Source organism: Saimiri boliviensis, chromosome 16, assembly GCF_048565385.1.
Source record: "Saimiri boliviensis isolate mSaiBol1 chromosome 16, mSaiBol1.pri, whole genome shotgun sequence".
Taxonomy (NCBI): Eukaryota; Metazoa; Chordata; class Mammalia; order Primates; family Cebidae; genus Saimiri; species Saimiri boliviensis.
The window spans coordinates 9,575,919-9,648,007 of NC_133464.1; the positions used below are offsets into that span (position 1 = coordinate 9,575,919).

Genomic DNA, 72,089 nt, shown 5'->3' on the forward strand with positions numbered 1-72,089 from the left:
TGCTGATCACAACAAAGGTAATCTCAGAACACCACTGGCTTCATCTTATGTCATTAGGGGTAGAGTTTATCTTCCTTAGATTCCACCCTCCAGATCTGGCAAAGTCACCCTCTGTCTCTGACAACTCACACCCCTTATTGCATACTGAGCACCCTGTGTTGATGAAACAGATGTAAATCAATTACATAAATCCCAAGACATGTGGTTTAATAAATAATGTAAACAGCAAACATAACTCAAGATGAATTGTGCTCTTTGAAATGACTCAAGGATGACTGGCATCACTAGCTGAGATAATATTGCTGTTCTCAAGATTTCAATTGTTTTGATGTTCTAAAGATGTACTTGGCATCATTTTCTTCTTGAAGCTTTCACTATTCCATACCAAGCGTAATAATGCAAAATGAAGATGCGATACTTTTTATGCAGAAACTGGGATCTAAGTATTTTAGTACAGCTCTTAATGAAGAAGTCAAGAATTGTTTTGGTGTTCTAAAATAATTTAAATAGCTTATATCAATACCCACTATAGGAATTTGTGAAATGTGAAAAAAAAATGTTTTATGGTTAGTTTGCTTTTGATGACTATAAATGACCAGATATAAACCAATAATAATTGCAACACAGAGGTGGTATAAAATTATAATATACTATATAAGAGCAAGTATAACATGTTATACAATATATAATGTCTATAAAGTAAAAGTTTAATTTAATTATCTCCTTCTGAAGTGCCAAAAGAATCTGAGTGAGATTAAAATTGAATATTAAAAAATTATAAAACATATTATTAGATAGCATACATATGGTTATTTAAAAATAAAAACTTCTGAAATTTAGCAACGTGTTATTTTAAAGAAATATTCAGGTATGAGTGTAAAAATGTAGCAACAAGTACATTTTTGGCATTGTTTATAGTAGGGTAAAAGTACCATGCAGCCAAGAAAGTGTATTTTGCTAAAACACTTTGTTTTTTCTGTTATTGCCCAGGCTGGAGTGCAGTAGCACAATCACAGCTCATTGCACCCTTGACCCTGTGGGCTCAAGTGGTCCTGCTGCCTCAGCCTCCTGAGCAGTGGAGACTATAGGCATGTGCTACCATACCCGGCTAAAACACCACTTGTTAACATGAGAAAACAAATTGCAAGAGGGAGACATAAAGAGAGAAAGAGAGAGAAAAGTGAACCACCACTACCGCCACAGAGTAATAAAAGAAACTAGAACACAGAAACTAATAGTTAATAGCAGTTATATATTGGAGATGAGAAATAAATACAGGTTTGTTTTAAATACATAGTTTTATACTCAGTTTCAGGGTTTTCTTCCTTAAGCATATATATAATTATTATTTTTATTGAAAGCATGTTGAATACTACTATATATAAGTTTTAAAAAGCTTTTGGAATAGATTATGCAGCCCTTACTAATTCTGACAAAGTAAGTTTAGTTTCTGATTTCTCAGATTAATTCAAATACAATAGTTTGATTTAAGTCAATTAATAGAATGAAACTTTAAATGTGAATCCATTACCTACACAAAATGGACAAGAAACATATAGATATATTTGTATAAAAACCTCATGTGATTTTCTTCAAGTGAATTTAAAAAAATTATAAATCTTTAGGCCCGTCTTACTCTGCTAAAAGTTAACATAATTATTATCACTGGATAGTTTTTCTGGAGAGGAACGTCAGGCCTAGATATACTAATTGTACACTACTAGTGACATTTAATCATATATTTCTTTTTATTTCTACATATTTATATTGTAAAATATTTCTTCCAGAGGACCCTACATTTCTTAACATGTCTAGTTCAAATCTTCTTGGGGTCCATTTAAAAGTTAGTGTTACAACATAACTTCAATAAATACCTCCCAACAAATAAGAAAAATATTCACTGAGTACAGATTTGTATTCAAAACTATCTAGAAGGAAATTTTCTACATAAATCTCAAATTTACAATCTAACATTACACCTAGAGGAACTAGAAAAACAAGAACAAATTAACCACAAAGCTCACAGAATAAAAAAGATAACTATAATTAGAGCAGAACTGCATGAAATTGAGACCCTAACATTCATAAAAAAATAATCAGTGGAACCCAAAGTTGGTTCTTTGAAGGGATAAACACAACTGATAGATTGCTAGCTAGATTTGTAACCAAGAAAATAGAGTGAAGATCCAAATAAGCCCAATCATAAATGACAAAGATAGCATTACAACTCATACCACAGAAATACAAAAGATCCTCAGAGACATTTGTGAACACAAACTGGAAAATTTAGAGAAAATGGATAAATTCCTGGAAACACACAATCTCACAGGACTGAATTAAGAAGAAATGAAACCCTCAGCAGACCAATATCATGTTCTGAAATTGAATCAGTAATTAAAAACCTACCAATCAAAGGAAGCTGCCGACCAGATGGATTTACAGCCAAATTCAATCAGATATACAAAGAAGAGCTGGTACCAATCCTACTGAAATTATTCCAAAACTCAAAAAGGAGGGACACCTCCCTAACTCATTCTACGAAGCCAGCATTACCCTAATGCCAAAACCTGGCTAAGACACAATGAAAAACAAAAAAGAAAGAAAAACCCAAAAAGAAACTATAGACCAATATCCCTGATGAATATAGATGCAAATATCTTCAGCACAATATTAGCAAACAGAATTCAACAGCATATCAAAAAGTTAATTCCCCATGATTAGGTAGGCTTCATTCCTGGGATGCAAGGTTGGTTCAACATGTACAAATCGTAAACACGATTCATAACATAAAGAGAACTAAAAACTAAAACCCTATGACTGTATCTCAATAGACACGGAAAAAGCTTTTAATAAAATCTCACATCCCTTTATGATTAACCACCCCCTGCCAGAAACTAGACATCTAAGGAATATATCTCAAAATAATAAGAATGATCTATGACAAACCCACAGCCAATACAATAATGAATGGGCAAAAACTGGAAGCACTCTCCTTGAGAACTAGGAGAAGAGAAGGATGCTCACCCTCACCACTACTATTTAACATCGTGCTGGAAATCCTAGTTAGAGCAAATCAGGCAAGAGCAAGAAATAAAGGACATCAAAACAGAAAAAGAAGAAGCCAAACTACCTCTCTTCATGGATAATATTGTCTGGTCCCTAGAAGACCCTAAAGACTCTTCCAAAAGGCTCTTGGCACTGATAATAAATAAATAATAAAAAATTTCAGGATTCAAAATTAATGTACAAAAATCAATAGCATTTCTATATACCAAAAATGTTCAAGCTGAGAGCCAAATCAAAATGCAATCCCATTTAAATAGCCAAAATACAATAAAATACGTAATAATGCATCTAACCAAAGTGAAAGAGCTCTATAAGGAGAACTATAAAACAGCTAAAAGTAATCATGCATCACAGAAAGAAATGGAAGAACATTCCAATTTCATGCTTCAGAAGAATCAGTATTGTTAAGATGACCATACTACCCAAAGCAATCTACAGATTCAAGGCTATTCCTATAAAACTAATTTTATTTTTCACAGAATAAGAAAAAAAGATCCCAAAATTCACTTAGAACCAAAAAGGAGCCCAAGTGTCTAAAGCAATTCTAAACTTAAAGAACAAAGCTGGACACATCATGTTATCTGAAAAGAAATCTAATGAAAAACTATACTGCAAAGTACACTACAAGGCTACAGTAACCAAAACAGCATAATGTTGATGCAAAAACAGACACATAGACCATTGGAACAGAATATGGAACCCAGAAATAAAGTCACATATCTATGGTTATCTGATCTTTGACAGTCAACAAAAATAAGAAATGAATAAATGACTCTATTCAATAAATGATATTGGGATAGCTGACTAGCCACATGAAGGAAAATGATACTGATCCCCTAAATTTCACTGTATGCAAAAGTAAACATAAGATCAATTAAATATTTAAAAGTAAGACCTTAAACTATAAGATTCCTAGAAGAAAACCTAGGAAACACCATTCTGTACATAGCCTTAGGAAAAATGTATGACTAAGTTCTCAAAAGCAATTCCAACAAAAACAAAATTGACAAGTCAGCCCTAACTAAACTAAAAAGCTTCTGCATAGCAAAGGAAACTATCAACAGAGTAAACAGACGACAGAATGGGAAAAATTATTCACAAACTATGCATCTGACAAAGGTCTAATATTTCGAATCTATAAAAAACTATTCAGAAACTATAATAAACTATTCAGAATCTATAAGAAACTTGAACAATTGAACAAGAAAAACACAAATATATCCTTTAAGAAATGGGCAATTATCCTGAGCAAACTAATACCAGAGGTTCTCACTTGTAAGTGGGAGCTGAACAATGAGAACACATGGACACAGGGAGGGGAACAACATGCACTGGGGCCTGTTAGGGGAAAGCAGGGGAGGAGGAGAGCATCAGGAAAAATAGCTGATACATGCCAGCCTTAATACCTAGGTTATGGGTTGATAGCTGCGGCAAACTATCATGTCATACATTTACCTATGTAGAAAACCTGCACATTCTGCACAAGTTCCCCAGAAATTAAAATTAAAAAAAGAAATGGGCAAAAGACATGAACAGACATTTCTCAAAAGAAGACACACAAGCGTCCTCTATCCATATAAAAAATTCTCAACATTATTAATAACTAGAGAAATGCTAATCAAAACCACACAGTGAGATACCATCTCACACCAGTCAGAAGAGTTTTTATTAAAAAGTTAAAAAAAAAAAAGATGCTGGTGAAGTTGCAGAGCAAAGGGAACACTGATACACTGTTGGTGGGAATGTACATTAGTTCAACCACTGTGGAAAGCAGTTTGGAGATTTCTCAGAGAACTTAACACAGAGCTACGGTTCTACAATTTACCTAGCAATCCCATTACTGAGCATACAGACAGAGAAAAACAAATCTTTCTACCAGAAAGACACATGCACCCTCATGTTCATTGCAGGACTGTTCACAATAGTGTAAAGACATGTAATCAAAAGGTGGCCATCAATGGTAGATTGCATAAAGAAAATGTGGTATATATATACCATGGAATACTAGGTAGCCATAGAAGGGAATAAAATCCTGTCCTTTCCAGTAACATAAATACAACTGGAGGTTATTATCCTAAATGAATTAACATAGGCACAGAAAACCAAATACTACATATTCTCACTTATAAGTGGGAAGTAAACATTGGATACTCATGGACATAAAGATGGCAACAATAGAAAGTGGAGACTACTAGAGGAGAGAGGGAGGGAGGTGGGAAGGGTAAAAAAAACTACCTATTGGGTACTACTATGCCCAGGACCCAGATGAAGGAATCGTTCACACCCCAAACTTCAGCAACACACAATACACCCAGATAAAACCCTGCATATGAACTCCATACATCTAAAATGAAAATCAAAAAAAAGATACATGAAACAAATTATACACAAAAATAAATTTTAATTCTATTTGTAGAAAATAAAATAATTATACATGTAACAATTTGAAAATATAATCAAATTATGCCATTTCATGGCTTTTTGAGACAGGAGGAAAAAAATAAGAACAGTTTAAAGTAGGTAGGAATGACTTACCTATTTTAGGCATTCATAGAGTTAGAAAGTTCAGAAAGAATTCAGGTTGAAAGATTTATTGGGAATTAACTGCAGAATACAATGGAGGTATATTTTGGGGAGAAACTAGAAAATCTAGGCGAGTAAAATGATAGTAGGTTCTAAAGAATCTTGCAATTTAGGTGAAAGAACCTTTCAGTTGATAAGTAAACAATGATGAAAATTGAGATTTGTTTACTTCAATTGAAGTGACGCTCTGACAAAGCTACTAATACCTAATTCATTAATTTTCAAAAATCTGTATCAGCAAAAATAGTCATTTATTATATCAATTTTATGTAAAAACCAATGGAACACTAACAAAAGGGGAAATATTTTGTCAAAGTGGGGATAGAGTTCTCCATACTTTTCTTAGTTGCTTTCAAATGTGAAGAAATAGTAACCCAAGACAACCTATCCTTCAAGATGGATCCCCAGTAGCTAACTGGGCCTAAATTTAATAGAATCAAATGTGCTTTTTGCTAGAAGTTACACACATCTGAGTTTCCCAACAGCTTCCACCTTTTAACATTGGGACTTTCAGAGGTCAACTGAATCAAAAGAAAATATCATTGGTAATCAATAAATGGGAATATAAGTGTTGTAAAATTTATTACAGAAATATAGACCGAATTAAGTGCCAGGTAACTGTACCAAAATAATGATTTATAGATAAGATGTATCTATCCTCAAAACAGGAAACTTCAATAACATGGAAATTTTTAAAAATAAATTTCTTCCACAAGTATCTTCCTTGTTTATACCCTATCCCTATTTTTATACAAAATTTAGCTCCATTAAAACAAGGTAATTATGAAAATTTATATTAAAATTTCAGATTAAAAAATGTACTTTTGTAACAATTAATGGCATCAATATGATCATTTTTAATTTTTTTAACTACCACTTATGAATGTGTGGAAAAATATATTAACTACATATTCCAAATATAATCTATTTATAATAAACACATAAATTTGAAGGCTGAATTAATGTGGTAAACTATTACCTATGTTCCTTCATATTGTCTTCTAATAGAAATCTTTTACAGGAACATTTGTGATTTTTGTAAAAACCATCAGACTAAAGTTTCTGCTTGTTTGTTTTTTGAGACAGAGTCTTGCTCTGTGCCCAGGCTGGAATGTAGTGGTGCAATCTCAGCTCGCTGTTGCCTCAACCTCCCTGGTTCAAGTGAACCTCCTGCCTCAACCTCCTGAGTAGCTGGAACTAGAGGTGTGAGCTACCACTCCCAGCTAATTTTTGTATGTTTAGTAGAGATAGGGTTTTACCCCCTTGGCCAGGCTGGTCTCAAACCGTTGACATCAAGTGACCTACCCACATCAGCCTCCAAAATTGCTGGGATTATAGGCCTGCAGACTAAAGTTAATTTAAAATATTTTTCATTTGAATACTAACCACATACTTTTAAAAATTCTGAAGGAAGTTTTAATCACTTTCTTCTTTTCTCTTATATGAAACGTCTTGTCCTATTGAGAAAAATGAAGCCAGTAACCGCACAGGATCGATATACTATAACTTTAAATGCCTTAAATTCAGTTTCAAATTCTGTCCAAATTAGGAGTTATCTCCTGTGAGCACGAAAATAGCATGCTTTGTAAGTGTAAATATGAATCCTACCTTATATGTAATAGCTTTACATGCACAGGAAAGGTGGATGGGCTGAATATTTCTACCTTTGAATTTATAGTCCTTATGTTGTCCCTGTAAGTGAAAAGTGAAATACAACTGATTCTGAAGTCTCTCTTTCTGATATTTTTGAATTACAATTGGTCATTTAAAAGTGGCATGATTTCCCTTTTCTCAAAAGCAAATACTTCATCACTATATATTTTTGATTCTCTCCTATAATTAACTACATTGTTTTTAGCCTTATGTAATTTGTACTAATGAATACCTAGTAAAGGCCAATTTGCTTTTCCTTTGAATAAAGGAATGGGTATTTAAAGTATTCCATTAAAGCAATGACCTTAAAAGGAGAACTTATGTTGATAACATAATAATACATTACCTCTGAAGGGCAGAGAAAATATACCTGTGCATTGACTGGTGAACTTAAAAGAAGAAACATTTTACTTTACATTTCTAGCTAAAGAGCAGTATCTTTTCCAACTAAGTATTGTAAAAAGTCTATTTTAATTGGTTTTGGTTTCTAGCAGTGTCACATGTATACAGTAAACTTTTGTTTCATTAAAAAAATTGCCAACACATTCTAGTTCATTTGCAGAATGGGACCGATCTATTCTTTCACTGCACACTGATGGATAGCTTCATGGCTGTTCCACTAGAGAGAGAAATAGTATCATGCAGGAAAATTTACCTTAGAGTTATCCCAGAATTACACTTAGGGAAAAGTATTCACTGAGTATGTGGACTAGATAGAAGTTTGGAATAGTCTAAGACATTCATTTCACCAACACGTTTTCCCTGCCAACATATGCATTTGTTTAAAAGCTGTGTCTTAGCCTAGACACAAAGGGAAGTAGCTTACTCTACCACCAAGGCAGGCAGGTCTTGATGTAAGGAATCCCTCTGGGAACAGTTGGGTATGTGGCTTGTCTGCTTTCTGTAACTAAAAATGGAGTATTCCAATAGTATAAAATATTTTGGAAGTTTAAATGTCAAAACAGCATGCATTTCAGACCATAGAATTTTTGAAAACATAATTCTGTCATAAACATCCAATTCGCTATAGCCACCAGTAGAAATGTCATAATAAACCAGAAACAGTCTTTATTTTTAATACTTGTATTGAGAAGGCTGGACTGTAACCTGGAAGAGAGTGTCATTGAGCAATGAGAGTTTATTGAACAGTATAATTAATAAATGGAGGCTGATAAACAGGCTGGACTATTAAAATATGGTTCTTGATATAGATGGCTATGTATGTGTGTGTATATGCATAGAAAGAACACAAAATCAACATGCATTCCTCACTTAGCATGCTTTTTTGACAATGATGGTCCAGCAGTCTTATACTCATTTTCCTTCAGATTATCACTAGCATCTCTGGGAAGCGGGATAATTTCAAAATGACAACTTTTAATATACATACAGCATTTCTATAAATATTGGTAGTTTATGTTTATATTTCTGTAAAACACTGGTAGTTGAGAGGGCCAAATCTAATTTATTTATATCAATAAAATATGCATCTTAATACATACAGTCTCAGTTGAGTAATGTATTGAATTTTCTACTGCTTTTAGAAGGAATGAGTAATGACAGTGAAAAGGCTTAAGTTCATTAAAGAAAAACAAATTTAATGCACTGAGTCCTTTATTTAGAAGGAGCCTGTGACATAAGTTGACAGTCGCTTTGTTTAGACAAGTGTCATAGTTTTATTTCTGACCACATTTTCCCAAGTCAAATAGGGCAATCATTCTATCAGCATCCAGCCTGGACATCCAACATCAACAGAAAAACAACGGCTTCAAACTAAAGACCCAGACTATTCAAAATCTAATAATTACCTTTTAAAAAAATAGGAATAGCAGTATTTTATATAATTTGACCCATGTGGGGCTAGATCAATAGCTTGCTGAGGTAAAATCTAATTCCCAGCCTCATTTCATTTTTTTTAATAAAACTTTTTAAAATAAATAAGAGATCTGTTGTTAATTAGCTACTGAAAAACTATGCCCTTTTAGGTCAACTATAACTTGACTATAAAGTAAATTACACTGTTGAATATTCTTGATTTTGGATGCCACACACTTTGAAACAATAGTAATTATATTCAGATATGTATTTTCTGTTGCTCATAAAAGTGATACTTTCTTAAATTTTCATTATTTACATCTAGTAATTATCAAAAGTAATTATTAATTATAGAGAAATACTACATAAGCATAGAGTAGTCTTTAAAATTCTAAGATAAATTAAGCTTTTATTGAATTTTTAATTTTTCCTGCCAATAGAGTCCATCTACTAGAAAACATAAATTTGAGAGAAAATATACAAAAATATAAATTTTTAACAATCAAAATAGATACTGATTTATGAATTAATTTCAACTACAAATGCACATTTTTAAAAAGTGACTTATTGCTGAGATTTTGCTTTCTAGAGTACATCAGAGTTTATATTAAGGATGCTTTGTAGCTTCAGCCATATTCAGAATATTAAAAACCTCCATCTCATCTATCCAGATAATATTGTTTTACAAAAGTTTTAAATAAATGATAATATTCTTTAGTGTGTGGATCAAGACATGAAATTGGTCCACAAAGCCAGGGTAATTATTCTCATGATTTCTGCTGAAAAAATAGTTTTACTGAATTATCTAAAATATAGAAACCATGGTTTTATTTACTTAAATTATTTAAATATTCACTTTCATTAATTAATTTGCTTCTACATATATATATTTTTTCTGCACAGATCAAACGAGCTATATGGAAGACCTTATAATTTGTAACCATCCCTACCACGAGAAAAACCCATTACATGAAACATAGAAAGCAAACAGTACAAGAAACTTTTGAAGATTGTACAAGTAAGTGTTAATAAAAAAAAAAAAAAGAGAGATGATTCAATTTCAGTACCCTCTGGCTATTTTCAAAAATAGTTCTGTTTACTCTGTATTGTGAAAAATATAACATGAAGTAATGAATATTGACTAAACCTACAGTTAATATAAAATCTGTTCCCCAAACCCATAACAGATGGTTTGATGTAAATTAAAGTCATTACTCTGCCATTTAGAATTTATAGAATATGCGTACATTTGAAGGTACATTAGTTCCAAATTATTTATTTCTAAGTCATTATACAGTTAAAAAAAAACCGATTGATTCTGTAGCATAAATATTGTCTACCAGATAGTATAGGAGCAGCCTTTACTATAGAAAAATATTCACATGAAATACTCTACCTCAATGTGTATGAGTTCGGTATTGAGTATACAGAAGGGTATCATCAAAGCAACTCAAGAGATTTAGGAGTCAAAGTTGAGGTTTATGTACCTGACTCTTCTAGTAATTAATGAAGACACAAAATGTAAATAACTTGGTATCATTGACCCTCAGCTGCTTCCCTGAAAACCTGGAGTCAGAAAGCAGTTGTTTCTAAGTTTCTGTAATGTCATATGCTTTTGTGATCCATGTTATTAACTGTCATGATGACCTTATTTGGGCTCAGGTACAGACAGTGAGCTGTCCTGGGGCACAGCTGAAAGTGTTAAAATATGAACAATGAAGAAGCTGAAGCCTTCTCTTGGGTCCCTCTGTAATTTGGCTGAGACTTGTAGCACTCAGAGAAGCCCAACACTGAACCTTCTTATACTTTCAAACTTATGTTTCACTATGTTCTCCTTTATTCCCCTGATGACTTCCCTGTCTGTCTCTATTACCATGTTTTGATATTTACTAATTTATCAAACTTTTTAATGAAATTCTTTAGACTTCATTAACCAGTGCTAATTGATGATGGATTTATATTTTGTAATTTCTATAGTATTTCTTGTTCATTCATTTTTAGTTTTGATTAATCTCAGTTTTCAGATTTAGTTTTGTTTTCTGTCATTTGCTAAGTTGAAAACTACATTCATTTATTTAAGACACTTATATTTACAGTAGATACATTTAAAGCTCTGTACCCCTTTAACGTATTGCTTTATGTACATTTACGTATGTCATGTTTTTTTTCGTGATTCAATTCAAATTATCAATGTTTTAGTTTGATTTTTCCATATTCCCCTCAATTGTATAGAAATATGTTTTCTAAATTACAGTATGCTGCTTATTTGTATCTTTTAATTTCATTGAACTGTGGTCAATAATTATGGTCTTAATATAAAATGTGAGGAATTTGCTGTGATTGCTCATGTAGTTTACTGCATGGTTATTTTGATAGTAGCTCACTGTATATAGTCATTGTTTTTAAAATGTACATATACATGTCTGTTATTTAGAAAAAGATCACTAGTTGTGTTATTCAATTGTTTCTTATGGTTACTTATTTTCTGTCTATGGAACATTCCGTTTCTGGCATAATATATTAAAAATTCCTAAACATTGCTAGACATTTGCCAATTCTCCTGATAGAACTTCAATTTTGTGTTCCTTCTTTTACCCTTTAAACAGAACTATTTTTAAAAAATTTTTCTAGACTCATGATCCAGTCTTTTTGGCATCAAAAATTGGGCTTTGTCCCCTAAGATCCCAAGACAAGGACTCTTAGTAAGGGTGAGAGTGAAATTCCTGTTGCTAAATGGTACAACGTTCAACTCCCAGGCTTCATCTTTGACAAAGGTAAGCATACCTTTCCCCTGAAAAAAATATATATTTTGGACTTCCTTAGCTAAAATCACACCTCACTAATTTTTCTTCTAATTAACTGGCCATTCCTCCAAGTCTACTTTAAGAACAATTCCTTTGTTCTCTGAATTCCTGCTCTTTCAGTGGCTCAAGCTCTAATTCTTGGCCTCTTTTTTATTTAAATTAAGTCCCATGATCCTTCAGTTTGACTCAGAGCTCTATGAATTATAAATCTGTGGGTCTAGAATGTTTTGGGTATAAATAAATATTTAGGAAATAATATTTGTCTACCCATTGAAAACTACATCTAATATTTCCACCTGTTGCATTAGTGGCATAGCCAGAAAATTCAGAAAATTTTCTTGTAATGATGAAAACAAGGATTCTTTGTGACAAAGATTTACTAGGTAAAGCCTTTACCCTTTTGATAAAAATAGATCAAATTCACTGTAAGCACATAAGGATATATAATATGAAAGAATGTCATGAAGAAATTACTCAGTATAACCATCTTTAACATTATATACTCATCTTGTAGGTATCTTTTCCTGCATAGAGGGTGAGCAAAAGTCATGGCCCTTTCCCTTTCTGCATGAGAATCTGGCTTTTGAGTAACATCCTTCTGAGCTGATAACATGAGAGATGTTAATTATGATACTAGGAAACTACCTAATAGAAGGACTCAGAGAAATTACAAATAAACTGTAAGTATCTGATGGTAAGTCTATAGCTTCCTTAATGTGGTGATCCATAATGGGGCTTAATTTTTGAGGAAACATTAGAACTAATTCCTGTGGGATTGTCATAAAAAAGGCTGACTCCTGTGGAGCCTGAGGATAATATACTGGGGCATACCTTGCATTCACCTAATGCAGAGTTGGTTTCCTTGAACCTCAGCTTGCTCCTACATGGCTGTTCTAAGTGATATATGCAGAGTTTCTATGGCTCCCGGTAAGAATACTCCTGACACTGCACTGCTGGAAGTTATCCTGCAGCTTTCTTTGCAGACTGGTGCCACGGGAAGGCTATGAGGATCTTGTGTGTCTGAATCTTTTGTAAACCTAAAGAAAATTACTATTGCAGATGTTATACTTCTAGAAAGGAGCAGACAGAATTTCATTTAATATATCTTTGAATTGAACACATAAGAATACAGTACAGTGAAACTCAAGCAATGGTAAACTTTAAATATGTCTTCAACATCAATGTGTTCTTATCTAAAATGATTCCACTATATTTGTAAAAACAAGAAAATAGATTTAGAATAACTATGTATGTATGTATACTTAAATTTACTGACTCTCTGCTCTGAAACATGAGAAAATTATTCCTCTTATGCTATTTTCAGTCTCCCATCCTCCAAATTTTAAATTTTGTAATATATCATTAATGCTAATACTGTCTATTTTAGAGCTATAATTCCAGTGTTGTTTTAATTATATATTATATATAAAAATAATACATTGCCAATATTTTTACCACTTTTTGTGTATTTATTTTGATTCATCTGATTACCAGATTCTAATTCAAAACCATTTATTCTAACTTCTGTAAGGTGCTAATTCCTTGAGTTCTTATAAAATGCTTGCAATTTTATAAGAAATTTGTAAAATTTCACCCCCTTTGTAGGAGGGGTGGCCCAAAAGCCTGCAAACTCCTGATTCATAGTCTCTTATTCTCTTATCCCTACACTGTGGTGATTCCATGTTTTTCAAAGCCTCCAGCTCTTATCTTTTCCTTGTCTTTCCATTTATTATGCATATTAAACAAACTTAGCCTTCTTATCTAATTTAACTAATGCATGATCATGTATTTCAGCACATTTAACAAAAAATATCTTTATTCTCAAACATATCTGTTGTGTCTCAAGGGACAGAAGCCAGAAACAGAAGCATTTCTAATGGAAAGTTCATAAGATGAGGCTCTATATTTTTTCCAAAGGAGACAAAGTAAATTGTCAGGTCAAGCAGGGCCCCAAACGTGGAAACACACCCTGTCACAGCCTCAGTGTGTGAAGCAGGGTCATACCTCAGTTGGGCATGTGAGCCAAAAGGCATTTTGCAACTGTAAAGAAAGAAAAAATAAACCATGATGAAATGATTTTCCATGTGGCGAAAAACATATGCTCAAGAAAACTGTCAATGGGTTCACTGAGCTACTGAGTGACAAGTAAGAACCTTGACTATGACAATGACCTGAGGATGGCCTCATGAATCTGCCTGCTGCACCTGCTACAGACATTGAAACTAGAGGACACAGTGCCAGGAATTAGAGGTGCTTACTCACTTCACATCTTCACTTTATTCCTTTATGTATATCATAATATATATTACTACATAATATAAGATTAATATATAATGAATGCATGATTATACACAACTGTATTTCACATTAATATAATACACAAATATAATAATTCACTGCCTCCCAAATATATAAGAATTATAATTTAGAACAAATGAGTCCTGGTATGTGGATTTGGGTAAATCATAATGGAAAAGCTTGAGAGAGAATATTCCTCACTAAAGACAAATTCTTTGGTTGGTGGGTCCTCTGAAAGCCAGTGGCTAACCTAAGGCACAGGGTGCTTACAGCTGGAGGTCAGGGCAGTGCACACAACCTGGCTGAGTACCAAGGAGAGAGCATGAGTTTACGCAGTATCAACCAAACCTGAGCTTAACCTTGGCTTCATCACACACCGCTTTACACATTTGAGTAATTTATTGAAGTCACTTTCTACTTCTGAGAAGCAGGGTAATAAATCCATTTCAGAATACTTAAACGATATAGGTAAATCAGCTGGCATCTGATGATTATGTCAACATTCTCAGACCTGAGTAATCTGACTCTTGGCCTTTTTACCACAGAAAACCTCTGACTGATTCATCATTAAATCTTTGAATGCCTTTTCATACATGTTTCAGTCTCAGGGCATCTCAGAAGCTCCCCTCATTTTTTGGCAAAAGTCTCACTTCAAATTTCACGGACACTATTGAAGCTAACTAATGAGGGCTTCCTCTCATTTAAATCTGTAACCTGAAAATGCATTTTCAGCTATCCTCCTTTGATTCCTTTTTTACATTTTTATTTATTTTATCATAATTTTGTAAGACAAGGTCTTGATCTGTTGCCCAGGATGGAGTGTAGTGATAAGATAGTAGCTCACTGTACTTCGATCTCGCAGGCAAAAGCAATCCTCCCATCTCAGCCTCCTGAGTAGCTAGGACTACCGGTGAGTGCCACCATGTCTAGCTAATATGTTTGATTGTTAGTAGAGATAAGGTCTCCCTGTTTCCTGGCTGCTTTCGAATTCCTGAACTCAAGTGATCTTCCTGCCTCAGCCTTCTAAAGTGTTGGGATTACAGATGTGAACCACTACATCTGGCCCAACATATTTTCAATAATGTTTTCTTGACAAATTACTTAAGAGTGTTCTTGGCTTTCCTTTAACTTCTTAGACCTTGCTTCCTCTATTTTCTTCATCATACATTCAGTCTCCCTCTATTTATTGATTCTATCTCCCTGTCTTATAAACAGACTTGGGTCTCCAGAATTCTATAATGTATTTCCCTGAAACCTTCTACCTAAAACTATTGCCCTAAGTCACCATTTTCTTTCAAACTCTAATTCTTAAAAGTATAAAACTAATAGTCTTCATTTTCTCAAGTTCTCCTTAGGCCACTTCTTGTCATTTATGACAATTTATGGAATATTCCATGTAAATTGCAGCCCATGAGTGACTGGCCACTTCTCACTCAACCTCATCGTTGTGCCCATCCATTCTCCTTGAGGACTCTGTAATATCTCATTCTACTGAATATTTGAAATTCATTGTTGCCTTCCAAGATCCTCCTCTATATCGATCCTTGTTTTACCCAGATCCATTATTTACAGTTATCTTTTTGTTTTTTTCCATTAAATCCAGGCATTATCCAAAAAGCATCCTATTTCTAGTGGTACTCAATTCTGTCGTTTAAATGACCATCCTGATTTGCACCTGCCAATTCTTTCATGGAAAGATTGTGACATTTTCAGCAACACCTCAGGGTAAGTGAACATGAATTCTTTCCTCCTAAGCCAGCAATACCTCTTGATACTCAAGGTTCTTTCATAACGTTTTTGTTGTTCCCTTCATTTAGGCTCAAAAGATTAGTGGTAGTTACAGACCTTCCATTTTCTTTTATCTGTATGTAAAGAGAATAACCAAGAAAATCTACATTACCTTTGATTTATACATCGCACTGGTTCTTCTCTCCCAATTTGATCATTTCTCCTACCATTTCAATTCAAAACTTATTGTTTCACACATACAGTATCTTAGTGATAAAATTAATTATGCAAGCGAAAGCTAATGAAATCCTGAAGCTCTTCCAACCCTGCCTCTGGTCAAAATGTCTATAGCTTATTGAAATAAACTTCACTTCTTTATGCTGTTCTTGAGCATAGACAAGGTGTTGAAAAATGCAAATCTTTAATAGGGTGAAGGAAACAGGGTAAAGATTGCAATGTGCCTGAGGTAGCACGCGTGGTCCCTGTGAAGAAAGTAGCTGCCGCTCTGATCCATCATGCTGTTGCCAAGTGGTTATTAATCTACAGTCTTTAACGTATCAAAAGAATCAAGAAATTCAATCTTTGGGAGTGTTATAAGTCTTCTGATTGGATAAAGCTGGTTATTATTATTTTTTTAAACTATGTGTGAGCCAAACAAAATGTTTGCTGGTGACCTGTGGCCCATGGTCAACTCTGTTCAGTCTCTGCTCCAAATCTTTTTCCCCAGTATATTTATATAGCAGATGTTAGAGGAGGTAGATAGCAGATTTGAGGAGGGCAGGACAGAGCCCCAGAGAATGTCAAGTGACTGTCAGGTGACTGTCAGAAGATTGTCAGGCAGCTGGTGACAGGGAGGGGAAAATTTCCAAACAAATAGGAGATATCTTGAGCTTGTGAGCAACAACATCCCAATATCAACATAAAACACTGAGGTTTGACCTTTCTCTGCAGACATGTCCAGGCACACACAGTAAGGGCCAAAATGGCCAAGTTTGACTGGCATATGACTTTCCTCTGGGGACGCTAGACCAGTACGGGAAAATTGCCGTAAAAGAACACACACGTAAGTTCCATCACCAAATGGCATATGTGGTCCCACCCAGACATTGGCAAGTCACTGCACATGCAGCAAAGGGAAGAGTCTCAGGGAAAAAAAGAAAGAAAGAAAGAAAGAAAGAAAGAAAGAAAGAAAGAAAGAAAGAAAGAAAGAAAGAAAGAAACAAAGAAAGAAAGAAAAGAGAGAGAGAAAGAAAGAAAGAAAGAAAGAAAGAAAGAAAGAAAGAAAGAAAGAAAGAAAGAAAGAAAGAAAGAAAATCTATAAGAGCCCTGAGCCAAAGGTTGGGCAGGACACTCAATCCTTAGAGTTGCCTACTTGGTTCCTTCCAAGTGTACTTTCCTTTGCTTCAGTAAACTCTCATTTCTGTCTTAAATCAAATTCAGTCTCCTGGTCAAATTCTTTCTCACAAGAAGACAAGGATCAAGGACTACAGAGCCCACCTGGACTCACCACCAATAATAACACATGGACCCAAAGAGATTTAACTCAGTATTTGTACAACTTGCATTATTAGTTTTCACTTTATGCATGTAAAATTTAGGCCCATTTTTCTCCAACTCTAGTCTCTTCAACTGTCTTGTTAGTATCAAAGCACCACGTGAAATTAATATTGCTTTATTATTTCATGTTATCTCTACCTCCTATGAACCAATTTTCTATTTTTTTCTATATGAGGTAGAAAAAAATTATTAAGAACAGAATAAAAATGTTTGTTAAATCCTTTTACCAAATAACCAGTCTTTAAAGCCTCTGACCGTGGTTCTCAATGAACGTGGATTCCCCAGGGAACATCGTAGAAATGGATGGAGGTGATATTGTGTACCATAATAATTTTGGTCCATGGAGTTTGTTGTCATTTATTGGTGTAGTCGCGGGATGCTAGACCTTCTGTAATACATATCACAGTTCTGTACATGAAACTTTTCATGTGTCCCTCCCCTATTTCTAATGTCCTATTAGACATTTATGTAAATGGAAACTGTTTCAAATCATCTAAGCCTAGAATCAAACACTATTTCACAGATAAACCAAAGTATTTTTACATGATTTTAATAAATGTGTTGCTTTTCAGGAATGAAAAAAGTTCATAAATCAAAGGGAAATTTTACTTTGCTTTGTTTAGATGGTATGAAGCCCTGTCATCACCTTAGAAACTCACATCATCAATGGAAAAGCTGCTTGTAGTATTTTAGTGGCCATTAAAATAGACATGATAGTTCTGCATTTTTAGCTGTCATATTCACCTTGATTCTACATAAAGATGTAAGCATCAAATTAGTTTACTGTGCTCTACTGCAGTCATGCCTGATCATATTTATATCAAAATACATTTTATTTCATTTGGAATTCTTTATTCTTGCCCCTCTTTTATATTGCAAGTCATTATGGATTTCAGTTTGAAATTTCTACAAATGTAAGTTTCATTATCTATAAAAATATTTCTGGATACTAAAGGAGTCATTACAAAATGCATTTATTTATTTATTTATTTATTTATTTATTTATTTATTTATTTCTGTGATGGAGTCTCACTCTGTCACCCATGCCGGGGTGCAGTGGCATGATCTTGGCTCACTGCAACCACCTCCTCCCAGGTTCAAGTGATTCTCCTGCCTCAGCCTACCGAGTAGCTGGGATTATAGACATCTGCCACCATGCCCAGCTAATTTTTGTATTTTTAATAGAGACAAGGTTCCACCATGTTGGCCAGGTTGATCTCAAACTCCTGATCTCAAGAGATCAGCCCACTTTGGTCTCCCAAAGTGCTGGGATTACAAGCTTGAGCCACCACACCCAGTCGGATTTTGTTATTTAAAAAGAGCATAGCCTGGACTGATGGGGTTGAAAAGCACTTTTCTATGGTACCTGTTCTCCTGAGTGGGCTCAGGCTCCCTCAGGGTAACCCTGTGATGGTGAAGACATAAAGCATGCTGAGAAAATTAGACCTGCCATTTAAAATGGAGTGACATTCCAGGTCAATTGCATTGTATTTAATGATGTGAGAAATGAAGAAAAATAGAGAAAGTTAGTTTTCCTGCACCCTTGTACTCTGAAATAAGACTAGGTTAAAAGTCTATTTGATATCTCCAGTGGAACCTAGGATTTATTTTTGGCTTAGCAATTAAGTATCTCATGTTTTTGCAATTTTTACTATACTTGTCTTCACCAAATTGCATCATCTTTGTTATTCTCTTAACATACACATTGTTACTCATTTGTAATATACTCATTGCCTAGCACATGATAAATAATATCCTTTGTTGCCAGCAGCAAAAACAAACTGTAACATAACAAAAACTGTGGTTCTAAGCTTTACTGGATGGATATTGGTGAGGTTTATAGAATTTAAAGAAGAGCAAAAATACTGAGGTTCAAGGAAACTAGAAATCAGAATAGCACCAACTACTTTCTATGTCTGTGTTTTAGGGGAGAGTGAGTGTTATAGTTCTAATTGGGGTCATGTTCTCTGTCTTTGAAGCAATCAGTTGTGACCAAAGCAAAAGAAAAGTAGCACTGTTAGAGTATTTGGCAATATCGTTAGGAGGTGAATATGTGCCTACTATAAGCACTCAATAACTATTTCTTCAATTGATGAGTAAATAAAAGAGAAGATTATGGTTAAAAAGAAAAGCATTTTCCAGCCAGGTGTGGTGGCTGTCCCCTGTAATCCCAGCACTCTAGGGGACCGAGGTGGGCAGATCACCTGAGGTCAGAAGTTTGAGACCAGCCTGACCAACATGTGAAACCTCATCTCTACTAAAAATACAAAATGAGCTGAGTGTGGTGGTTCATGCCTGTAATTCTAGCTACTCTGGAGGCAGAGGCAGGAGTATAGCTTGAACCCAGGAGGCAGAATTTGTGGTGAGCCGAGATCACACCATTGCATTCCAGCCTGGACAACAAGAGCGAAACTCCATCATCAAAGAAAAAAAATTTCCATGAGCAGATATTTAATAATATATTCTCTCCTCCAGTGTATGTAAATGAAATATGTAATAGTAATACAAGTAAAATCATTCAATTATACATTTTAGAAATTGTACATTCACATTAAAACACATCTAGCATGACTGAAAAGTAGAAAGAAAATATTATGAATACATAACAGGAAGTATTTTTCCAAACTTGGAAGTTTCCTTTTAAATTAATACATGAAAATATTTTATAAGTGCACATTATTTTTCTTCAAATACTAGGTTGTACTGACACATTATTATGATGAACACTTTTCAAAAGCTCTATTAGGAAATGAGTTGGTTCATACTTTGGCTGGTACAGTGACCAATGGCATATTCTTATACCATTGCCACTTGACTTCCTTATTTAAACAAGTCCTCAAAACCTGATATGACATACAATTCATTCTAGTAGGATACTTCTATTGGTTGAAATATATGTTTTCATCAGACTAAATGTAATTCGTATTGGATTATATGGTATTGTTATTTTAAATTGTAAATTTAAATTATAATTGTAATTGTAATTTTAAATTATAATTAAGCAAAAGGTACTTAAAACTTGAAGTATTTAACAGATTTGACATTCACATTAAAATGGAAATGTGTAAATTCTAATAACTTTTAATTTTGAACTGATATTCAAATTTAAATCCACACAGTTAAATTTTTAACATAAAACTATGTTTCATTCAATAAAATGTACAATAAAAACTTTTCACAAGGTAAAATCATTATAGAACATTTTATTTACAACCAGAGTAAAAGTAAACCTTGTGAAGAATTGTGAAGAGTCTGAGATTTCACCCTATTTAAACATTAACAGTTTAGCCTGCTACATGTTCATGAATATGTAGCAGCCATGAGACTCCTGAGTCAGAGAAAAAGCATAGTTTATTACTCACAGCAGTAACAGTAGCCAAGAATCCTCATTTTTGCTTCAGTTCTGTGAGTCCCAGATCCCACGGGATGCTGCAAAGAGGCTCAAGTGGCACATCCCCAGCAATGGGTTGTGTGAAAGTAAAAGAGCCCTGAACTTAGGGAAGTTAAATGTTTTGTTACGCACAGTAGGCATGCCTAGACTTTGCTCTAGGGGAGCGCTCTGTCTTCCAAGGCTGTTCATTGTAGAAGCAACTCTAACACCCTCTGGAACCAAGGGCAACTGGTGCCTCTGCTCTTAAGACATGCAGAAACAAGAAAGAACAATAAAGAAGTATTTTCCTACAATTCACTGAAAAGCTTCCCCAGACTTTATGGGAGTCCTAGCAAACAGAAAATTCACCTTATAATTTTCTCTTGTTAGTTGCCCTTTCTTCTCTTGAAAATGATATAATGCTGCTCAGTATCAACAGACAGACTTACTGAGAGTCAAATTGCCATTTTTTAAAACACTAAACTTTGCAGACTACTAGGGGGAGTTAACATGTCACCAATATAATTTTTCATGACTTATAATGTATTGACCTATTAGCAAATTCTAGTTTGCTCTGCTTTTTATTATATTATATATTATATTGCTCAGCTTATGTTATAATTGTTTTGTCTCTTGCTTTATTGAGATTTACTTTTTTGGATTAATGCCAAAAAATTCCACTTAATTTATCAATAGAGAAATATTTTCTCTATTGACCTGAATAACTTCAAGCTCCTTCTACCCCACCAGAGACTATTAGTTTGTATTATAAATCTTCACATATGATGTTTTCCAACTAATAATGATAAAGTTCTTATGTGTATTTGTTTATTTAGCCTTAACAATTATTTTAAAATATTAATTTTGGAAATTTATGTTGGCTAATTCTCAGTCCTTTTTCTTCTTCTGGTTGTAAAAGCAGATTTTTTATAAATTAGATTACTTGTCTATCTAATGTGGCAGCCATTTATCAGGTGGGTCTATTGAGAATTCGATATCTGACTAAAATAAATGAGCAGCTGGATTTTTAATTTTATGTAACTTTCATTAATGAAAATGTAAATGTAAAAACTACTGCTAAATTCAATTATTTGAAAACTTTTAAGTATGATGGAATAACTGGGGAAAATGAATCCACTTTTCCAACAGTAAATTTAATGAACTCTAAATACAGATCACATATTTCAATGAAGATTGAGCATCTGTAGTGAGATGCACTGTAAGAATAAAATGCAGAGCAGGCTTTGAAGAAAATGCTTTAACACGACATCTAGAGCTTTCAATGTACCAGACAGAGCTAGAAAAAATTTGGTTGTGTGTATTCCTCAAACACTCTTTTTTCCCATCTTCTCTAATAAGATCTCTTTGTGACTATATTCATTTATCAGGAATCTGGTTACATAGACTAAATGATTTTACTAAAGTAATTATAAGTATCTTTCAATTTTATTAAATTTATCTTTATATACCATGGAAATCATTTCAGTATAAATGATTCAAAATCTAAGTGGTTTATGTTAATCCAATTTGACTAATCTGTGTTTTACCCAATCAGGCTTCTTGTTAAGCCTCACACTGGGAGCCTTTCTTAGTGATTTTTAAATCTGTTTCTATACGGAAGCATCAAAATTATTTCTGTATGGAAACCGGTAACAGTATTAAACCACGGGGTAGTGCTACGTCCATAGCATTTTGGTGGCTGGTTTAACTTAATCCACTGATTCTATTTTTAAAATATCAAAACCAGAGCACCATTTGAAAATATTTTTTTCTATTCAGTTAAAATTCTGCATTCTCTACCCAATGAAATAGTGTATCAAATTGATTGGTAAGTGTGCCAACACAAATGCAGCTGCTTAGAATGGAAATGTTTGCTGTATATAAACTCCAAACTGAATCCTATGGTATATTAAAGATTAAGTCCACCGAGGGAGAAAAGCCCGGGGCGCAAGTTAAAGGACCAAAGATTCCACTTCCCTTTCTCCCCAGGGTGTGTCCCTCCTTATTCTCTTGGGTCTTCATTTCTTTACTCACTGTAGTGCCAAGAGAAACATCTGACCAGAATATAGAATTCAAAAATTGTAGATCAGGGAGTGAGATGTTTGTGATTACCCTGATTTGGGTGTTTGTGCGTTGTGCAAATGTATGAAGACAGAAGCATTAGCAAAAAGAAAAACAGATAAAAGCAACCAAAGCTCATCCATGAATGTAGCTTTGTTTTTTCGGTCCTATACTCTGCTTTGACTTCTATAAGTTTTGAAGTTAATTTTAAGCTCCTTCTCTATTACTACTATTGTTTATGTCCAGTTAATTTTAACTACATTTTTTGCCTCTGCTTTCCACTCTGGCTAACTTTATTTAGCTTTTGGCTTGCCAAATGATATGATTTATACACCTATTTTTTTTATATGACAGGCTGAATTTGAAATTATTTTATTCTTGAACATCTTTCATGAGCATTAAACCCACTGCTATATTTATGTGCAGAAATCTGATCATTACTCACTTGTAAGGGGAAATAATAAAACCTTGCTATCTGCACTAATTAGTTTAAGTTGTCATAATAGAAGAGCTAAATTCAGATAGGCTTCAGATATTAAATTTGAAATATCTCAGCCTTTATGGAGAATGCCAAGTTTTAAAATCTTAAATGTTTTCTTTAATAAATTGTGGATATTTGGTGGCTTAGGAAATATTTTCTCTTTCTTCTGTTTAATATACTAGAATTCTATTCTTCCTGATATAGCTTTAAATATAATTAAATAGGAAATAAACAGTGAGCTGTCTTTAATTATCATTAATTCTATGAAAGCTTTAAAATATTACAAAGTTATTAAGACACTGTTTCCCTTTATTTGTTTGAAGGCTAATTCTAATAGGCAGTAAAAGTTGTGATGGAATATTGATTCTTCAAGCCAAAATAAAACTTCCCATGCATTCTATTTAAATTTGGTGATTAAAATACAGACAATGAAATTATACAAGTTTATAATTGTTCTTCCATGTAAAAATATTAACCAATTGAAAGGGAAAAAAGATATTTATTATACCTCCTCTGAGCTAGAAGGTGCTCTTTTATGTGCATGAAATTTTATCCAGTAAAGCTAGTTATTAGATGCCTGGGGGCTGAAATAATTCTCAACTCAGTCTCAAACATTAAAAGCTTAAGAGTTTTGCACCTTTTTAACCTAACCTTGGAAGTAACTATATGATCCTTACATTATCATCCTCATATTGAGATTCTTCATAATGAGAATTAGAAACCAGCTTCCATTTGCAAGATGATGCAATAAAAAAATTTTCAGATCCCTTAATCTCTTAAAAATATGCCCTAAAATGTAAGTAAAATGAGAATAATCCATAAATTCTATCTTCATGGGAAATATATATTTACTGCAACCCACAATAGAGGCAGAGAGCAGCAGAAGCATGTTTAGTGATATGGCAGGGAATTTGAGGATAAATCCAGGTCTAATAGCCTAAAAAGAAGCCACCAAGGACAAGCAAGCCCCTGGTCCTCTAGAGGTGATAGCAAGACTAGGGCGGAAGCAGGCTGGGTGAAGAGGGATTGGCTTAAAGTAAAGCACTGGGCCGGTGGGTCCTCATGAGTATCCTGGTCAGGCAGGTGTTTCCACTTTCACAGATACCTGGAAAGTCCTTTGTGAAGAAATGGAAAGGATCAGCCTTATTAGAAGCAAAGATAGCATGCAGAGTTATGTAAGCCCTACAAGCTGAAGAGTAAAACCGCCTATGCCCTCTCTGTTGTCTGGCAGGTTTCACGCCCTTGCAGACATTTGGAAGAGTTTTATCTGAAGATGTTGAAGGAATCCCCAATGAATTAATCACTGTCAGCACAATAACCACACAGTTCATAGGAAGGAAGAAAGCAACAGGGAGCTCCTGAATTTTTCCCCATAATTATAATTACATTGATTTTAGTACCTTTTCTCTCCTTAAAAATTTGTCAGTGGTATGATTTGGCTCTGTGTCCCCACCCAAATCTCATCATGACTTGTACTCCCATAATCCCTATGTATCGTGGGAGGGACCTAGAAGGAGGTAATTGAATCAAGGAGGTGTGTTTTTCCTTGTGCTGTTCTCATGACAGTGAATAAGTCTAAAGAGATATATATGATGATGTTATAAAGGGCATTTCTCCTTATGCCTCCATGTGATGAACGACGTGTTTGCTTCCCCTTCTGCCGTGATTGTAAGTTTCCTGCAGTCTCCCCAATCATGCTGAACTGTGAGTCAATTGAACCTCTTTCCTTTATAAAGTACCCAGTCCCAAGTATGTCTTTATTAGCAGCATGAGATCGGACTAATACAGTCAGTATGCCACTCTGATACAAAAATAATAATATACATAAAAACAAAAATTTTAGAGGTTAAATAACATTTAAATGAACCCATGGCAAGAAGGGCTGAGAGACAGAACTTCTACTCAGCCCAGACCTTCCAAAACTCAAGCTTCTTCACCACACAATGTCCTTTCTATCTACATCAGATGTAAGGAATACATAGTAAAATTATTCAGTGTTTCTTAAGCAATATTAGATTGAGAATGTAATATCCAAAAATGGATTTGGCGTTTAAAATACAATTTAGTTCACACAGGTAATATATAATAACCTAAACAGTTGACGTTTCAAGACACTATTGTCAATCTATCACTGAGTCTTACAGCACAATAATCTCTAGCTTTCCTTACTATGGAGCTTGCTAGAAAATAGTTATCTGTTATACTACAAAATACTTTTAGCCAGCAATAAAATAAAAACTAATAGAAACTTATAAAATCTGTTAAATACAACACTAGTGTTTTAAAAAATCTGTCTTATTCTCTATGGTTCTTTTTACTTTGATGTCACCAAGTTGATATAGCAATAATTTATACATCCAGAAACATTTAGTCATCACCTAAAATGTGCAGGATACAGGAGAAACTCATCAGTAGTGACAAAGGCACAGAACATATAATCATAACTTGATTTGCAATAAAGGAGGCAGTTTACCCAACAGGCCCGGCAGAGATTGGGGAACTGGGAATTGCAAAGGTGGGAATATTAGAAGAAAAATTGGAAAGACAGATTAACACAAGATCACCAAGAAGTTGCAATGGAAAAAAGGATATCTGTGTCATGACACTTAGGCATAAAGGATCATGCTTTCATAGAGTTGCAAGTAATTTGTTTTGGGTGAAGGCTTTGTGTTTACTGGCAAAAAGTGCTATCACAGAGGAAGGCAGGATCCTGATTGTGCACTCATAGGAAAAGGCAAGAAATTTATTTGCTATTTTACAGGTAATAAATTATTTGAGTATTTCTAAATACAAGAAAATAACTATTTTAAAGAAAATTATATACTGTCAAGTTTTAAGAATAAATTAAGGCTGGCAGACTGCAGTGGTGACATCATAAACAAATGATTGGGCAGATATAAAGACTTGGTTTTTTTTGTCCAACCAAATGTGACAGAGAAACAACAGGATAAGGCTGAGAAGGATGACCATTAGGTATCCAGAAAGGCAATGGTGTGGGTCTTAGCAGTATTCTCTGATAAAGTAAATTTTGGATACTGAGTGAAGTTTTGGTCTACTGGGTATGTCTGCTGATTACGTTTATGAATTCACTTTAAGACATTCTGAAAGAATGTCTTAAGTTCAGAAATATCTATTGAACATATTCTATATGCCAGAGATTTGTTACATAGATCAAAGGCCCCCAACCCCTAGGCTACAAACCTGTACTATAACTTAAATGTATAATTTGAAGGGACAGGAATACAAACACTTTATTGGTCAAAGCAACTTAGGTAGACAGGTATGATGTGAATGGACAGATATCAGTCCACAGTACTGATCTGTGGCATGTTAGGAATGAGACTGCACAGCAGGATGTGAGCGGTGGGCTGGCAAGCGTTACTTCCTGAGCTCTGCCTTCTGTCATATCAGGAGCAGCATTAGATTCTCACAGGATTGTGAACCTTATGGTGAACTGCCCATGTGAGGGATCTAGGTTGTATGCTCCTTATGAGAGAATTTAATGCCTGACGAATCTGAGGTGAAACAATTCAGTTTTATCCTGAAGTCATCCCTCACTGGCCATTCATAGGAAAATTGTCTTCCATGAAATGGGTCCCTGAGACCAAAAAGGTTGGGAAAACTGACATTAAGATGGATATGTACTTCTATTTCAGGTGGCTGTGAGATATCTCAATGAAGATGGGCAGTAAACATATTCTGAACTTCAGTCCGAACAGAATTATTACAATTTTGACTTTTATACTACTCTATTAGTTCATTTTCGTGATGTGGATAATGACATATGCATTACTTGGAAGGAAAAGAGGTTTAATTGGACTTGCAGTTCCACATAGCTGGGGAGGCCTCAGAATCATGGTGGGAGGCGAAATGTAATTCTTACACGATGGCAGCAAGAGAAAATGAGGAAGAGGCAAAAGCAGTAACTCCTGATAAACTCATCAGATCTCATGAGACTTATTCACTACCAGGAGAACAGTACAGGGGAAACTGACTCCATGATTCAAATCATCTCCTTCCAGGTCTCTCCCAGAACACATGGCAATTTGGGGAGTACAATTCAAGATGGGATTTGAGTGGGGACACATAGCCAAACCACACCATTCTACTCCCAGCCCCTCCAAATTCTCATGCCCTCACATTTTAAAACAAATCATGCCTTCCCAATAGTCCCCCAAAGTCTTAACTCATTTTAGCATCAACCCAAAATTCACAATCCAAAGTCTCATCTCACACAAAAGTCCCTTCCACTTATGAGCCTGTAAAATCAAAAGCAATCTAGTTACTTACTAGACATATTGTGGGTGCAGGTATTTGGTAAATACAGCTGTTTCAAATGGGAGGAATTGACCAAAACAAGAGGTTACAGGGCTCATGCAAGTCTAAAATCTAGCAGGGCAGTCAAATTTTAAAGCTCCAAAATGATCTTCTTTGTTTCCAGGTCTTACATGCAGGTCATGCTGATACAAGAGGTGGTTCCCATGATCTTGGGCAGCTCCTCCCCTGTGGCTTTGTAGGGTACAGCCTCCCTCCCAGCTGCTTTTACAGAATGGCATTGAGTATCTGTGGCTTTTCCAGGCACACAGTGTAAGCTGTTGGTAGATCTATCATTTGGGGTCTGGAGGATGGTGGCCCTCTTCTCACAGCTCCACTAGGGAGTACTCGTGTAGGGACTCTGTGTGGGGACTCTGACACTGCCTCCTGCACTGCTTGAGCAGAGATTCCTCATGAGTGCCCTGCCTCTGCAGCAAACTTTTGCCTGGGTATCCAGGCATTTCCATACATCCTCTGAAATCTAGGCAGAGGTTACCAAACCTCAGTTCTTGACTTCCATGTACTCACAGGCTCAATACCATGTGAAGCTGCCAAGGCTGGATACTCATACCCTCTGAAGCCACGGCATTAGTTCTATGTGGCTCCCTTTCAGCTGTGGTTGTAGTGGCTGTGACACAGAGCACCAAGTCTCTAGGCTGCACACAGCATGGGGACCCTGGGCCCTGCCCGTTAAACCATTTTCTCCTAGGCCTCTGGGCCTGTGATGGAAGCAGCTGCCATGAAGGCCTCTGACCTGCCCTGGCAACATTTTCTTCATTGTCTTGGGGATTAACATTTGGCTCCTTATTACTTATGCAAATTTTTGCAGTGGGTTTGAATTTCTCCTGAGAAAATTGGCTTTTCTTGTCCTTAACAGCACCCAAGTCACCTCTTGAATGGTTTCCTGCTTAGAAGTTTCTTCTGCCAGATACCCTATCAGGCATCCCCAAACTTTTTACACAGGGGGCCAGTTCACTGTCCCTCAGACCATTGGAGGGCCGCCACATACTGTGCTCCTCTCACTGACCACCAATGAAAGAGGTGCCCCTTCCTGAAGTGAGGCTGGGGGCCAGATAAATGGCCTCAGGGGGCCGCATGCAGCCTGCAGGCCGTAGTTTGGGGACACCTGCCCTATATCATCTCTCTGAAGTTCAAAGTTTCATAAATCTTCTAGGCCCAGGGTAAAATGCCTCCAGTCTCTTTGCTAAAACATAACAAGAGTCACCTTTGCTCCAATTCCCAACAAGTTTCTCATCTCCATCTGAGACCACCTCAGCCTGGACCTCATTACCCATATCGCTATCAGGCTTTTGGTCAAAGCCATTCAACAAGTCTCTAGAGCTTGTTTTCCTTTTTTTCTTTTGAGTCTGCTAAACTGTTCCAACTTCTGCCTGTTACCCAGTTCCAAAGTGATTACCACTTTTTTGGATATCTTTTCAGCAACATCCCACTCTACTAGTACCAATTTACTGTTATAACAACAGTGCCATTTTCACACTGCTGACAAAGACATACCCAAGACTGGGAAAAAAACAAGGTTTAATTGGACTTACAGGTCCTGGTGGTTGGAGAGGCTTCAGAATCATGGTAGGAGGTGAAAGGCACTTCTTATATGGTGGCAGCAAGAGAAAATAAGGAAGATGCAAAAGTATAAACCCCTGATAAACCCATCAGATCTCGTGAGACTTATTCACTACCAGGAGAACAGTATAGGAGAACCACCCCCATGATTCAAATTATCTCCCACCAGTTCCCTCCCACAACATATGGGAATTATGGTATTACAATTCAATATGAGATTTGGGTGGGGACACAGCCAAACCATATCAGAAGTGAGACAAATCACCTCACAAAACCATACACTAATATTCCTAGCAGTATATTCATTATGAGTAAAAGCAGAAAAAAAAGGCAAATGTCCATTATTTTCATAAAATAGAATATTATTCCATCCTAAAAAGGAATGAGGTACTGTTACATATTACAACATGATGAACCTTGAAAATATTTTTCAATCAAGCTTTTGGCTGGCTCTGGTAAGAGTGTTGCAATGTCCCATGGACATATTAACAAGGGAAGCTCAAAGCTCATAAAAGACTTCAATGAATAGAGATTAGTAAGTCTGGAAATGTTTTTTTTTTTTTCCTGGCAAACGTCAACCATTTTTAAAATGTTTAGAAATAGCAAATCCTTGGTTATCTACTGAGAACATTCACTCTCTTAATGTTTTAAACCCATGCATATTGTAATATGGAGTTAATTCATCATTTCTGATTCATTTAACCTTATCTCATCATGAGATTATATCAACAGTGCTATTTCATAGTCCAAATTGCTGTTGAGCTTTTAGATTAGGCATTTTAAAAAATCCAAAAATAATATTTTAACAAGAGGTAAAAGCAGCTTGAAAATTACGTGATCTAATCTAGCTAAAACATGGATTCCGTGAAGCTCACATAGCTCCATACCACACACTCCTCTATAAGTACCAGATATAATCTTTCCAATTAATACTGGGGATCTTTCTCAGAGTATTACATTTGCAACTTTTTAAATGTCCATTCACAGTTTCACTGTGTCTGTCTTAAATTACAAATATTTGCCCAGATTTTCTCTATAGTTAAATTGCTATCTGGGATACTATTCTCTTTGTGACATTGTTAAATATTTTAGTGATTTGTGATACACTTAGTAAAATAATTTATTAGAGATACACAACTAATCTGGAAAATGACATGCTTTAGTTACTGTCAGGTGATATTATATGCACTAGCAGGCATAGTAAGTTATTCTAGCCATCAAAGAAGCTTTCAGTTAAATGCCAAGCATCAGTGATTCCTTCTCTATTCTCCCAATGGGAGGCAGAGGAACTACAGCAGGTGTAAATGTAATTTAAAAGTATGTTAATATGACACAAAAATACAGTAAAAAGAATAACTTTGAACTGATCTCATAATGTTACCTTTGCTGCATATAGATAAATGCCTTGGTAGGATTTACATAGATGAAAGAAAGGCCATTGCAAGTTGTGAGAACTGTTCCTAATGCATTCATTCATTAATCACACATTCATTCATCAACGTTGGGTGTCAACAAACATGTATTGATCACCTAGAATGTGTTTGCCAGTGAGCTTCACAATAGATATACCAACCATGTTCTGGCTGTGGAGACACAAACATAAACAGTCATTACCAACTGTTATAGGATTTATGATATGTATCTGAAATTGTAAGAAAACGAATCATTGAAACTAAATGGATCAGAAAAATCTTCATCAAAAAGGTGACACTTTTCCCCAAGTGAGAAAGTTTAGTATGTTGCCAACAAGGATTTGTAGGAAGGGGATTCCAGCTCTAGATATTTTGAAGGTGACATACTGGAAGAGTGACATGTACTGGAACAGTGTGCATGAGAGTTCCTTATTTATCAATGTCTAATTCAATAAAATGTATTTCTCTAGCTCTTTGTCCTGTGATTTTAGTCAAGCTATTGAAATAGAAGAAAGTTCTTTAATTAGTAACATCTCAAAGAAGACAAGGAAAACTTGAGATTTTTATGAAACTAAGAAGACATAGTAGAAGGGTGGACGTAAGACTTATTTCATACGAGGGCAGGGTGATCCTTTGTGTTTAGTCTAAAAAGACAAATGGAAAGAGAGATTTTTTTTAGCCTTTGCTGTCTTTCCAGAGAGATAAGCTCAGATAAATTCAACATTTTCAGTCAGATAAATGCAACATTTTCAGTCAGAAAGACTGTAGAAAATTGACCCACATTAGCAAAATTCTAGCAGATAAATATAAGACACATTGAAGCTATTTCTAATATTATACTTTAAGAAAATGAAAACAAACAAAACCAAAAAAACTGCAGAACTTAAGACATAAAATTCCTTTTTATCATTTAACAAGTGCAAAAGCAAATGAAATAAATTATGCAAAATGTTGTGCCCCTTAGATATTAAAAGTATTTCAGAATTACACACAGACTTTCATCTTGGAGGTAATGACATGAAGCAATTTTTCATTAATGTTCTAATATTTAAAACAGTTCTTATGCAATAAATATATTTAAAAAATAAATGAAGAAATTTTGGAGTTAAATAATTTGGGAAATATATGCTTATATTATTAAATTATTAATTAAAAGTAGAATATTAAATATTCCTCTTAAAATTTAAACCTAATTTTCATCTTCTAGTTCATGCATCTCAGAATGATTGATAGTTTAATTGCAGAAGAGATATCTAGCCACCCTAGGCATATGTATGTATATGAGGATGCACAGTGTAAAACAAAAATAAAATTCTAAGCTCCCCAAGTGACTGAATAGAGGCCTCCTTTTGAAGAAGGGCATTCCAAAGTTAACCTAAAAAACTAGTAAAGGTCACAATGGGAAAAGAGGGTGAGCCATGGCTCGTAATATTCTCCTCTTTTTGGAATTCAGACACAACTGACCAGCATTAACATTAAATCAGAGGTCTTAGGACTGACAAAACGGACTCTTGGTAGCTGTAAGATACCAATTCCAACCTGATTCTAGTATAGCATCACATGACAGATAACAGGCCCTGAAAGAGACTCAAATATTTTACCCCAAAATACATTTCTTTTACATACGTTTGAATGGCCCTGCAAAGCTGCCTCTTATGGAGGAAATTTACATTCTATATAGAATCTCCTTCTCTTACTACGTCTTTTCAAAAGAATCTAGCACTTTTTAAGGTCTGATAAGACATTTACCATCTACTGTCTCTGAAGCCTGCTGCCTGGAGCTTTCCTGTGCATAACCTTAGCTTCCACAGTTCCCCTTACCTTAAATTCTCACATTTCTTTTTGCTGACTTCACTATTTAAGACAAACTTAATTATTTCAACCAATTGTCAAAAATATTAGATTTTTTTTTTTTATTTCTAGGTATAACCTAGAAATCCCTCACTGACTTTGAGATGTCCTGCTATCCCAGAGCAAACCATTGTACACCTTACATGAACTGATTGACATCTTTCTATAACTTCTGCTGCCCTACAATGTACAAAATCAAGCTGTAATGTTGGCCACCTTCTCAGGAACTCCTGAGTCTGTGTCACCAGCATGTCCTTAACTTTAGCAAAATAAACTTCTAAATCCATTGAGACTTGTTTCTGATACTTTTTTGGTTTACAATACATAGCCCCAAAGATTAAGTATGTGTGTATGAGTGTAGATACACACATGTTTATTTAGCAGGTAATTCTGTTGGAAAGATTCCCTCAATAATGATCTCCCTGCCTGTCCTTCTCTGATACCTTCTGAGCTCTTCCACACCCCACCCCAATTCTAGGCTTACTCACCATCTCTCTCACAGTTCCTCTGAGTTCCTGTACTTTTTCTTTAGAGATATTAATGTAGTTAATTCTTCAGAGTAAAATCCTGCTGGCCCTGGAGCCATTCCATCTCTTTAAATTGAATTTTCTTCTTTACATGTTGATTTTACAGTTTAATCTCCCAGGGCAATTTTATTTCTCTTATTTATGGGTGTTTGGGGAATTCCTTGGGTCTAATTCTCATGCCAACTAGAGCATGGTGGCATAAAAATCCATGTGTGTCTAAGGAATGGTGAGTAGCCTCCTGGAATTACATGCAATCAACTACAGCTGGACTGGAATGGTAAGTCAAGTACTTTTTAACAGACCAAGATCATTTGTCGTATTTGGCACTTATGGACATTGGGCTTGACTGTGACAGGGTTCTGCTGTAGTAAACAGTATAAGGAGAGTGACCTTCATTATTTTGTCAAGTGACAATCTAGTAAATCCAAGGTTTAAAAATAGCCGTACAGAAGTTCATTATTTGTCATGATGTTCTTGTGGAAACAAGCTAAAAGTCATTGTATTATATTGTTGCCATATTTTTCAGAACTATTTTATGTGTTCTTTATTTTTCTTAAGTCCTTTAAAAAATTTTTTTAGCAATAGAGATTTTCTACATTTCCCAATGACAGTACCTTAAAGATAATATTTGGTGGAATAGGAAAAACTTGGTAATCGAGTAAATAAGATGTGTCTTCATTTTGATTTTCAGCATGTAGCATAGACTATGACTCAAGAATTACTATTTTTTCTTAAAAAAGTTAAATTAATGCATGAGAAATCATAAAAGATAGCACTGAGAGTCTAATTTTTTTCTCAAAGTCACCATTGACATTTTTGTGGAATATAATCACACACATATAAGTTAAATTTAAAGAAATCGTAATCTAGAGAATTTTTTATAGAAAATAACATGGGTATTCAGAATGCTTCTGAACTTAAGAAATCTAAGCATTTACCTGTAAATAAAAAATCTGCTTTAGAAAATTGAAATTGACTCAATAAACCCATTCCCATTTCTTTTTCTTTCTTTCTCTTTTTTTTTTTTTTTAATTATACTTTAAGTTCTGGGTTATGTGTATAGAGTATGCAGGTTTGTTACACAGGTATGTAAGTGACATGGTGGTTTGCTGCACTGATCAACCTGTCATCTACATTAGGTGTTTCTCCTAATGCTATCTCTCCCCACAGTCTCCACACCCCCACAGGCCTCAGTGTGATGTTGCCTTCCCTGTGTCTATGAGTTCTCATTGTTCAACTTCCACCTATGAGTGAGTACATGCAGTGTTTGGTTTTCTGTTCTTATGTTAATTTGCTGAGAATGAGTTTCCAGCTTCATCCATGTCCCTGCAAAGGACATGAACTCATCCCTTTTTATGGCTGCATGGTATTCTACGATGTATATGCACCACATTTTATTGATGCAGTCTATCATTAATGGGCATTTGGGTTGGTTCCAAGTCTATGCTATTGTGAACAGTTCTGCAATAAACATATGTGTGCATGTGTCTTTATAGTAAAGTAATTCATAATCCTTTGGGCATATACCCAGCAATGGAATTGGTGGGTCAAATGATATTTCTGGTTCTAGGTACTTGAGGAAACACCACACTGCCTTCCACAATAGTTGAACTAATTTATACTCCCACCAACAGTGTGAAAGCGTTTCTATTTCTCCACATCCTCTCCAGCATCCGTTGTTTTTTGACTTTTTAATGAATGCCATTCTAGCTGGTATAAGACGGTATCTCATTGTGGTTTTGATTTGCATTTCTCTAATGACCAGTGATGATGGGCATTTTTTTTCTTATGTCTGTTGGCTGTATAAATTTTTCTTCTTTTGAGAAACATCTCTTCATATGGTTTGCCCACTTTTTGATGGAGTTACTTATTTTTTCTTGTAAATTAGTTTAAGTTAGTTGTAGATTCTGGTTATTATTCCATGTCAAATGGATAGATTGCAAACATTTTCTCCTATTCTGTAGGTTTCCTGTACACTCTGATGATATTTTCTTTTGCTGTGCAGAAGCTCTTTAGTTTTATTACATCCCATTAGTCAATTTTGGCTTTTGTTACCACTGCTTTTGGTGTTTTAGTCATGAAGTCTTTGCCTGTGCCTATGTACTGAATGGTATTGCCTAGGTTTTCTTCTAGGTTTTTAATAGTTTTAGGTCTTTTGTTTAAGTCTTTAATCCATTTAGAGTTAGTTTTTATATAAACTATCAGGAAGGAATCCAGTTCCAGCTTCCTGTTTATGACTAGCCAGTTTTTCCAACACCATTTATTAAATATGGAATCCTTTCCCCATTGCTTGTTTTTGTCAGGTTTGTGAAAAATCAGATGGTTGTAGATGTGTGGTGTTATTTTTGAGGTCTCTGTTCTGTTCCATTGGTCTATATATCTGTTTTGGTACCAGTACCATGCTGTTTTGTTACTGTTGCCTTGTAGTATAGTTTGAAGTCAGGTAGCATGATGCCTTCTGTTTTGTTCTTTTGCTTAGGATTGTCATGGTTATGCGGGCTCTCTTTTGGCTCCATATGAAATTTAAAGTAGTTTTTTCCAATTCAGTGAAAAAAAGTCAATGGTAGTTTGACAGGGATAGCATTGAATCTATAAATTACTTTGGTCAATATGGCCATTTTCACATATTGATTCTTCCTGTCCATGATCATGGAATGTTTTTCATTTGTTTATGTCCTCTCCTTTCCTTGAGCAGTGGTTTGCAGTTCTTCTTGAAGAGGTCCTTCACCTCCCTTGTAAGTTGTATTCTTAGATATTTTATTCTCTTCATAGCAATTGTCAATGGGAGTTCACTCATGATTTGGCTCTCTGTTTGTCTGTTATTGGTGTATAGGAATACTTGTGATTTTTGCACATTGATTTTATATCCTGAGATTTTGCTGAAGTTACTTATCAGCTTAAGGAGTTTCTGGGTTGAGATGATGGGGTTTTCTAAATATACAATCTTGTCATCTGCAAACAGAGACAATTAGACATCCTCTCTTCCTATTTGACTATGCTTTATTTCTTTCTCTTGCCTGGTTTCCCTGTCCAGAACTTCCAATACTATGTTGAATAGGAGTGATGAGAGAGGGCATCCTTGTCTTATGCCAGTTTTCAAAGAAAATGCTTACAGTTTTTGCCCATTCAGTATGATATTGGCTGTGGGTTTGTCAGAAATACCTCGTGTTATGTTGTGATATATTCCATCAATACCTAGTTTATTGAGAGTTTTTAGCATGAAGGGCTGTTGAATTTTATTGAAGGCCTTTTTTGCAACTATTGAGATAATCATGTGGTTTTTGTCATTGGTTCTGTTTATGTGATGGATTACATTTATTGATTTGCATATATTGAACCAGCCTTACATCCCAGGGATGAAGCCAAGTTGATATGGTGTACAAGCTTTTTGATTAGCTGCTGGATGCAGTTTGCCAGTATTTTAGTGAGGATTTTTGCATTGATATTCATCAGTAATATTGGCCTAAAATTTTGTCGTTGTTGTGTCTCTGCCAGCTTTTGGTATCAGGAGATTCTGGCTTCATAAAATGAGTTAGGGAGGATTCCCTCCTTTTCTATTGTTTGAAATAGTTTTAGAAGGAATAGTACCAGCTCCTCTTTGTACCTCTGGTACTATGCAGCTGTGAATTCATCTGGTCCTGGACTTTTTTTGGTTGGTAGACTATTAATTGCTGCCTCAATTTCAGAACACATTATTGGTCTGTTCAATGATTCAACTTCTTCCTGGCTTAGTTTTGGGAGGGTGTGTGTGTCAAGGAATTTACCCATTTCTTCTGGATTTTCTAATTTATTTGCATAGAGGTGTTTATAGTATCCTCTGTTAGTAGCTTGTATTTCTGTGGGATTGGAGGTGATATGCCTTCATCATTTTTTATTGCATCTATTTAATTTTCTCTCCCTTTTTCTTTGTTAATCTAGCTAGAGGTCTATCTATTTTGTTGATCTTTTCAAAAAAACACCTCCTGGATTCATTGAGTTTTTTTGTTTCTCTATCTCCTTCATTTCTGCTCCGATCTTAGTTATTTCTTATCTTATGCTAGCTTTTGAATTTGATTGCTCTTGCTTCTTTAGTTCTCTTGTGATGTTAGGGTGTTGATTTTAGCTGTTTCCTGTTTTATCTTGTGCACATCTCATGCTATAAATTTCCCTCTACACACTGCTTTAAATGTGTCCCAGAGATTGTGGTACATTGCATCTTCATTCTCAACGGTTTTGAAGAACACCTTTATTTCTGCCTTCATTTCCTTATTTATCCAGTAGTCATTCAGAAGCAGGTTGTTCAGTTTCTATGTAGCTGTGAAGTTTTGAGTGAGTTTCTTAATCCTGAATTCTAATTTGATTGCACTGTGGTTTGAGAGATTGTTTGTTATGATTTCCATTCTTTTGCATTTGCTGAGGAGTGTTTTATTTTCAATTATGTGGTCAATTTTAGAATAAGTGTGATGTGGTGCTGAGAAGAATGTATATTCTGTTGATTTGGGGTGAAGAGTTCTGTAGATGTATATTAGGTCTACTTGGTCCAGAGCTGAGTTCAGGTCCTTGGTATCCTTGCTAATTTTCTGTCTCATTGATCTGTCTCATATTGACAATGGGGTATTAAAATCTCTCACTATTTTTGTGTGGGAGTCTAAATCTCTTTGTAGGTCATTAAGAACTTGCTTTATGAATCTAGGTGCTTCTGTATTGGGTGTATATATATTTAGGATAGTTAGCTCCTCTTGTTACATTACCATTACCTAATGCCCTTCTTTGTCTCTTTTGATCTTTGTTGGTTTAAAGTTTGTTTTATCAGGGACTAGGATTGCAACCTCTGCTTTTTTTTTTTTTTTTTTTTTTTGCTTTCCATTTGCTTGGTAAATCTTCCATCCCTTTATTTTGAGCCTATGTGTGTCTTTGCAAGTGAGATGGGTCTCCTGAATGCAGCAAACCAATGAGTCTTGACTCTACCCAATTTACCAGTTTGTGTCCTATAATTGGGGCATTTAGACTGTTTACATTTAAGGTTAATATTGGTATATGTGAATTTGGTCCTGTCATTTTGATGCTAACTGGTTATTTTGCTCATTCCTTGATGCAGTTTCTTCATAGTGTCAATAGTCTTTACAATTTGGTATATTTTTGCAGTGCTGGTACCAGTTGTTCCTTTCCATGTTTAATTCTTCCTTAAGAAGCTCTTGTAAGGCAGGCCTGGTGGTGAAAAAACCTCTTGGCATTTGCTTGCCTGTAAAGGATTTTATTTCTCCTTCACTTATGAAGCTTAGTTTGGCTGGATATGAAATTCTGAACTAAAAATTCTTTTTTTAGACAATACTGAATATTGACTCCACTCTCTTCTGGCTTGTAGGGTTTCTGCCAAAAGATCTGCTGTTAGTCTGATGGGTTTCCTCTTGTGGGTAACCTGACCTTTCTCTCTGGCTGCCTTTAACATTTTTTCCTTCATCTCAACCTTGGTGCATCTGATGATTACGTGTCTTGGGGTTGCTCTTCTCAAGGAATATCTTTGTGGTATTCTCTACATTTCCCAAATTTGAATGTTGGCCTGCCTTTCTAGGTTGGGGAAATTCTGGATTACATACTGAGGAGTGTTTTCCAATCTGGTTCCATTCTCCCTGTCAGTTTCTGCTATGCCAATCAAACATAGATTTGGTCTTTTCACGTAGTCCCATATTTCCGAGAGGCTTTGTTTGTTTCTTTTTACTCTTTTTCTCTAATCTTGTCTTCTTGCTTTTTTCATTGAGTTGATCTCCAATCTCTGATATCCTTTCTTCTGCTTGGTTGATTTGGCTGTTGATACTTGTGTATGCTTCATGAAGTTCTCATACTGTGTTTTTCAGCTCCATCAGGTCATTTATGTTTTTCTGTAGGTTGGTTATTCTAATTAGTGATTCATCTAACCTTTTTTCCATGTTCTTAACTTCCTTGCATTGAGTTAGAACATGCTCCTTTAGCTTGGAAAAGTTTGTTATTACCACCTTCTGAAGGCTATTTCTGTCAATTCATCAAACTCATTCTCTATCCAGTTTTGTTCCCTTATTGGTGAGGAGTTGTAATCCTTTGGAGGAGAAGAGGCATTCTGATATTTGGAGTTTTCAGGGTTTATTTTTGTGCTCGTTTCTCCCCATCTTTATATATTTATCTACCTTTGGTCTTTGATGTTGGTGATGTAGATACTATTCCTATTTGTTAGTTTTCCTTTGAATAGTCAGGACTCTCTGCTGCAGGTCTGCTGAAGTTTGCTGGAGGTCCATTCCAGACCCTGTTTGCTTGAGTATCACCAGTAAAGGCTACAGAACAACAAAGATTGGTGAATGTTCCTACCTCTGGAAGCTTTGTCCCTGAGGGACACCTGCCAAATGCCAGTCAGAGCTCTCCTGTATGAGGTGTCTGTTGGACCCTCCTGGGAGGTGTCTCCCAGTCTGGATACACAGCGGGTTAGGCACCTACTTGAGAAGATAATCTGTCCCTTATCAGAACTGAAACACTGTGCTGGGAGAACTGTTGCTCTCTTCAGAGCTGTCAGGCAGGGACATTTAAGTCTGCTGCTGCTGTACCCACAGCCACCCCTTTCCCCAAGTGCTCTGACCCAGGGAGCTGTGATGGGCTCTGCCCAGTTTGAACTTCCAGGCAGCTTTGTTTACACTGTGGGGATGGAACAGCCTACTCAAACCTCAGTTATGGCAGATGACCCTTTCCTCACCAATCTCGCATCCCAGGTTGACCTCAGACTGCTGTGCTAGCAGGAAGAATTTCAAGGTAGTGGATTTTATCTTCTGGGTTCCATGGGGATGGGACCCACAGAGCCAGGTACCAGACGGTATCTCCTGATCTGCTGGTTGCAAAGACCATGAGAAAGGCACAGTATCTGGGCTGAAATGCACCTTTTCTTCTACAGCCTCTCATGGCTTCCTTTGGCTAGGAAAGGGAAATCCCCCAACCCCTTATGCTTCCTGGATGAGGTTAGGCTCCACCCTGCTTCTGCTTACCCATTGTGGGTTGCACCCACTGTCCAACCAGTCCCAATGAGACAAACCACGTACCTCAGTTGGAAATGCAGGAATCACCTGCCATCTGCATCAATCTCATAAAGAGTGCAGATCAGAGCTGTTCCTATTTGGCCATCTTACCAGCTTTCCTCAACCCATTCCCATTTCTATTGTGTGGAAGGAAAATATAGCAACCCAGTTGTATAATTACAATTTTTACGGTTTTTAATTGATATGATCAATGTACCTAAGAACTGTGAAGAAATAGACAAATACCTAAAATTTTATTAATAACTTTTACTTGAAAAAGTACATGATGAATGGAAGTAGAACACAGAAACCTATAACTTTGAAAACTAAAGAGCTTGAAGAACCAAGAACTACTCTGATAGAGATTGAAATAAATCATATAAATGGAGAAAAAAAAGTATTTCTCCAAAGGCAGTTAAAGTTAGCAAAGTACTAAAATATAAAAATATGATTGTGAAGAAGTCTGTATTTATTCCTTCTCAATGACTTACAGTAATATTTAATGTTTATAAAGAGAAAAGAGACTTCATAACTGACAGGACTACAGACTCAGTCTGGGACCTTAAAAATCAAACTGTTCTTTCTGCTTCTCACATGGGGACTAATAGTAGAAGTTCTTAGGAATCACTTCATTGACAATTTAGCTCATGATGTGCAGGAAGTATAGAATTCAGCTCATTCTCCCATAACTGTATTGACTCTTTACTTCTAGTGGCAGTAAAAACAGCTTGTTCTTGTGTACAGCAAACAGATTTATGACTTAAAGAACACCAGTAATAGATATGTTGAGTACAAAAGTGTCAATTTCATATACTTTCTTTTCTTCATAAAATTGCACTTACAGTCCTGCCAAAAGTATATAGTTTGAAACTTCTTTTCTCTGTCTTAATGGCTCCCTGAATTAAAACTGATGCTTTAAAATGGTAGAAAGAAGAAACAAAGAGATTATTGTTTTTGATAAGAAATGAAAGAACATTCTTTTTCCTTGATAATATCATGCAGTCATCTACTTGAATGTAATGTTTTTCATTGAAAAATCTATTTGGATTATTAAATATGTACAACATATAAAATATCAATATTCAGTGCTAATGAGAAAGGAATGAATTACACACTATCCTTAGAAGAGTATTTTGAAATATGTGTATGTGTGTGTGTGTGTGTGTGTGTGTGTGTGTATGTGCCTGCAAAAATAATTACCTTAATGTTTCAAAAGCCGTTAAAAAAAAGCATTGAACTTTGACCAGATGGTCTATTTCCAGAACTGTATCCTAGAAATTCTGACCTAAATTTATTGGATTAGATTCATGTATATGTTTTATGTAAACATGAAAACTAATCATGCAAATTTCTAGCCATACAATAATTATACAATAGATTCTGATTAATCTGTATACTTTCTGGAATTTGCATCTGTTTCATTCTTTTTGTTAGGTAGCCTTAGATAACTACTTCTACATCTTTTATAAATTTTCATTATATCTGTAAATAGCTGACAGTACACATTCTGAGTGGTTATCTAGACCCAAGATAGATGAGGATGATGGTAATAATGATAATGATTAGTTGATATTTCAGTTTAGATTCTCTTGGCACATTTCATAGATATCATCCCAGTATTTTCCGTTATTTCCATGAATTTTTTAAAATTTAACTCTTTATTTTCCAGAGTGCATTTGCTAGTGGTTTCCTAAGAAAGAGACACATATGGTAGATCCTAATATAGCTGCAAATGTCTTTCTTTGCTTCTCACATTTGTATAATAATATGGCTAGGTATACAATTTTAAGATTAAAAATCTTTTTACTCAGATTTTTTTAAGCATTGTTCCATTTTTTTTTCTAGTTTCCAGCATTGCTGTAGAGAAAATTAATTCTTTCCCTTACCTGACTTCTCTGAAAGTTTTCAAAATCTTCTCATTATCTGGAGTATTTTGATGCTTCCCAATTATATTCTTAGGTACACAGCTATTCCTTCTGGTTAAAAGACATACATGTTAGATTTTGGAAACTATTATCCTACTAATACATTTAAAGTTTCCTTTTCTTTCCTTGTTTTTCTAGAATGACTCAGAATTGAAGATATATGCTCCTCATTTTTATATTTTTCTCATATGTCTCCATAATTTAATATTTTACTCTTATTTTATGACTTAATTTTTTACTTTTATTTTCAGGGAATGTTTTTCAACCTTATCTTTCAAAATATCTGTTGAATTTTTTGCTTGTCATATTTTTACTAATAAGAGTTCTTATTTATTATTTGATTACTTTTTGAAGTCTTCTTATTGATTATGAGTATAAAGTGTGTATAATAAACACAAGTTTTTTTTTTTCTTCCTACCTTGTCCTTGTAAACCAAAAAGTATCTGAGACCTTTAATCAATTTAAAGGTTTATTTTGCCCAGGTCATAGATCATGCACTGTGACATAGCCTCAGGAGATCCTGAGAACATGTGCCCAAGGTGTTTGGATTATAGCTTGATTTTTATACATTTTAGGGAGATAGAAGTTACAGGCAGAGACATAAATCAATACATGTGAGATATATGTTGGTTTGACCTGGAAAGGAAGAACATCTCAAAAGGAGAGTGAGATGCTTTCAGGTCATATGTGGATTTAAAGATTTCCTGATTTGCAATTGGTTAAAAGCATTAAGCTCTGGCGGAAGAATTGAAATCTGCTTGAGTTAAGGTATGCAGGGATTGGGTGGGGGGCGGAAGGTGGGATTGAGGGGTTGTGGGGGCCAAGGTTGGTTCTTATTATCATGGAGAATAGATGTGAAAGTCTCTTATCAAGGGTGTCAGAGTCCCTGGAGAGAATTAGTAAAGGAAGATGATTCTCTACAGAATGCAAATTCCAAATTCTCCACAACAGGAGACAGCTTTGCAGGGCCACTTCAAAATGTGTTGAAGAAATATATTTTAGGGTAAAATGCTTTGATTTACTTTTACTATCTCTCATGTGATATACCAGCATTAAGTCGTAGTTGGTATCTTTTGCTACAAAGAGTCTGTTCTGTCAGTCTCAGTATCTCTATTTTAATGTTATTGCTGGTCAGTTGTGTGCTTGAACTCCCCAGGGAGGTGCATAGAGAGGGCCTGTCTGACCTCTGGTTTCCCATGATGGCCTTTAAGTTTCCTTGTGTTCCTTTGGCCTAGAGCAGGGTTCATTCAGTCAATTGAGGGGCTAAGAATTTTAATTTTGGTTTACATTCTACATTGTGTTTTCTTTCTCCAGACCTCTAATTGATTTGTATACTCTGGATTTGATCTATCATATTAGGCACTTTTCTCAGAATCTGAGAATTCATGTTTGTCTTTTCATTTAAAAAAATAGGATAATGAAGATTTTAGCTTAATTGCTTTTCATCACTTATTTTTCAGTCCTGCATCTCACCTTGTAGACTGCCTGTCTTCAAGTCCGGGGTCTTTTGCCATTGCTTTAATTTTTTTTTTTTCTGAGACCCAATTAGCTTCAGTATGATATAGGGGAATGGACACAGAGAAAGGTCGAAGAATGTCATCTTTTGACAGTCCTGGGTTCAGTTTTAACCAGAATTATGCAGACTTTCCATGCTGCCTTCCTCAGCAGTACCATGCTTCACCTCCCTCCTGTGGAATCTTGCATCATTCCTGGAGTTCCTTTGTATCAACCAGCTGTTTAATCAGTGTGTTTCTCAGTAGGCACCTGTAGCTTCCCTGGTACAGCTGAATGACTAACTACTCTTCCATCTGCCTGTGTCTTATCAGCTTTTTGTATCAAAGGATAAAGTCAGTGAAAATATGTGTTAAGGGTGGAGGATGGTGCTTTATACTGATGTCATAACCAGGGTTCTCCTCACACTCTCACTCTGTAAACTTCAGCACATAATTTACCCCATATTTCATAAAGAAGTATGAAATAGTCTGTTGGGCTTGAATTCTCTTATATTCTACTCTCTCATGCTATCAATACAGACTCAATACAGACATTGTCTAACTAGTATCAAAACAGAAGCTGTCCTCCAGGCCTTTCAGCCTAGTGCATACTCTTGTACATTGTTAATATTTATCATTCACCTGTGTCCTCTGAAATACTGATTCATCGCCTATTTTTTTTTCCATTCCTACATCATCAGTCTCTCTCTTATTTAGCATTTTCTTTCAGCTCATAAACAGTTTTCCCAACTTATTAAAATAAAATAATTTCAACAATTTTATTTAGTAAGTCCTTAATTACTAAGATTTAGGTTACTTCTAATAGTATACCAGTATAAAAAAGTTGTAAAGAATATCATATATATGTGTGTATGTATATATATATATTTACATACTTACATATATATGTTCGTGTGTGTGGTATAGATTTATTAATTTTTAAATAAATTTACTTGCGTACATGCCCAAATGTAAAATTACTAGGTCAAGAATTTTAGGCTTTTGATGTATGATATATGACCAACTGCTTTTTCAGAAAAGTCATAGAAATGTTCCATCATATGACTACACATCTCTTACAGAGTTACTGATACTTGTCCTCAACATTCAAACTAGTCTTTCTTAATTTAATCAGCAAAACCCTATACTTCCAATTTTATCTTTCAGTGTTGTTTATTTTTTTACACTAAGTGTTACAATTTGTATATAGTTAATGTTTATCTTTAGAGTTTCTCAGGTAATTTCATCTTTTCAAAATATATATTTTAAATCCCTTCTTTTGTACTTTATTATTTCAGATTTCACCTGTGTATCTATTTCATTCAGACTTCATTATGATGCATGCTATGCATTTGATATTGAAAGATCCAGTTTCCAGATGATTTACAGTTGGCCCATTATTTTAAAAATTTTCTCTACTTCTATAATTATCACAGTAAAATCCAATTTTATATTATTTTAAAAAATGTAAACAGCATCTGGCTTTATTTTCTGTATGAGTAATCCACCTTAGTAGTATTTAATCTTAGCAGAACTAAATTATTTTATATAGGGTTCCATTTAAGATTCTACAATAAAACTTTTATTTAATATAGCCTACTTCACATGTAATTTCTAAAAATTAGTAAAGTGAGATACAGTAAAATAAAAAAGGAAAGTAATTCATGTTAAAAGTGTCTATGTATGCATACATATTTATATATTTAATGTTCAGACATGATTTCCCTAAGAGGCATAATGAGTTGATAAAGTTTTACAGTTGCTCATAATGAATAAGAAATGTAAGAGAAGTAAAACAGTATTTAATACAGGCACACACACACACACACACACACACACACTCACACACACTCTTATGCAGTCTTCCTTCTTCATGGTAGTTATTTTCTGTAGAGTTTCTGAGAATACTGAGTTAGTGAATACTGAACTATTGCTCCTAGGAGTAGTACAGAGTTAGGTTCCTGTAAGTCTCTGGTCACAATATTTTCATTAACTGAAATGCATTTGTTTTATACAGATTTGTTTGTCAACATCCTCATAAAACAAGCCAATCTCATCAGTGTTGAAAACTCAACATACCATGTTTCACAAATAACAGTTATTAGATATTTTTAAATGCTTCCACAGCCTCCTGATCTGGAGAGATGACCATGCCTGCCTGCAAACTGAAAGTTTTTATGCTGTATCACTTAATGAAACGTGTGAGCCAATGCTAGCTGTGAACAGGTTTCACATTTTTCTGACTCTGGGTCATGTAACCATAAGCTTCTCTGGCTTCCAGCTTTATAACCATGCTGCCAAATGCATTTTTAAAAATCTCATGAATCCATACATTAGGTCATTTGTCCACCTTTTCCATATCATTATTACACACACCAGGCATTACTTTAACACTTTCTGAAGCAGTTTCACATGCAAATCAATGAATTTCCTTTCTACTTTTCTGGATATGCTTAATAGATTCTTTATTAATTAACCCTGAAATCCAGCATTGAATGGCCAACAGCGCTATCTATAATTCACGCATGAACAAAGCTTCTTTAACATATGAATTTATTTCCACAAGTTATATCACAGCCTTCTTGTGACTAAGAATACTATACAACACTTCAGTGCTACATTTGAGGGCCCATTTTAAACAGTAAAACTGCTAACAAAAACGCAAAACTGAAAAAGAAGTGCCACGCACTAGACCATGAGAAGAACAAGTGTTTACAGTATGAAAGCCGAAGCAAGGAGGAAGGACATTGCTTTGTTCAACCCAGCCTCATTCAAACATGCTTTTAAAATAACTCAGATTTTCTATCACTGCAAGCATATCTGTGAATGACTATGAAGGCACCGTATTAATTTGGGGGCTGAAAATAAACTTTCATGATTAGGAAAACTCACAGCTATGGAATCCGCAAAGAGCGAAGATTGACTGCATATATATTACAGCACACACCTGCTTACCTGTAAAATGATGTATACAGCATCCTAAATATAGAATGATGCAGATAGATTGTATCTGTTACTTTAAAATAATGGATAATATTTCCATTGGTGAGGTGACTTTCTATAATGATGGAACACGTTGGTTAATTTCCAAACAGAGTAAGGTATGTTCTTGTGATTTGTACAGTCACTGTATTTTTTTGAAAATTTATTTTATTTTAAACACGCACAAAATATGTTTTACTTCTATATTTGTTATCTAGTGTCATTATAATGCTGTATAGAAGCTACCACAAAACTCATTGACTTTAATAATCCTCATTTATTTGGCTCATAGATCTAATATATCATTGATTTAGCCTGGGCGTGGCTAAGTAGGTCTCTGGTTTTGGTGGGGTCACTCAGCTAGCATTGTGTCAAATGATCTGGAATAGATACTGGCAACTGAGGCAACATAACACTTCTCCAAATGTTTTATCCTTCAGGGGCCTTGTCCTGGCCTTCTCTCATGGGGAAGGAAACGAAACAAGAGCAGACAAACCCTATGTGATCCTGCGCGCCTCCCATCTCCCTGCATCCATCAACCAGAACATGTCAGAGTGAGATAGGCCTTTGACAGGAATGTGAAGGGCATGGATACAAGGGTTTGTGCCAAGGTGCCTAGCTAATCTAAAAAATAATAATGTGCATTTTCTTTGCAATAACTGAGTTTGTGGACTGGCATGCATTTGCAACCGATATCACTTCAGCTGTATTTTAAAAGATTTTGGATACATTTATTTCCAAATAACATCAGCTACATGATGAAGAAAAATTCATGGAAGTCACAATTGGTATTTTGGGAAAGACAAAAACATTCAGAGAAAAACAAACTTAATATAATTATCTTCATCTTAGAACAATTAGATTAAGCAATTATATTGATCCTGAGGGATTTGATGTGAGAGCTAGTATTTAATTCAGCTATCCAGGTTAAAGGTGGCACCTCACCTGTACAGGGATCTTTGCCAGAATGTTTTTATCAGTCCCCTGAAGACATAAGAAGGGAAAAGATGAATAATTAAATTTTTAAATAACTATGGGTCACCTAGAATAGGCAGTAGAACATGAATTTTATGACAAGCTTTTATTATACAGATGAGAGGTGAAGGCAAAGTAACTTTTGCCTGGAGGAGGGAGATGGGAGATTCGGCATTATCCAACAGATGACATATACAATTATTCCTGACTTGGGTTTTTGAGAGTCTAGGTAAGCACGATAGAGTGCCACTATGAATGACCTGGAAATAAATGACCCTCTGGTGCCCAAATTAGGAGCTTTCTACAAGACTTTGGACTGTGGAGGTCTTATTGCCGCACAGACTTAGGTAGATGCGGTGGCTGCCTCTGAATAGGGAATGCTAAGTAACAGGCACTCGAGACCTCAGCTGGCCAGGGTGAAGTTAGCATTTAAACACAGACAAAAACAAAAACACACAAACAAAAACACAGACTAAACACCAGCCCCTGCTCAGAAGGGCAACACTATACTGCTTCCCAATATATAACAAGTATCTTCTGATTATGGACATTTTGGATACTTTATCAGGTTTTGTTTCTAATGTAACTACTCTCAATCACTTTGCAATGAAGGTTGTCATGCCTATAAATATTGCAGTGCTTGAGATTATTTATATAATTCTCAGAAATGAAGTAAGTAGATCAAAACACATGAACAATTCTGACTTTTTTTGAAAGTTTAATCAAATTAATTTCCAAAAAGTCTCTATCCTCATTTTAATTTCAGCCAACAGTATGTGGGAGTCTTGAGTTTGAAATCTATAAATATTTTATAGTTTTGCTAATTTAATGAGTACAAAATGGCAAACCAATTGCTTTGATCATTTACATTTTCTCCCTATAATTTTGTTTTGCAGAAATGTATGAACTGACTCAGTTTTCTCTTTGGTGTTGTATCTGTGTAGGTGCTGCATGCATGACAGTTTTTTCCTGTCAATATCGTAACACATCTTGTAAATTAGAACAAGCCTAATGTCATTGTGCCTGTTTAACTACCACTAAAAAGAGAACTTATGAAATAAATTTCTACAGGGAAAAAAAGTTATAATGCTATTTAGGGAAGTTATTGGAAACCAAATTGAGGGAAGTTTAATCAGCAGAATTTAGAAAAAGTCTCCATGGGAGAAAAAAAGCTAAAAGTCTTAAGTGGTTTTAGGTCAAGAAGCAGTGCAATTAACTTGATAGAACTGGGAAAGAAAGGTGTAGGAGAATGATCATAGCAAATAAAATCAATGAAAGGAAACTATTTTTATGCAGCATGATTTAAACTATAGAGGAATCGTCTCTGGGAATAAGCAGATACACATACACGTTGCAATTCAAATTGTTTAAGTCTATATTTAAAATATAAAAGTTAGCCGTAGCCAGGTCAGTTTTCAGAAATGTGTTACGTACCTTATGGACCATTCAATAACATACAAATTGCATGTAGAAATGAGGCAATTATTCAGAAACTGGTTAATCGAAAGCATTTCTATTTGATGCCTTTAGATGACTTAATGCAAGAGATAGAAGACTGCTTTTTCTGGTGGGGCAAAGGGTATTTAAAGGTATTTGATAAGGGATATTTTGTATTTATGAACTTTGTAGAGGATTTTAAAGAGCATTTTGTTAATAGTTAATGACGCTCAGAAAATCCATCAGTTTTAAATGTGGTGAAGCTGGCTGTAACATATGATAAGATCTTTATGTACAGGTGGAAATATTTCATCATGGTCCTTTGCTATTTCAACTCACATGGAAGAAAGCCCACTGGGTGTACTCCTTGAACCAATCAAATAGAATCAATCAAAAGAACACATAGCATCTGCAAACATCAGAGAATACAAAGTTCAAGAAAATGCATCTCAAGGGCTCTGTTTGTACAGGTCTGGCCTCTCGAAAATTGAGCCATTCTTAGACCTTTTACTGGAGAGGCTTTGTATAATGCACTGCCTAATGGCTCGGCTGTTCAAATGTGATACAGTCCATTATGACAGTAGGCTATGCTACCTGTGTGCAGATGGCAAGACAGAACTGAAGCCAACAGTCACATTTCCAACCCAAACAAACTTAAAAATTAATGCTGTGAAGGGGAGAACTGTATTCCAAATCTCCATGAACTGTTACCGGTGCCAAATTAAGTGAATATCAAAGGAGCAATGAAGAAGTATTATAGGAAATAAAAAGGGAAGGGGAAATCCTCCTCTAGGAGTTGAGTAATTTAATGGAGGGAGGGACGCTTTCCACTTGAAACTTCATTTGCAGCAACTTCTGGGAGTCACAGGTGTTTTAACGTGTTCTCTCAACCACTCGTTCAATCCCTTGCAAATTGTTGACCTTTAGAAAATTGAAGGCAATTCTCTAGTCAAGACGAAGTACAAACAGAGGGTGTAAGACAGCCCCTGATTTCAGCGAGTTTGTAATCTTGTGGAAGAATCATGACACATGCTTAGTATTATTAATGCAAAGCAAAGATCATTATGTAAATTTCTTAGAGTAAAAACCATGAGCCTTTTGAGTTCAGAGGCAGAAAAATAAAAAAAACAAATCTAATTGTTCTCTCTGCTAACATGATAATGCCCTGTTGTACTATTCGTAGTCTGGCATTTTGCTCTCCAAAAAGTCAGAATTATTCATGCACTATGTCTTATAGAGTAAATTGTGATAGAGTTGAGAGAACTGGATATGGAAATATCTCTAATAATTATGTGCTTCCTTATAGAAGCACACACTTTATCTAGTACTTCTAATTATATGGTAGTGATGCATCAGTATTACTAATTTCAGGGAAATGCTTGTCATGCATATATCATTTTCTTGGTTTTCAGTTAAAAGAAAATGACCACCAGGGTAAGAAATACATGCTGGAAGGCAATATATTGCTGGCAATGTTACATGGCTTTCAAAGCTTTCACTGATTTTCAAACGTAATTATTTCAGTTTCGTGGTTTGTAAATTCATAAATAACCAATCATGTGACAGTGTTCACATCATGTGATTTATGCAAATTCCTAATGTTGCAGGTTCAAGTAATATTTTTCTTGGCATTAATTGAATAAGATACGAAGGTACAAATATGCTTAACATAGACTCAAAAATAGGCATTCTTTTAGGGCCCAGTGAGGCATGGACCTAACTTAAATCTGTTTATCTTTTAGTTTTTAAAATTATTAGATGCATATTGTTACAGAACAAGACATGAAAAATTTGTGAAACTTCGTATATCTTATTTCATTAATAATTAAATTTAAATGCGTGTACTTAAAAATATTAAGTTCCTCTGCCTTTATTGTTTATTGGATAAATAATAAAGGCTTATTATTATAAACCTTTTTAACAATGCTATCGGATATTTTAATGTGATGTTTATGTGTAGTGGTGCTTATTATCATACACAGTAATTTATTTTATATTCATATGACATTCTTCACAATTTATGCTTCTACAGTTATTTTAATTTGAGGGGAAGGATGAAGCCATATAAATAATCATTAGGTTCAGCTACTATACTTTCGCTGAAGTTCAGGAAATAGAAAACTCTTAGGGAATAAGCAGATTTTCAAAATGATTGCATGTAATTAGCCCAAGATTAAAAAGAATATTTTTTGTCTCTTTCACAGTGAAAGATTAGTGATGTTTTAATTAATTTACTGGCACTGAGCTTAGAAGTTATAAACTTTGAGGAAAGCAAACCCTTTGAAACAATTTAATTAGTGTAGATTTTCAGAATCTATATTAAAAAAGAGGCATAGTAACTTAAGACTGTAACATGTTAAGTAGTTCTCCTCATTGTGGTATTTTCCATTAAAGAGAAATAAGACTACCTATGCATGTTACTTATCTTTTCCAAGACAGTATTATAAATATTTCAATGCCCTAACTTTTAAAAAAATAATCGACACATATATTTTACATATGTATGGGGTAGATGCATTATTTTGTTACATGTGTGGGATATGTAATGATCAAGAGAGGGTGTTTGGGGTATCCATTACCTTGAGGATTTATCATTTCTATGTGTTGGGAACATTTAAAGTTCTCTCTTCTAGCTGCTGTGATTTACACAATACGTTGTTGCTACTTATAGTCACCCTATTCTGCTGTCAAACATAAGAACTTACACCTTTCATCTAACAATATATTTGTACCCATTAACCAACTTCTCTTTATACTCTCCTCCCACCCACATAATCTTCCCAGCCTCTGGTGTCTATCATCCTACTCTCTACCTCCATGAAATCCACTTTTCTAGTTCCCACATATGAGTGAGAACGTCAACGCATTAACTCTTAACACTGCAAGGTGAATGCCATTGCTCCCATTTCACAGGGGAGGAAACTGAAGATTATGGAAGTAAGGTAACAGACGTATTCACAATGGGTGTAATTCTGACCTATAACATTGAGATTACAAGGCCTAGTCTAATCACTGGACAGGAGGCAAAACAATTTTATTAGAGTAATAAAAAATAAGGTTGTGCTGAAGTGCTGGGAAGAGTACTCATAACAACAGGATTACAAAGCCAAAGGACCTGCAAAAGACAGGTTTTGTGGAGGGGTGGGAGGAAGGGAAGAAGTGCGAAACTTCTCAGAAATGCCAAGGCAAGGAGGGGCAGAGGCTATCAGGGAGGGAGGAGCATGTACATGGCACGTGCCACTGCACAAAGTCCAGGACAGAAAGCGGATTACATTTATGAGGGAGATTTTTCTTATCTAGAATAAACAAAGTAAGGATATTTCTCTGGAAACTTCCTTAATAGGGAGAGTGCATTCAAATATTTTACACCATGGGTTAAATAACGATGACGACTCTTTTGAATAATTGTAATAGAAAAATGCACACTCCAATGTGTGCATTTGACACTGCAAAATAGACATGTTTGTAGTATGTCACTGCCGTATGTCATTCTTAAACTATAGTGTTTATCACCAGAGGAGTTCGCTTAAAATTATGTATTTTGGAGTTCCTATTCCTACTCATTTAGTAAACTAAGGTGTGACTGACCCCATATCCTCCTCCAGCTTCTGTATTTCTTTACTCTTGTTCCCAGAGAAATAAAAAAATGTTTTTGAAAAAACTGTCTACCTTGGGTGTTCTACTTTCTCACCTTCCATTCATTGCAAATTAATTCTAGTTTAATTTCTAACTTTACTACTCCATTGAAACTCTCCAGTTAAGATCACCAGTGACCACTTGTTAAATCCATTGGAGCCATTTAAAATCAAATCATATAACCTCTCTCAAGGCATCATAGAATCAACTATTCCTTCTTTCCAAAAACACTTTCTCTGCTTGATTTTGGGAAACAATGTTCTGCTTTGCCTTAATGTCCTTGTCAGACAATTTATTTCTTGTCTTATTTTCTCAGCTTTCTTATTCCTATATATAATATTTAGTTTTCTGTAATTTATGTAAATGAACTATCTCTCCAACTACAATATACAGCGGAAAGCTTGTTTTTTTATTTCATATATAACATAGAAAACAATAATGTATGCTAATAAATGGTTGCTTAAAGAAATAGTAATAAACACTATTGATTTTATTATAGAAAACAATAACATATTCTAATAAGTGGTTGCTTAAAGAAATAGTAATAAATACTATTGATTTGTTTACAATAGTTATAACAATATCATATGTGATTTCTATGGTTTGAACATGTCCTGTCCAAAATTTGCAAATAGGATTTGCTGCCCTTGTATAGGGGATTGATAGAGGGAGTTGGTTCTCTCTTGCCTTTTCTCTTCTACCATGTGATCATGCAGCAAGAAGGGCCTCACCAGATGACAGTGACTTAATCTTGGACTTTCTAGACTCCAGAACTGTCAGAAAAAAAATATTTCTTTATAAATTATCCATTTTCAGCTGTTTTGTTATAGCAGTCCAGAAATAACTAAGGCAGTGATACTAAAGAGTTATTATTTATGATTGCTCTTTCTTTAAAGAATCACTAATGTTTAGTGGATAGAAGCCAAATCTCATATCTTTTAGATATTTATAGTATCTTTGCTTGTTGAATTGTTGATTCTTAAAAGTTTTGAAGTTCATAGTTATATATGAGATACTTCTAATAGGAAATATATTGTGGTGAAACAAATGTAGTCTTTATAGTCAGAAAGACCGGGATTTATCCTTCTCAAATCCCTTGATACATAAATCTGGAAAAGTAATCTATCCTTATTAAGTCTCATTATCAGTACCTGAAAAATGAAGAAAATTATAGTAACTACCAAGAACGTTATAAAGAATGCAGATAATATATAAATATAAACTGTCCAGCTCATGAGGTGTCAATAAGCAATCACTGCTATTATTATTTACCAAGGGTGTCTTATAAGGTTTAAGCAGTGATTAGGTAGGTCATGCCAACCTTAAGCAATGTGACTCAGAATACATGATTAAGTATAAAGTTGATATAAAAACAAAACTTGGGGGTAGTTACCTGGAAACACCTAATTCTAACAAGTTGGATCAGTGATCTGAAGTGTAAAAGCCAAGATTTTATTTCTCTAGGCAGAGAGACATTATAGCAGGGTTACAATACTTTTCATGAGACCAGTGCATATGTTACAGCAGTTTTATCCGTTTCAGATTGCATGATAAGGAAATTACCTTATTGCTCTGTAAGGAGGGGTAGTGACTTTAAGGGTCTTATATTTGGAGCTGTTTGATCTTCCTAATAATTAACAGGGAAAAAAGGGTGTAAATTTTAACTGCATGCTACTTGACTCAGGCCACATAGCCACATTGCTTTCAAGGCTCAGAATAATTTAGTTCCAACAGCTTTAAGTTAGAATGACTTAATTTCATAGTCTCTAGTGGAAGAACAAGATGATAATGAGGCATGAGTCCTTCCAGTGATCTTTTCAATATACACAAAATCTAGTGCTCTCCCAATCCTCATGAGGTGTTCATATTATGATAGGGAGTACAATAACAATAATTAGTTTTTGAGTGCCTACTCAATTTTTGTGCCATACCACCTGCTCTGTGGCTTTGGACTAATTAATAAACTTCTTTATGTTTTAGTTTTCTCATATATAAAATGCAGTGCATGGTCATGTTGTGGTGAAGAATTTATGTTAATTAATTACTATAGTATCTGGGAAATAATGGGTGTACCACAAATGTCCGCTGTTGTTATCCTGTTTCTTATTTTAATTATGTGTGTGAAACTTTTGTTACATATCTATCCTGTCATTCATTCTCACAGTCTTTCTATGGAAAAGTAACATTTTCCTCATTTTAAGATGAGAAAAGTAAGACGTGGTGAAAAGGTTAGTGTTTTACCCAGGGACAGGGAGTAAATAAATGATAAAATTGGGATTTGAAACTTAATCTGTATTACTTCCAAACCTGTGCCTGCCAATAGTCTCAGGGTAACTTGTCATTGCTATAGCTATCACTATCCACAGCCTTTTAAAGCAATGTTTTGTTCTGTGTTGTTTGCATTTAGTATTCAGTATTTTTAGTATTTAAAAATATAAATATCCATTATTAAGTATTTAATAATGGATATTTATATACTTAATAATATATTTAATATTATAAATATTATATTTAAATATAATATTTATAATATTAAATATATTATTAAGTATATAAATATTAAATATAATATTTAAATACTTTTTTGGTATTTAAAAATATAAATATCTATTATTAAGGATTATCAGAGAGCTCCTTAAGTAAAGCTATGAGCTCATTTAATCATCACTTATACACACATCTATAACTTATGAACGTGGTGTTGTAATTCCATTTCACAGAGAGAAACTGCATCTTAGATCAATAAGGAGATTTTCCCAAGGTCAAATAATAATAGTAGGTGTAATGAAAATATCAATAGAAGCTAAGGTGATTGTCTCATAGTTGAACACTTTACTAATGCTTTCCCTATGTGTTGTACTTCTCGCATACTTGTCAAACGATGATTTACACTTTACAGAGAAAGAAACAGGCTAAGGGAAACTGTGAACCTTGCTCCAAATATTACACCATTTATGTGGCAGAATCAAGACCAAAACCCACATTTGCCTAATTTCAGTTCCCCTGCTTTATGGATTTGCTATCCTGCTTCCTGCTTAAGTCCATGAACAAGTGCTCAGTTGAGACACAAAATGTTATGTAGCCTACGCCATAGATAAGCTCATTCTCACCTGGAAAATTTGGGACAGGTATTAACTTTCAGCATCTTGTGTCATAAAATAACTTCAGTGTGCCCCACCCCCCGACCCAGCAAGTCTGATTTAGAACACTGTTCTCTGTTAATGGGTCTTCCAAGACGAGTCAATTGCCTATGGCCTGCCAAGTACTTAAATGAATTAACTTGCTGGGTGAAGTTATTTTCTAATGTCAGGGTGTTCTAAAGGAGTAAATGAGGTAGAAAATGATAATGCTTTACTGTTGCATAAAAGCTGTCACAGTGACATTAGACCCTATCTTTGAGCAACGTTTTAAAGATTTGGGTTTAGACATTTTTTAAAATAGTGCCATTTACTGTCCTTTTAATGGAAAACAAAAATGATAGATATGTGTTTATGGCTGAAAAAGAGATTTATCAGAAAAAAATATAAATAATTATATTATAATTGAACATACCAGGATAAATCTTTTTAAAGAAGGAACTACTTAAGATTGAGGAGGCCAGCATAGAAAGGCCAACTGCAATCCCAAAACATTTAGTAAGTCCATTAATTCTATATTTCATATTTCCTAATAGATTGGCTCATTCTATAGATTTGAATAGCCACTATACATTTAAAAAATACTGAAGGGATATGATTAGTTAAAATGCTATGGTAGCGCTCAATAAGTGCTTTTTTTTCTCTGATAATACTAAAGTGAAGTAGTTATTCAGATAAACATCAAAATGGCAAATTGTAGTCTCTTTTAGAAACCTGTTCTCTAACTTCTCTGTGTCCCTTGCTTCTATATCCATTAAATCAAGTCTACTTTCTCTAAAGTCAAGGCTTGCTAAAAGCACTCAGGGGAGGATCAACTTGTAAAATGGATGGAACTATTCATTACTATCAAGTGTAAGTACAAAGAGCATTGAGAGAATGCTCTATATTAAGAATGTGAAGTGAACATACACACAGCTAACAACTCATCTTCACATTAGCAAAAGGACTTATATTTTGGGAAGGAGAATCGAGGTAGAAGTGTATTTATTTTTCAGGCATAATAAACCATGTGTGTGCCATGTAGCTTTAAAATACATCCAAGTAAGGCAATCTTGGAAAAATCAATATGAGATGTTTTATGGAGCCTTCACATATTATGTTGAGGTAAATGAACAAATCTGAAGACAAAAATATGAGAGAACTGAAGTGGAAGTCAAAAGTCATAGAAGTCTGTCTTCTGTGAAGCAACTTTACTATACACTTTAAATACACTTCACATGGTCCCTAACTTCTGGTACTTCCTTTGATTAATGATATTTTTGACTTTTCTATGGTGATATGCATTTAATACAAATCTTACTTTGAATATTGAATTTTGATTCAAATTTTTATAACATTATTATAAAATAGTCTGTGTTAGTTTTACCCAAGTTTAGACTATTTTAAGTATTCTGAACACTTTTAGGGGAGATGAGGCTAAGGTATGAGATTCATTATGTCAGGTGTATTAAATGCATTTTTGACTTAACAGTATTTGTAATTTACGATTGGTTTTCCTGGAAATATAAAACCTTATCATAAGTTGAGAAGCATCTGTATATGAAAATTACATTTAAATAACAATTGGGGCAATTAATTAGAGGAACTGGAGCAGCAGAGCATTTTGAGTATGTTATGAGCCCACAGAAAACATTACTGTGTCCAAATCCTTTGTTAGTAGGAAAGAAAATTATCCCGTGTTATGCCTTATTCTAATGTTAGTCCTGGGCTATCTGTCTTTGGGCTGTGCAGTAACCAAATGTGCATGATCTATTGCTGTATCTCAGCCATCTTCCAAGTTCCAGATGTGACATATGTGTCATTGCTTGACAGATTCCAATTGCTCTAGGCTCTAGTATGTGCATAAGTCCATGTACTTGCTCTACTCCTTGCTACCAATTTCCCGTAGTAGTCATTCATACATGTAATGAAATACCTGAGACTGGGTAATTTATACAGAAAAGAGGTTTAATTGGCTCCTGGTTCTGTAGGCTCTACAGGAAGCATAAATCTATTATCTACATAGTTTCTGGAGAAGCCTCAGGAAACTTATTGTCATGGAGGAAGGCAAAGGGGGAGCAAGTCATCTCACATGGTGGGAGCAGGAGCAAGAGAGAGAGAAGTGGGAAGTGATACACAGTTTTAAGTACCAAGATCTCATGAGAACTCACAATGACAAGGACAGTACTAGGGAGATGGTGCTAAAACATTCATGAGAAACTGATCCCATGATAATGGGATAAAAAAAACCCCATCAAGATTAAAACAGTTGAGTTACAAGGAAAGAAAAAGCTACAGATATGGGATACAGCAGGCCAGGAGCGATTTCACACCATCACAACCTCCTACTACAGAGGAGCAGTGGGTATCATGCTAGTATATGACATCACCAACGGTAAAAGTTTTGAAAACATCAGCAAATGGCTTAGAAACATAGATGAGCATGCCAATGAAGATGTGGAAAGAATATTACTAGGAAACAAATGTGACATGGATGACAAAAGAGTTGTACCTAAAAGAAAAGGAGAACAGATTGCAAGGGAGCATGGTGTTAGGTTTTTTGAGACTAGTGCAAAAGCAAATATAAACATCGAAAAGGCGTTCCTCACGTTAGCTGAAGATATCCTTCGAAAGACCCCTGTAAAAAAGCCCAATAGTGAAAATGTAGATATCAGCAGTGGAGGAGGCGTGACAGGCTGGAAGAGCAAATGTTGCTGAGCATTCTCCTGTCCATCAGTTGCCATCCACCACCCGGTTTTCTCTTTTTGCTGCAAAATAAACCACTCTGTCCATTTTTAACTCTAAACAGATATTTTTGTTTCTCATCTTAACTATCCAAGCCACCTATTTTATTTGTTCTTTCATCTGTGACAGCTTGCTGACTTTATCATAATTTTCTTCAAACAAAAAAAATGTATAGAAAAATCATGTCTGTGACTTCATTTTTAAATGTACTTGCTTAGCTCACCACTGCATTTCAGTTGTATTATAGTTCAGTTCTTACCAACATTAAAACCTATAGCAATCATTTCAACTCTATTCTGCAAATTGTGTAAGAATAAAGGTAGAATTAACAATTTTATTTTGTACAACAACAATTTAAAAAAAAAAAAGTCCCAGTCCCCATCTCTAGTATTAGGGATGACATTTCAACATGAAATTTGGGTGGGGACACAAATCCAAATCATGCCCACCTGTAGCTGCAATCTATTCTTCTTCGACAAATGTAGCAAGATCAAAACTAGCTGATGTTTTGTAGCAATAATTCTAAACTGATTACAACTATTTAAAAATGTTAAAGTTCACTTTATCAGTGGAAACAAATTATTTTTGGCAGACCAAAAGCTAAATGTAACTTAATAATGTATTGGGTCACCAAAGAGATGAACCAGGATTAAAGTTATCAGTGTCTCCTGATACTGTTTGGCTCTGTATCCCCACCCATATCTCATCTTGAATTGTACTCCCGTAAGTCTCACATGTTGTGGGAAGGATCCTGTGGGAGGTAATTGAATCATTGGAGCAGTTTTCCCCAGACTGTTCTCGCGGTAGTGACTAAGTCTCACAAGATCCAATGGTTTTTATCGGGAGTTTTCCCTTTTGCGTCTTCCTCATTCTCTCTTTGCCTGCTGCCATCCTTGTAAGATGCTCCTCCTTGCCTTCTGCCATGATTGTGAGGTCTCCTCAGCCAAGGGGAACTTTACATCAAATCAAACCTCTTTCTTTTGTAAATTGCCCAGTCTCAAATATGTCTTCATCAGTGGTGTGAAAACAGACTAACACATCTCCCAAATCCCTGCCTTGCAAATGAGAACCTGAAATTTAGACTTTAATAGGGTTAGTCTTTGAATGATAAGGGAATCCTGGCACAGATGTATCTGCCAAGAATGGTATAAAGTTCTGTCACTACTCATAGATAAGGTTCAAGTTCCTCTCAAAACTGGCATTCAGATCAATGAGTTCATATGCATTCGTGTAACACTTTATAATGTAAAACCAATATTCTTAAGTTGTAATAGAAAATTTGTCAATATGTGTATTTGTTTTCCTAAGCAAAAATTAACCACAGTTTGCTGAAGAAAGAAAACAGAACCACAGATGTGGTGATTCCAATGATAGTAATATTCCTTCCTCTGGAATACAGTGATCTTCCTGCTCCAGTCAAAAGCATGTTCCAGGAAAGGCTGAGTTTTGGTTCCTTAAACCACTTTGTACTGAAAGACAGGCCATGCCATAGCACAGCCAATTCACTAGGAAGACAGTGGAACTTAAGGTAGCAAAAAGCACCAAAGGACTTCAGATACCAGAAACTATATGTTCTTATTCAATGTCTAATGGAATTGTTTAATTTTATGTTGACTTGTTGAAAAGGAAGAAAAAGAATACAGTCAAGGACTTAAACAGACAAAAGTGACTTTCTCTAGTTAAATAGAGAAAAGCAGAGTTTCCCAGTGCAATTTTTATAATATTACAGAACATTTTAAAGAAGAACCCAAGTTTTTCCACATATATTTATAATAAGTTTAATTTTTATGTATACTTAATACTTCTTGATACTTTTAAAAGTAATGATTCACCCAATGTGATAGAGTAAAAAGCACATCCCAACTCTAAGCAAATTCAATAAATATTGTTAAAAAAAACCATTGAAAGTATTTCAGTCATTACTATAAAGAAAATAACCTTTAAAATTTTTTTAGTTGTATTTTGTCTTACAAAGGGTCACCATGTGGTTTACATGCCATAAATTATTTAAACATATTACTTTTTTTTCAATAGCATAGTTTTTACACACTCTTTTGATGGACAGCAGCCATTATAGCTTAGCCCCTAAGTTAACTATTATTCATCTGTTTGTGACTTACTCTGGGCTGTTATTTATAACCTCTTTTAAAGATTTTTCTCTTCTGTCCTCAGTATTATAGTAAATAAATGGAAATTTCTTCTGTGGTCTACAATTTCCTTCTACTGTGTAACCCTGTGGCTATGAAGCTTTCAACTACGCAAAGGATTTATTTCTTCAGTAGCTACTATACTCTTTATGGTCTTTCATTAACCACTGAAAAGTTAAAATATTGCATTTAACATAGGTCCAATTACAAGGCTATTTTTGACAAGACTGATTTGTGTGTTCTGAAAAGAATGTATTCAAAATATAAAAATTAACCTGCCATTTTGCATCAGTTTCTTTTTACTTATGTGTTGGTATTTTGCTTTTAATGAATAATGTTGAAGAAGATAAGAAAACGTAACATTTAGGAAATAAATGAAACAAGATTCAGAAAGAGGTTAATTTTTATAATTTTAATTATCCAAAATTATCTTTCATGTGGATTAGGTTTGTTTAAAAACTGCATGTCTTACAATTGCTTTTGTTCATGGAAGTATTGATTTACAGGTAAGCTTGGCACCTAGCACACTTTCGGATTGTGAGCTCTTTACTAGAAAAAAATATAAATGAGGCCGAGACTTAATATTTCTATTAACTTTTCATTTAAAATTAACTATCAAGACTAACACTTCTGAAAGTTTTTAGAAAGAAATTAAAAATAGTTCTTGCTAAACTGTGTAGACTTACGCTGCATTTACAGTAAGTAGTGACTCCTGTTCTTCATTTGGCTCTCTTCACTGTGCCACAGCTCCCCAGATGGTGGTTCTTTATGCGCACCACCTTTAAGGGAATTCTCTACCCATTCATGCTAGAAAAGATATGCATCTTATTCTTACTCAATGCTTTCTTTAAATTTATTTTTGAATTGACAAGTAAATTTTTATATATTTACAGTCTCAAGACAAAGAGTATTGACCCTTCCCTGCATTTGTCACATATTCCTGGGTATTGGAGTTCTTCAAGGGTGGAGCCCATGCAGTTCTCTTCTCTGATTTCATAGACTTAGTACCCAGTAGTTGTTATTTAAGGAGGACAGAATTGGTAATAAGGCTTTTTTGAGTTGGCAAGTAAATCTATGTATATATCAACGTATAGATTTATGAGTGAACAAGTGAACGAATGAAGGAGTGAGTGAAGTTTATTCAAATTTAACCATACAAGAAAAATTGCATTAGTTCAAAGAACAAAAACAATCTTCCAAAAGCGGTCTTAAGAAGGTATGTTCTAATTCACTGTGAACCCCTCTCACACTGAAAGCAGATTCCTATTTCAACGATGGTAGAGTTGGGATATTTGTCCTTGTCCAAGTCACATGTTGAAATACAATCCCCAATGTTGGAAGTGGGGCCTGGTGGGAGGTGACTGGATCATGGGGGCAGGTTCCTTTGAGTGGCTTGGTCCATCCCCCTCACTCCGAGTTCACAGGAGATTTTCTCGTTTAAAAGTGAAAGAGAGTGGCACCTCTCCCACACTTCTCTCTCTTTGTTTCTGGCTGCTGTTATCACCATGTGATGTGCTGGCTCCCACTTCACTTTCCACCATGCTTGTATGCTTCCTAAGGCCTCTCCAGAAGCTGATTCCAGCACAGTGCTTCCTGTGCAGCCTGCAGAATCACAAGCCAATTAAATTTCTTTTTATATAAGTTACCCACTCTTAAGTATTTCTTTATAGCAATGAGAGAATGGCCAAATGCAAATAACAATTTATCTTCTGAGTATACTGTTCTTTGAAATCTCCCAGAAGGCATTTGTCTTTTTCCTATGAGTTGAAGTGTTTTTCCTTGAGCACCAGTTGTCAGCCATCTTGATTTTGGTTTATTTGCTTAATTCAAAGTATCTGCAGTCTGGCTGATGTACATTACGTTATTGTATCTCCCTAAAACTCACATGTTGAAGTCCTGACCCCTAATGCAATGATATTAGGGAGTGGGGCTTTTGAAAGATGATTGGGTCATGAGGGTACAATCCACTGTGAATAGGATTACTCCCTTTATAAGAGAGATTCCAGAGAAACCCCTTGAATCTCCCTTCTACCATCTAAAGAAACAGGGAAAAGACAGCCATTTTGAGCGAGGAATTGGACAGTCATCAGACTCCGCATCTGCCAGCACCTTGGTATTGAACTTTCTATTCTTAGAACTGTGAGACACACATTTCTGCTCTTTAGAAGCCAGCTAGTCTATGGTATTTTGTTACAGCAGCCTGATTAGATTATAACACTAATCTTCTTGTGTCATCTAGTTATTTGCATTATTAATTATGTGGTTTGCTTCCATATCCCCACCCAAATCTCATCTTGAGTGGTAATCTGAATTGTAATCCCCATGTGTTGAGGAAGGAATCTTGTGGGGGGTGATTAGATGACAGGGGCAGTTCTCCCATGCTGTTCTCATGAAAGTGAGTAGTCTCATGATATCTGATGCATTTATAAATGTCTGGTATTTCCCCTGGTTGCCCTTCTCTCTCCTGCTGCCATGTGAAGAAGGAGGTGATTGTAAGTCTTCTGAGGCCTCCCCAGCCATGAGAAAATGTGAGTCAATTAAAACTCTTTCTTTTATAAATTACCCATTCTCAGGTATTTCTTCATAGCAGCATAAAAATGGACTAATACAATTTGTTATTGGTAAATACCTCATCTGAAGAATGAATCCTACTTTTCAGTTTGATAGAAATAAAGCATTTTCTATTAAAAAGACAATATGTGATGTATAAGTTTTATTTTTGGTTAAGTCTTAACCTAATAAAAAGCAAAATTTGAACACAGTTCTGGTTCTGTATAGAAGCATATTTTCAAACGTAATTTTTTAAAAAGTAAAATTCCACTCCTTATCAAAACTCTACTCCTTTTCAAAACTCCACTCCTTATTAAAATTCCACTCCTTAGCAAAATTCTACTCTTTTTCTTTCTACAGTCATGAGAATAAAATCACTTAACTGAAAAAAAAAAAAAAGTTTAACACTGGCCAAAGACAGAAAACATTTAAATTTGAAAAAGCCAGGGTCAAACTTTAGCATTACTATTTTACTTCAGCATGATCTTAATCAAGTTACTTAAATTCAGCTCATCTATCTGTATAATAGTGAAAATTATTCCTTCTTCACAAGGTTGTAAAAGTCAACTGAAATAATATAGAACAGTCCTTTTCACTAGATAAAATCAGTGATAACCCTGAAGACTATATTTCTTCTTTTAGGTTAAGTCAGTATTCCCAAAACCCATTGTTAAACTAGCAACACATTATGGGAAAGAATAACATGTTAAGAATCACATGCACCCAAATCTGTATTTATTTATTATTTTCCCATCTCACAGCAAAGAACCTAGTGCAAACTCAGGATATCTGACTTTTTATAGCATGTTTGAGGTCTAGTCAGATAGAAAAGACAAATTGGCCCCATAAGTTACTTGATCTTAAGTCTTGTTCAGTCCTTAAAGAATGTTAAATCTTTAGATACTGAAAAGGAGCTATGTGGTGATAGGTTTTAAAAACTTTACCTACTTAACAATGCAGTTTAGAAAAGTCAGGCCAAGTCTGTTATAGTCACTCCCTATATATTCTATTGAAAAAGGATTATTTCCAGTGTAAACACTTTGCTGAGTAGTAGAGAAAGAGAGAGAGGGTAAGATTGTCATAAAGAGTTAAAAATAAAACAGATATCCTAGAGAAAAATGATTTTTACAGAAAGGGCACAGATGTCCTATAAAAATGTAAGCCTTGCACAATAAAGTCTATCTTAAATGCTTAAGTCTAGATTAGATATAAATTCAGTAATGATACTAGGTCATAATTTAAATATTTTTCTAAGGGCTAATTCATATTAAGAATATGGTAACATTTTGAATCTTTATGGCTTCTTTGATTACTCGTACTTTTTATTAACTAGATTCATATCAGATGCATTATTTGAATCATTTCCCATAAGATATCCACTTGCTGTGAGATTGATGTTGTATATTAAATGAAGAAAGTCATAACGACTAGCTGATTGCGTAAAGGCTCAGAGGAGCACTGGAAGTTGCACAGGAATTGCTTCTTATTCTTATTTTTTTATTGCTGTGAAATATTTGTTACTAGGACAATATCAAATCAATACGTCAAATTGCATTAAAATATACATTTCAAAGCTGTAGGCTTCGTATCAAGGCAAGTTTTATGTTTGCTGTATTATTTTTTCTAAGTTGGATCTCTACAAATATGACTCTTGTCAACAACATGTCCTGAGTTGAAGTCATACTTCTTAGCTGAGAATCAAGTACCTAACCTAGTCTGATTTCACCCAATTCTTTTTTAATTACGTTTACTTCTGTTCCTTAAAGGAAAAGTAGAATATGCTGGCTTATACTCTTTCTCTTGAAAATGACCTATTTCTTCCTTCATTAGAACTTCTTTTTTCTTGTCTGAAAGGGTCTCACTTTCCTGAAATATCCTGTCTGCCTTTCTTTATTCCCTGGTCCCTCTTTTCTCTTAATCTCTCCCCTTTTCTTCCCTTCAGGCATCATTCTGTCACTTTTTGATGAAATAATTCACATATGAAAAAGTATAGAAGAAAGTATGGAAAATAATGTAACTTTCATATAATTCATCATCAGTTATAAGAATCAAAAGGTTACAAATGTTACGACGTCCATGTTTTCTCTTCCTGATGGGATTTCCTTCTCCCTTCTTTGTCATACTTATCAGAGGTCGCCACTATTCTGAATTTATTTCAGAGTGTGAAGAAAAGATCCAGCCCTGTATTTCACCTGAGGTGGGGAACACTGGGATGCTAAGCCCAGAACCCCTGTAATAAATGATTTGTTGCAGCTGCTGGGATTCAGGCAAGGGAAGAGTCTTCAGCTGTGAGCTCCTTCCCGGCATTGCTGGACTGTGGATAACCATCTTGCTCAGCCGATGAATACAAGAAGGACATAGTGGCCTGGCCTTTCTCCTGAATGCTAAATAACAGAGAAGGGTGATTCCACCTCCAGAAATCCAATGTGGGCACACCTGCAGGGGTCAGTAAGGCTGCCTTACAGGATAACTTCATTCTTGGCCCAATCCTATTTCCACCCCTTTCAAAATTGTTGCTTTCAAGGGCACTGCTTTTAATAACATCTTTTCTTAGACTGCTTGAGCTGCCATAACAGAATATCACTGACTGGGTAGTTTAAACAACAGATACTGAGGGCTTATAGTTCTGAAGGCTGAGAAGTTCAAGATTAAGGTACTAGATGATTTGGTTGGCTTCTGGTGAGGGATGCTTGCTGGTTTACAGAGAGCCTTCTTGCTGTATCCTCACATGGCAGAGAGAGATTATTTTTCTTGTATCTATTCTTATAAGGACACTAGTTCCCACCTGAATCTTCCATTCTTCTGCCCTAATTATCTCCCAAAAGTCTCACTTTCAAATACCAACAGCTTGGGGATTAGGATTTCAACATATGAACTTGGAGCAGTACAGACATTAAGTTCATTGCACTAGTGGGTTCAGAATGCTTCAACGCTACCCCAAAGCTGGTTCCTGAGGAATCCAAACTGCAATACGTAATCATCTCTGCGTAGCCAGTCTATGAATGCCTTCTTCCTCAAGAAAGGTGAATAGACACACGATTTTATTCTGAAGGTTTTAAGTGTCATCACACTGGACGTATTATTTAGCAACTTGGCAATGGGTTTCCATTTGTGTGTATCACCTAAATGTAATCATTCTATGAAGTACAATGTCTGTAGCTTTGACTATTTATTTTCATTCTTTATATTTTTTATGTGTATTATTGTATTGAAGCTCTATTTCTATTCTTTGTTATTTTATTAAGATATTTATCACATGCATGTGCTTGTGTGTGTGTTTGACTTAAGGTAATTCTTTATTACCGATTTTATCTATCTATTGATATCTCTCTTTGCACATATCCATCATCTATCTCTGTGTTGCAAATATATTTTCTTAGTTTGTGTCATGCTTTTTCCTTATTTATAAGGTCTTTAATAAACAAGTCAATTTTAATTAAAATACTTAAGGCTTTTATTTATGGTTTATGCTTTTTATGTTTTCTGTATATTTTTGAAGAAATATATTTATGAAAAAATTCTTATAGTTTTACTTCTAAATATTTTAGAGTTTTGTCTTCAGTGTTTAGGTCTTTACCTGGAAAGATTTATATTTATAGATCACTTTATTTTTTTTTTCACATGGATTACACATTATGTGAGCACCATTTATTGATTAGTATTATCATTCCAACAATCTGAAGTGTTGTATTTACTATGTACCTTGGTTCTATAGATTAGCTTGGGTGTGTTCAATTTTTTTCAACTGATCTATTTGCTCAGCACTTGACTAAAACCACTGGTCTAATTACTGTAGTGATAAAATAAGCTACCATCTCCTTGTTCTTTGTTTAAATGTTTATTTAAAAATTCAACATTTTAAAAATAATTAGGTTGTCAGATTCTAATAATAAATCCTTGAGGATGAATACCCTAAATACTCTGAATTGATATTACATATTCTAACACAGAACAAAATATCACACACATTCCATAAATATGTTCAAGTATTATGTATCAATAAAACACTATTGCTATTATAATTGAAATAGAATAGAATGTATAGTATGTTAGGAAATATTCGGCATCTTTGTGACAGTAAGTTTTAACCATTTAAATAACATTTTCTTTTTTGATTTAGATTTTCTGTATTATATTTTAATAATATTTTATAATGATCTCCACACAAGATTTGAACACTTTTTGCTACTGACTTCTCTTTGCCTTAGCTACTTCTATAACAAATCTTGTCCTTTGTTGTGCTACTTTCTAACTTAAATAAATGTATTGAAATTCAATTGTTTTTGCATGTGATTTGTATCCTCTCGTCGCTGTAAATTATCAAATGAATTCTAATAGTTTGTCCAAGGGTCTCTAGAATTTTTTATGTGAATTATTTTATGATCTAAGGTATCTGTAGCTTTTATTATTTTCATTCCTTATATCTTTATTTTTGTTATTGTACAGAGGCTCCTCATTATATAGTTTTAAAAAAGTATCTGTTAGAGGCATTATGCTTCATTTCATTTATCTCACCCTCCGATATTTTAATTGCTGCAAGTTTGTATTAGAATACTTCAGAGCCATGCTATCAAATAGCCACACATTGCTACTAAATGCTTGAAATAGGGCTACAGCTAATTTTTATTGTAAGTGATATTCACTGGCAGGCAAACAGTACAAAAAAGAGTGAAAAATATCTCACTAATGGTTGTTTTATATTGACATAAAATATAAAATATAAAACATTTTATATATAAAAATATATAATGTATATATTAAATATAAAATAGAAAAAATATATATTATATTTTTGTGATAATAATAGACATTGTGTTCAAGTATATTATTAGATTAATTTCACCTAACTTTTTTTATTTTAAAAAATATGGCTACTAGAATATGTAATATTTATGAAAGGACTACCTGTTCTTATTTGCTGAAAGTAGTTTTTTTTTAATGTGATTGAGTGACAACATTTTTTCGAATCCTTTTTTGTATCCCTCTTAGTCTGTTCAAGCTGCTATAACAAAATACCACAACCTGGGTGGCTTTTTAACTGTGAGAAATTTCTTTCTCTCAGTTCTGGAGCCTGAGGAGTTCAAGATCAAGATGCATTGTTCTGGATGGGGGCCCATTTCCTGGTTCATAGACGGTGCCATCTTGCTGTGCGCACTCAAGGTGGGAGGTGTGAGAAAGATCTCTGGGGCCTCTTTTATATGGGCACTGTGCCCAATCGTAAGGGCTCCATCCTCATGACCTAATTGTCTTCCAAAGGTACCACCTCCTTACACCCTTGCCTTGTAGGTTAGGATTTCAAAATATGAATTTTAGGGGAACACAAACTTTCAGACCATAGCAGCATGTATAAGATAATCTTTTATTTGGGTTACATTTCTGGATTTCTAAGGGTCAACCATCCTCACTCTCAAATGATTGAACTCAGCCTAATCATATGTTTTCAAACATATAATTCAAGATTGGCTTGATAATATTATATCTAGAGCTAGTAACTCTGTTCATTAATGAGATTGGAGTATAATTTTTCTTTCTTGTTCTGACCTTGTCAGATTTGGAATGAAGAAACTATTACCTCATAAAATGAGAGGTGAGTATGATAAATCTTATGTGTAAGTTTTCCACTTAAGATTTAATTTATTAAATGGTCATAGGCTCATCAATATTTTTCAGTTTTACTTGTGTTAATATTAGTAATTTTGACACATCTTTATTATTTTATTTCTGTCTACTTTTTTTTAGTTAATCTCTTTTTTGTGAGAACTACTTAACCTAAAAAATAAGTTCATTTCTTACTTTGGATTACAAGCATTATGCCTAGAAATGTTGATCTCTGTAACACATTATATGAATTACTAAACTAAACTTTTCAATATAAATTTTGTTCAATACAAAATATTTTTAAATATATATGTATTATAATATCTTCATTGACCCATCATGGTATGTATTTAAATTTTAAATTATATAAGATATATTTAGTTATTTTTTATTGCTTGTAATAAATCATTATAGTTAGAGAAAGAATTAAAATTTCTATTATGCTCTTAAACAACATACTTTCACAAACATTTTCTGACCTAACAGGTTTTATTGTCTTAAAAGCTGAGATAAAATGTTTTTCCTCCCAGAATTTCTTAGTGGATTTACCATTTTCTTATTAGGTGTTTGTCGACATCATCTTATATGTTTTATTAATAACATATTTTGATTTCAACATTTATATATGGAATTATTTTAGGCACACTTATTTTCATATTTAATATTTTAAAAAATCTATTCCTAATTTTAATGAGGGCTGATTATGATATTTATTTTCCACAGATTTTCACTGACAGTGGATAATTTCCCCTCATTTATTTGTAATTTTGGATGGAAGCTTATGCTTCGTAAGTTTTTTTTCTTGAGATTTCTCTCTACCCTGTACTGAAGACCTATTGTTGAAGAGATGCTTGTGTTATATCAAGGATATAGCGTGTTATACATTTTACACTAATTTCTCTGTTTAAATTTTCCTAAACTACTCAGATGATGTGAATTACAGTTCCAAAAGTAAGTCTCTGGTCATGCATTTTTGAGACAGTTATTTTATTTTATGTCATTTTCTGTACTGCCTAGAGCAGAACGGACACATTCCCTTGCTTTCTCCCTGCCTAATTGGCAGATTTTCTCTTTAGAGACTAGGCTATTATTTTAAACCATTAAATCTAGTGACCAGTTTGGTATCCCTTTTGGATTAAATATTTTTTTCCTCTATTCCTTATTCCAGAACCATTGACTCTTCAAACATCCTGAGAATAGTCAGAGAATGCCAACCAAATACTCTTTTTATAGCTTCTTTTCCATTTTTATATTTTGGGCATTTTTTTTTTGTTTCTGTGTTACATCAGGTGTTTTATTGGCGTTTATATCTTTCTGTTGCAAAAATCTTACTTGGCTGATTCTCCTTCCATCTATTATTCATATTCATCTTTAAAAGCAAAAACATTGACTACTGTTTTCTCTAAAGGTTTCCATTGCAGTGCCTGTGATGATTAGTTTTCTGTGTTGACTTGGCTAGGCCACCATATATAAATATTAGGATAAATACAACTGAATTTTGCAGTGAGGCTTTGTATGTGTGTGTGTGTGAGATTAACACTTAATATGGTAGACTTTCAATTAACAGATTATCCTCCATAACATGGGTGGGCCTCATCCAATCAGCTGAAGCCTAGCACAAAAGACTGACATCCCCCAAGGAAGAGGGAATTCTGCCTCCAGACTGTCTTGAACTCACACAGCAATACCTAATCTCCCCTGGATCACTACCCTGCCTCTCTCTCTCTCTCTCTCTCTCTGTGTGTGTGTGTGTGTGTGTGCATATGCGATTTTATACACAAACAGAAATGCACACAGACACAGACACACACACATATGTATATACACACACTATATCTATCCATTAATTCTGCTGGTTACATTTCTCTGGGGAACCCTAATACTACTTCACTATGCATTCAGCTTTCCTCTCTTGAACCCATAAAATCGTAGATTCTAAGTATAAAAAGAACTTATGCTGTTCATAATTCTGCTATTTTTAGAACATTTTCTTGTGTCAGCCCACTTTCGTGGTCCATAAAATTGCACAACTGATCATCCAATCAAATGTTAGCCCAGTTCTTTTAATTTAGCCTCCCCAATTTTGAGACAAGCCTCCCAAATTTTCTAATCTGCTTTATTTCCCACTTTTACTGCCTCATTCCACTCTCACTGGCATACGTGTTTACAATTAGATGTAGCTCATTGAATTTTTAAAATGACACCAATTATTAAGCTGTGGAGGTGTTAAACTCTGTTATATTTAATACCTCTAATACCAGAGTTGATTTTAATGAGTTGTGATTTTTAAGGAATTCATCTATTTTAACACTTTTGCCAAGTTTATTGGATAAAGTTTTTCACAGAGTTTTTATTCTTTTGATGCCTGTAGGATCTGTGATAATATCCCCTCATTCCTTCCTAATATAGGCAAATTATGTTTTCCTCTCTTTTTTTAAAAATATATCTGACTAATAGTTTACTAAATATATTACAATTCCTGGAGAGGTAGAGTCATTTGGGTGGTAATACAGTCATGAGGCCAGAAACCTCATTATACAATTAGTGTGCATATAGAATAGGCCCAAGGGAGCTCTTTTGCCCCTGCCACTATGTGACCACACAAAAAGCTGTCACCGTCTATGAATCAGAAAGTGAGTACTCCCCAAACACTGAATCTGTCAGCATGTTGATCTTAAATTTCCCAGCCTTCAGAACTGTGAGAAATAAATTTCTGTTGTTTTATAAGTTACTGAGTCTATGATATTTTGTTATAGCAACCTTAACAAACTAAGTCAAAAATCGATACCTGGGGGATATAAAAAAATACCTATAATATGGAAGTGGTTTTGAATTGAGTAGTGGATACTGTTTAAAAAATTTGAGGAGCATGCTAGAAGAAGCCCATATTGATGCAAATGGACTAACTATTCAGAATGATTCTGACAAGGGCTCAGAAGGAGAAGAGAAGTGTAAGGAAAGCCTCAGTCTTCTTAGAGAATACTTAAGAGGTTATGATCAGAATATTTGCTGAAATAACACAGTAAAGGACATTCTGATCATGTCTAAAATGAAAATAATGAACATTTAATCAGAAACCGGGGAAAAGGTAAACCTTGCTATAAAGTGTCAAATAATGTGGCTTAATTTTGTTTATGTCTTAGTTGTTTATGGAAGGTAGAATTGCAAGTGGTAAAATAAGATTTTTAGCTGAAGAAATTTTTAAGCAAAGTGTTGAAGGTGCAGCTTGGCTGCTTTTGAATATTTATGAAGATGCAGCTTGGCTGCTCTTGAAGTAAAATGCAAGATGGGAGAAGCAATTTAAATAAATAACTTTTATTAAAAGTAAAAGAAAAACTTGAAGTAAAAAAAAAAAAAATCTTATCATCCTG

The 72,089-nt window shown here is 34.7% G+C and overlaps 1 pseudogene; it reads left to right on the plus strand.

The window, feature by feature from the left end:
• Positions 1-27,302: 27,302 nt before the first annotated feature.
• On the plus strand, positions 27,303-58,606 carry LOC101035463 (ras-related protein Rab-10 pseudogene; annotated as a pseudogene).
• Positions 58,607-72,089: the final 13,483 nt, after the last annotated feature.